The following is a 72,089-nucleotide window of genomic DNA, read 5'->3' on the forward strand; positions in this document are numbered from 1 at the left end:
TAACAGAAGGATCTGCAGGCCCCGGGCCCAGTCCCAGCTACGTGGACCTCTCCCCAGCAGAGTGCACTACAGAGGACAGCACTGAAGATACAGCCGGGGAGAGTGGCGGGTCTGCCCGGACCACACGGGAACAAACAGAGAGGACAGGGCGGAGGGGGGAACAGTGTAAGATATGAAAATAATAATAATACTTTATAATTTATCAGGGGTCCACGAGGGTGGGAGGGTGGGAAGAGAGGGAAAAAAGAGGAGCTGATACCAAGGATTCAGGCAGAAAGAAAAGGTTTTGAAAATGATGATGGCAACATATGTACAAAAGTGTTTGATACGATGGATGCATGGATTGTTGTAATAACCCTCAATAAAATTATTAATTTAAAAAAATAAAGGAAAAAAACACCTGTACTCAGTACAATCAGTGTCTGCTCTGCAAAACTCCACCTCCAGGTTGTCTTCATAGCCAGGTAGGAGGCGTTTTGACAGTGTTAAACGACTGCTTGTCAGGTTAAGTTGGCTGGTGCCATTCAGCCTCAAGGACCCTGGTGGCCTACACATGGGGCCGCTACAGCAAGGTCAGCAGTTCGAAACCACTCCGTGCGAGAAAGAGGGCACTTTCTGCTCCTGTAAAGGTTTCCAGCCTCGGACACCCACAGAAACAGCTCCCCTCTGCCCCAGAGGGCGGCTGAGTTGGAGCTGATTTGAAGACGGTGGTGAGTTTGGGTCCGAGTGGGACTGCGGGCTTGCGCCCAATGGGGCAAGGAATGTACCGATCCTCCTTCCTCAGGAGTTCTGACATGTGCGCCTCTCCCGACCCGGAGGACCCAAATGCTAACTCGGAAGTAAAATATTCCCCCAGGCACTAGGTATTAAAATGCCATAAATCCTCGGGAGAAATTTCCGTCAGTAATCTGAATACCTAGCTGTTCTGTGTTTAACTCACCTACTTATTTTTGGCTTCGAACTTTTATTTCTGAAAATAACGTTGGTGATCCTGGTCGACGCTATTCCTCAGCAGATGTTGAAGGCCTGGAGGTGACGAGGGACCAGCTAAGGCCCTCAGGTGGGAACACGGCCTGGCTTTGAAGCAGTCACTCCCACAATCCCAAGATCTTTTGTTGCCAGAGTGTTTCATATTGGCTCGTGTGGTTTTCCCACCGGAAAGGCGGGATCCTCTGTTTTGAAGATGAGGAGACTGAAGAGGAGAGAGGCAAAGAGGTTTGCTTCAGGTGTCGTGGCAGATATGGGCTGAGTCTGTTGACTGCTGTCCTCTCTGCCCTACCCATAGTCCTCAGCGGACATTTGCATCTGAGGAAAACCTTTCACTTCGGCGGGGTGAAATGACCACTCCCATCGACCCTGGAGGAAGAGCGGCCTTTCCCCCATGCCATCTCAGGACAGGTGCGCTCTCCTAACGTCACCATGTCTACCTCTGCCATCGGCAGTTGTCAGCCATTCGTCTGCCATAGGGTGGATGTTTCACAAGGAAGTGGCCTCTGCTGTGAATGGTTGCTTTCCGTTAGGTGCCATCAAGGACAGACTCCCAGCCACCGGGCTACTGCCGAACGAACTGCTTCCCAGAGCTGCGCCACCACGACGGTGGTCCTGTGCAAGCCCACCGTGGCCGCCACTGTGTCAGAACATCACCCGGCTGGTCGGCCTCTTTTGAGTTGACCCTCTGCGGTACCAAGTCCTTTTCTTGAGATTGGTCTCTCCTGGTAACATGTCCAAAGCACAGGCGACCACGTCTCCACCTGCTCACTTCTAAGGAGTGTTCTGGCTGTGCTTTTTCCAAGGCCGATTTCTTTGTCTGTCGGGATTCGTAAAATCCAAACTTGCTCCATCGAGCCTGTGTTGACTCCTGGTGAGCCGACAGGACAGGGCACAACGGCCCCTGTGAGTTTCTCAGACGGTCACTCTTGGGGGAGGAGAACAGCCCCATCTTTTCTCCTCCAAGCGGCTAGTGTCGAACAGCTGCCCTACTCGCAGCTCACAGCCTAACTCGTAACCACGATGCCACCAGAGATCCCTCAGGCACCCACAGTGCCTTCCATTTTCCTTGCAGCACCATAATGACAACGCATCAACTCTCCGATGGTCTCTTGATTCGATGCCCGATGCTCTCATGCCTATGAGGCTGTCGGACACACCACACTCGTGGCAAAGCAATCTGCAAAGGCCTGGAGTCAGGAAGCCAGAAAGGAAGAGCTCGCTCAGCATAGCTGAAGCTGTAAGCATTAGAAAAAGTTGATCGTAGGATTTTTTAACATCCTCCGAGGAGAAGGGACGTTGATGAGAAAAGGGGCAAGCGTGGGAGAAAGCTATGTCATCAATCTGTGCAATGTAGCAGTGTGAGCCCCAGACCAAGAGACCTAGATGCACATCCCATGCCCTGGCCCGCCCTCATGACTGAGGGTTCTGTAGTGCCAAGCAAAGAGAGCATGGGTTCCAGGCTAACCTCCGAGGGTGGCCACCCGGAGAGGGGGCGCTGGACTCTTGCCACCAAAAAGCCATGTTGTTCAGTCACATGGCAGCCGGGTGTGCTTTCTAAGGGGATGTCCTTTTTCCACACTCAGATGTTTCCCTTTTGGGAGCCTGGCCAACCAAAGGTCAAACCAAGCCTAGTTGCTTTCAGCGTTGCCCCAAGACCAGGGCAGACAGAGGCCCTCGTTTCCCAAGGAGCAGACTGTGTAAACCATAGGAGGCGACCGCTGATGTGAATCGTTGGCAGGACTCTCAAATGAGTTAGCAAATAGTGTCTGGAGATAAAGTCAGCCTTTGTCCACAGATCAATCTCTGGACTGACTCGGCTTACTCTCCACTCTCGACCAGGGTGGAAAGGGGGAGATCAAAAAGCAAACCGTGAATAGCAAGCCTTTCCAGGAATTGGGGAAGAATTCCCTGAACCCCTGCAGTATAAATAACCTCAAGAGTCCCCTGGAAAGGGACCCGTGGGAAATAGGTAGAGCTTTGACAGAGCATATTTCTACATGATAGCTGCAAAGTTAGCCATGAATTTGGTGGGGTGTGTTGCTGTGGTGGTGGCTGTTGTTAGGTGCCGCTGAGTCACACGTACAACGGAACACCACACTGCCCGATCCTGCGCCTTCCTCGCGACGTCAACATTTGACTCTATTTTTGTGGCAGCCGTTGGGTCATGTCACCTCGTCGAAAGTCTTCCTCTATGGGGCTGACCATCAACTTTGCCAAGCAGGATGTCCTTCAGGGACTGAAAAGGGATCATATGTTCAAAAGAGGTGAGATGAAGTCTTACCATTCTCCCTTCTAAGGAGCATTCTGGCTCTACTTCTTCCAAGACGGATGTGCTGCTTCTTCTGGCACTCCGTGGTACTGCCAATATTCTTTGCTAGCACCGTGATTCAAATGCAGCCATGCCTCTGTGGTCTTCCTTATTCATCGGCTAACTTTCATATGTATATGAGGTGATCAAAAGTACCGAGGAGGCTTGGGTCATTTGCACCTTAGTCCTCAAAATGACACCTGTGCTCGTGAACACTTTACAGGGGTCTTGAACAAACATTTGCCCAATGCTGCGCGTCCTTGGAGCTCCTGACTACTGCTTCCATGAACGCTGAACGTGAATTCAAGGAAAAGGAAGGCCTTGACAACTGGCGCCGACAAGGGGCAAAGGAGGAAAACGTCTTAGCTATAAGCAAACACGCTGAGGGAATGCGGAGCTGTAGACCACAGTCTTGGGACCCACCAAGTTCATCTCACACGGCCTAGTTCACACGGACCGTGTTGCATCTCTGATTTGGGTGAGCAGCGACTGGGGTCATACAGACTCATGAGTGGCCATGTAAGACCACACGACTATTGACCTGTCTGTGTACAGAGAAAGAGAGCGTTGCCTATGGGAGACGTGTGGAAACAATGAGGCTGGTGGACTAAAGCACCACATGAACGCCACCTGCCAAGGCCTGAGACCAGAAGAACTAGATGGTGCCGAGCTACCACTACCAGCTACTCTGAAAGGGACTCTCATGAGGAGGTCCTGAATAGGGTGGGGAAAAACATGTAGGACGCACAACTCAAAGTCATAAAAAGAACCCTACTGGTCATATCGAAAAAAGCAGAACCCTTGAGACTATGACTCATAGCCATCTTTTAGGTCAGGAACGAACTTACCCCCATGGGTCAATTTTCAGCCAAACATGACGCAAAACAAAATCCACTACCGGGGAGTCAAATCCAATGCACAGTGAGCCTACCGGACAGAGCAGAACTGCCCCATTGGTGGTTTGAACTGCTGGCCTTGCGGTAAGCAGCCCAACATGTAACCCACTCCACCATCAAGTCTCCTTCACCCAATAATCACTCACTCACTCACTCGTTGCCATTAAGTCGATCCTGACTCATCGTGACCCTATAAGACAGGCTAGAACTGTCCCTGTGGGTTTCTGAGACTGTAACTCTTTATGGGAGTAGAAAGGCTCATCTTTCTCCTGAGGAGCGGCTGGTGGCTTCAAGCCGTCGACCTTGTGGTTAGCAGCCCAGTGAGTATCCACTACACCACCAGGCCTCCTCGTGCAACCATAGACAAGTCTATGTGTGAAACATAACATCCGTGAGGTAAGCACACCTTACAATAAACAACCTTTTCAGACCAAAAAGGCAGTATTTGCCCAAGGACGAAGGTCAGAGTGGTTGGGAAAGAAAGAGGGATGGAAGCAGGGAGCATGGGGAGGATGTAGGGTCAGAGATGTTACACTGTGGGAATTGCACTCCGTGAGCGGAAACAGAATGTGCATGGGTTGTTGAAGGTAAAGCTGATGCTCTTCTTTATAAACTTGAACTGAATTTGCAATTTCAAAGGAAAAAAAAAAACAGTACAAGGCAGTCTCTATGTCCCAGATCAACCTGCAACCCAGCCAAGACCACCTTTGTCCTGCGGAGGAGAGTGAGGCACGAAACGCAAAGAATCCAAAGGAAGACAGACTCCTGGAATCTGGAGCCGGGGTGGTCTTTCCTGTCAGTGGGGAGGCGGGGCGACGGGGCCTGGGATCACTATCAGCATGCTGGGACCATCAGCTACCCTTTAAGGGACACCTAACTAACGTACTGAAGGAAATCCAGCAGAGCATGTTTATGACCTTGGAGTATCAGGAGAGAAGGTTTCGAGCAAAACACATATCAAAGAGGCAAGCCAAGAAAGGGTGATTTGTCAGCTTGGGCAAGACTCAAAACTTCTGAGTTAAAATTAGAAATCATGATAAACTGGGATAAAAGATAAGCGGCCGACGAAAAGAAGCTAAATGTAAGATATTTTCTCTTCTTTCTCCTATTCCCGAGGGTGCAAAGATTAACATGTTTTGTGGCAAATCTCAGAGGCTTGAGATTTATGTCTCTTGGGAAGTGTCCCAGAATCAAGGACTGGTTATCTATTTCCAAAAAGTCACCCGTTGAAAACCCAGCAGAGCCCAGTTTGACTGTGACACCCACGGGTCTGCCACGAGCCCAAAGAGACTCGGCTGCAAGCTGTCTCTCATATGTGAGAGGCTGCAAAAAGTTCAAGAAAAATGGACCTGACCCACAAACTTTTTGAAGGCTCCTTGTATGAACATAAACGTGTGTGTGTGTGTGTGTGTGTGTACTTGTGGTAGTTAGGCATCATGTCAATTAGACACCCCTGGTTGGGGTGGAATCAAACCTGTCAATCAAAGCCTGATGGCATCTCTCTGATCTCATAGGCATTTTGTATAATTGTGAGGGACGCTGAGAACTGCCCTCTCTCAACTACTTCTTGCTTGTTAGAACTCAGTCTGCCCCAAGGGCCACCCAACCCCGAGAGCTGCCAGCTCCCCGCCATGTTCCTACCACCTGTGGAGCCACACGACGCTGCACCCTGTGCATGAGCCTGTGATCTTCCTGCTTCCCGCGTCACCATTCCACCCCCCGGGCCTGTGGCAACAGGAGTCTGAAGAGGGCCTGGTGGAGGAGCACACTGGCTTGAGTTGGATGGGCCAGGACGCCTTCTTGATACATAGTTACTTCTTGTCATAAAGTTCTTTCTGACACATAGATGAGCGTGTCTCTAAGTAATCCAGCCTAACACACCACCTATATAGACACACGCCCACAGCTTTCTGTTTCTATATCTGTGTGTGTACACAGATGTATTTGTATATGTTTATACGTTCATCCACACACACATTGACCTGGTGGTTGTCATGTTTGAGCCTTTGCTGCGGCCACTGTGTCCATCTTACCGATGCTCTGCTTCTTGCTGCTGCCACACAGTCACCTGTTTCTCACTTATTACCTATATACTCATGTATAAGCCGAGTTTTTTCAGTACATCTTTAAGCAGTTTTTGTGGTAAAATTAGGTGCCTAGGCTGATATTCGAGGCAGCTTACGTGTGGTATATACAGTAGTTATCCCATTAGCTGACATTTCACATTTATGGGAAGAGTGAGCAGTTTACTATTTTGCATATCCACATCGTACCTCCGGCAATAGCAAACACTGATGCTCAAGGTGAGAGCGATGCTAGCTTTCATGGGTTCGATAACACGTCCGCGTGGCTAGACCACAGTTCTCAGTGCTTTGGCAGTTATTCAACCGTATAATTAGCCTCCATGTTTGATCTGATATGGTCATCCTCTGTTTTCCTCTAATGCCAATTTCCATAGAACGACCTGGTCTGTGGGACCTAGCCATGTTGATAAGTGAGGAGTGCATATAGCTATACTTTATTATTTCCCAGAACCTTAACCAGTCAGTAAGGTAGAAGACAAATTACCCAATAGAAAAATGACAAACAGGCTGGACAGAAGATTCATAGAAGAGCAAATACCAAGGGAAAGTGGGAGGAGCTGAAGCTTTGTCTATATTCTGTCAATGGTCTCCAAGGAGAGTTTGTGCTTAAATTAACTCATATACAAAAATAATGGAACTAGTTTCCTGAAGGTTAGGTCCAAACAATGATGTGCCAACAAGTCTTAAAGAAAGACGGTCGCCTTTGACAGAACCTGAGCCCTGTGTGTGACGGCTGAGCGACAGCAGCGCAGCTCCCTGGAAGCAGCGTCTCGAAAGTCAGAAGGATCTGAGCATGGGGGAAGCATGGGCTCCCAACAGAAGCCCCTCTGGCCACAACTCTACACCATCTGCGACTATCAAACATAAGCTGTCGAAGGGCTGCCCATCCTTGCATTCCACCAATGGATTTTTTAAAAACATTTTATTAGGGACTCATACAACTCTTATCACAATCCATACATATACATACATCACTTGTATAAAGCACATCTGTACATTCTTTGCCCTAATTATTTTCAAAGCATTTGCTCTCCACTTAAGCCCTTTACATCAAGTCCTCTTTTTTCCCCTCCCTCATGAGCCCTTGATAATTTATAAATTATTATTTTGTCATGTCTTGCCCTATCCGGCATCTCCCTTCATCCCCTTTTCTGTTGTCCATCCCCCAGGGAGACGGTCACATGTAGATCCTTGTAATCAGTTCCCTCTTTTCAACCCACTCACCCTCTACCCTCCCAATATTGCCCCTCACACCCCTGGTCCTGAAGGTATCACCCACCCTGGTTTCCCTGTGCCTCCAGCTCCCATATGCACCAGTGTACAACCTCTGCTCTATCCAGACTTGCAAGGTAGAATTCGGTCATGGTAGTGGAGGGGGGCAGGGGGAGAGGAAGCATTTAGGAACTGGATGAAAGTTGTATTCTTCATCGGTGCTACGTCACACCCTGACTGACTCATCTTCTCCTCTAGACCCCTCTGTGAGGGGATCTCCAGTGGCCGACAAATGGGCTTTGGGTCTCCACTCTGCATTTCCCCTTTTGTTCACTATAGTAAGATTTTTTTTTATGATGATGATGCCTTATACCTGATCCCTTCAACACCTCGTGATCACACAGGCTGGTGTGCTTCTTCCATGTGGGCTTTGTTCGTTCTAAGCTAGATGACTGCTTGTTCACCTTCAAGCCTTTAAGACCCCAGACACTATCTCTTTTGATAGCCGGGCACCATCAGCTTTCTTCACCACATTTGCTTAAGCACCCGTATGTCCTCGGCGATCATATCATGCAGATGTGCACCCAATGATATGATTTTTTTGTTCTTTGATGCCTGATAACGGATCCCTTCACAATCACGTAATTTTTAAGCCACGTGGAATTTCCAGAGTTCCATTTAGAAAGAGGCTAGCATGAACCTAAAACCAAACACCAGACCCCCTGCCATCAATTGAATTCTGACCCATAGCAACACTGTAAGGTTTCTGAGACAGTACTTTCTATGGAAGCAGACAATCTCATGTTTGTCTCCAGGAGCAGCTGGTGGGTTTGAACAGCCAACCTTGCCGTGGGCAGCCCAAGGCCTAACCCTCAGCACCATCGGATCTCCTTAGAATGAGCCTAGTGATCCCAGTGTGTAGACTGAAAACAGGATCAACTGATCTTTGTCTTGTCCTCTGCCTTCCTCAGCCATTCAATGTTCTTTAACAATACACTGCTGGGCTTCCGGGAGGAATTGCCACCTGGCGCCCGACCTTAGGTGCAGGGGAGAGGAGCATCCCAGGCAGGGAAGGGAGGGAAGCAGGTGGAGGATGCTGGTGGGCCCTGGGGCCTTCCTGCAGGAGGCCCTGAGCTTCTCCAGCGGGCCCAGCACCAGCTGTCAGGGTCTCATCTTGTTGGCCTAGATTTATAGGAACAAAAATCAGACTCACCCTTTCCCACTCTGTACCACCTGTTCCTTCAAAGGCTTCAGGGCGTCTTCCAACAGGAAATGAATGTTTCCTGCGTCCCTGCTCTTTGCTGGGGCCCAGCAAGTAAGTCCCATAGAGGCTGCCTGACTCCAATTGGAAAAACCTCCTGGAATCATGTGATTGCTGCCTTCCCTGCTGAGAATCCAAACAGCCACCTGGTTTACCAGGAGGACAGTGGGCAACCCCTCTCTGAGCCCCCTCACAAGGAGGAAGGGCCCTGAAAGCCAGAGTTCCTGCCTCAGCAGGGAGTTGCATTTTTGTGCTTTCTTCTTCTTTTGAAATGGCCTGAAAGGGAATTTATCTCAGCAGGGTGCCTGCCTCCTTCCATCCCATGCTTGTGGCAAGAGGTATTATTCCTTTTCAAAAGTAAAAAAGATCTGTAGCCAGAGCTCAGTGGCTCAGTGGTTGAGCACTCAGCTGCTCACTGGAAAGTGTGTAGCTAGAAGCCGCCCCCATCTCTCCGCAGGTAAAGAGGCAAGGTGCTCTGCTTCCATAAAGACTTACAGCCTTGGAAACCCTATGGGGTCGCTGTTAAGTCAAAATCAAGTTCACAACAATGTTTTTTTTTTCCTTTCGTTTGGAAGTAGCTGTTGCTGTTTGGTGCCATGAAGTTGGTGCCAACCCATAACAAGCCTGTGCGCAACAGAACAAAACACCTCACCATGTGATCTTCCTGCCTTCAGCATCATTGCATGTGTTTTGTGATTCTGAAGAGCACTTTATAGATTGGTATCAGACATGTGGGCTAATAGTGGACTTAGGGGCTTGATCTGGACTGGGCTGGGGTGTTTTCTCAAGATTCAACTGCTCTTGTATATAAAGCTCTCTACTACATCTATGCATCTTTATGAATTTGTTTCTCTTGTCTACCCAGACTAACGCATCCACTTTATCAAGCATGCCATCCTTCTGCAGGGGCTAGTCTCTCCTAACCATGTATATCCAAGTATGTAAGACGCAGTCTTGCTATCCTTGCCTCTAAGGAGTACTCTGGCCGTACTTCTTCCAGGACAGAATTGGCGAGAACGTATTAACCCTTCTGTTTGTCCACGTTACGGTCTAACTCATTCTGGATGCGCAGGATTCCAGGGGAAGGAGACTTGCATACGGTAAGCCCGCAGATTCAGAAGACAGCCTGATGATCTGCTGCAAGAAGTCCCAGCCTCAAAAACTCTACTCTGCGCACACGGGTCACCATATGAGTGTCCACTCACAGCGAGCGAGCGAGCAACAAGCCCTACATGGCTCTGCTCCCTTCCAACCTAGTCCCTGTGCTTCCTCCAGCTACCTGACTGTCTGGGGGAGATTAGAGAGATGCATTTTGTGTTTCATAATAAAGCACTTAGTGTAAAGATCTTTAAAAAAAAAAAGAGCCCACACAGATGTAAGACACGAGGAGAAGAGGCTATGTTGTCAGCTGCTGTGGTGTCCACTCCTGACTCATGGGGGAGCCCCAGGCAGGACAGAACAAAGTCCCGCCTGATCCGGCGCCGTCCTCATGATCAGTGGTCACCCCTGTGGCCGCTCTGATCCCTGAGGTCACACAGACCATTAGACTTCCCCTGGCTGGTGTTCAGAAGTTGAGCGCCAGAGCTCTCCTCCTCGCCTGTCATGGGCTGGACGCTCAGCATCATGACAACATGCAGTCTCCGCTGACAGACAGGCAGTGGCTCTGCAGGAGGTATGCTGGCCATGAATGTGAGCCGGGTCTCCTGCAGGGAAGATGAGAGCTCTACCAGAGGCCATTCTGGGAGACTCCCAACCTTTGGGAACAGGAGCTTGTCAGCAGTGTACAGCTTGCACTATTAAATGACCGTGTGTTCTCCCCAGTGGGAGGGGGGCGCCTTTGTCATTGATCTCAGCAATTACTAAGACTAAGCTCTTCTATCACTCAGGGAAAACAAATAAAAAATATGTTCAAATTCAAACTTGGGCCTCCTCAAATCTCTCAGCTCTGGACATCAGTGGACCTCTGACTCCCCTTTCCTTCACGCAGACGGAGCCAGGCTTCTGGACGCGGTCTGCTCAGTAATGCGCAGGCCCTGTGGACAGCTGCCTTACCTCCTCCTGGAGCGTGGGGACTGGGATGAATCGGGAACAGAGCAGGCTTTTTGATGGATTCTCTTGTCCATATTGCCACCCGTAGTTGGTGTCAAGTTAGTCTCCTTGTCTTTGCGTCTTTACCTTTGAACTCAAATCCCATCCCTTCCCAGCATGCTCTAAACTGCATGGAATTTCTCTCTCCTTGGCCCCTTTGGTTCTTAGTAATGCACGGCTTTCCCGCCCGATGGCAGCACCGACAGCCTTATGAGCCGAGAATCCTCCACATCCACCCAAGGCCGCCCTCTCCTGTGCCTGCTGCCGCCCTCCAATCCTTCTGCCTGAGATGAGAACGGGGACCGAGTGAGACGGTGATGGGGCCATTAGTCCATGCTAAAGAGCCTGGGGTTTTTCCAAGTGCAGAGGGAAGCCGTGGGCTGGGCTCCCTCTGACCGGACAGGCAGAAAGGACTGGAAGAGAGCAGCAGGCCTAGGAGCTCCAGCTTTCCTACCTCAGGATATGAGCAGCCGAAACACGCTTCCCGGCTTCTTCTCACGCTGGTTTCTTCTTGTCCTCCACATCCAACTCAATGCCCTTCCCTGGCCAGCAATAGAGCGCAGCCCCACCCCCAACCCCATGCCGGCACTTTGTCATCTTGCACAAAACTTATCCCGAAGGCCTAAGGCGGCCTGGTGGTGCAATGGTGACACACCCGGCTGCTAACTGGCCTCCAGTCAGTTCCCACTCTCAGTGGCCCGGCCTATAGGTCACCGGAGTAGAACTGCCCCGGTGTAGAACTGCCCCAGTGGGTTTCTGAGATGGTAACTCTTTCCTCCCCAGGAGCAGCGGCTGGAGATTTCAGAGGGCGACTTGCAGTTCCCAGCCCAACACATGAGCTCCTAGCAGAAGGGCGCGCAGTTCGAGCCCACGCAGAACAAGATCGGTTTTTGGGAAGATTACTGCCTTGAAAACCCTGCAGCATGTCCCATGGTACGACTCTGTCACATGGGGTTGAAGTCAAATTGGCTGGCGGGGGCTAGGGGGAGACAGGGAAACACCACACAACAGCAATTAATGGTTTGTTTAAAGAGCCGCCTCCAGGGTCCCGGTGGAGGTTTTGTAAGGAAACACTGCCTGTTTGCTTCTCCCCTGGGCGCTCAAGTGTCTGAGTGAATGAACACGTCTAAAGCATCTGCCGGGCCAAGACCATTACACCGGGGACACGAGCTAAGGGAAGCTCCCCGGGGAGGGGACTGGATTTGTTCTTCATTTTATATACGCAACAGAACGTTCCTGTCATTGGCACACTAGTCCAGACCCCTGGCTCCTGAGGAGTGGCTGTGGGTTTGAACCCGCAGAGACGGGTCTTGTAAAGAGCATAATGTTCACGCTGAGCCTGGGGTACTTTCGCTCACCATTGTCTTCCCAATAACTCTCTCAGGAGAGTTAGCGGCTCCTCGGCATAAGGGGTGAAAGTACCGTTAGGTACCCAGCTTGGGGACAGCGTGTTGGCTCTCCCATGTCTGCAACAGCCCCGTAGAGGAGGTTGGAAGATCAGGCAACCACTGGACACTTATAAAGACCCCAAACAGAGCACGCACAGACACCAGGTCTCTAGGCCCAGGTAAAACCAATACCTTGGGCACACCCACCTCAGGTCCATCACACACACAGGTGTGGCTAACTCATCCCATGGGGTCAGCCGACACCATTAGCCATGGCTTCACAGGCAGAGGTTTGAAATAACCTGGCTGTGGGAAGGCCGTCTTGTCTTTTACCCTTTTCCTGGTCAGCGCAGGTGTAGGGGGAGGTGCACATGGACCTGCTCTGGGTCTCCTGGGGGCCACAGCCTCAGGGCTCACAGCCTCGGGCCCACATGCTCTTAGCCTGTAGGATTCTTGGGCTTCTAGCCTCCCGAGGTCCCCTCCCCGCCCCACCCCGTTCCTCATGTGTGGGAGCTCTTTCCCACGTGGTTGTTCTTGCCCAGTGGTGAGCCCAAGCACAGCTTCCACACAGCTTAGCATGCTTTCCAGAAATCGCGTGTATCCTTTGGAGACTGTAAAACCTGTAACTTGTCCTAGCCTTCATAAAAACTCAGCTGGATCACAAAACATGCTTCGGGGTGAATTCTTTCAGCGTGCGAAGCAAAGACCCGAGGTGTCACCCACTCCAGAAACCTACCAGGCCCGACCCGAACCAAACTCCCCACCATTGAGTTGATGCTCACTTACCGCACAGAGGAGAACTCGCCCTGAGAATCTGTGTGGAAACAGAGAGCCTCATCTTCCTCTCACGGAGCACCAGGTGGTTTCAAACTGACGGCTTCCCCTCTATCTCCTTTGTGACCATGTGCTCATCTTCCACCCTACGCCCTAGGGATCCTTCCAACGACGCTGGATTATTGCCCCATCTCTGAACCTTCTCTGCTCCGTCTCCGTATCTCGAGTCATAAGTAGGTCCCATCACACGAGGCCAACCCCCTGGCTCCCGTAAGTGCCTGCAGACCATACTCGGGTCCGGCGCCACCTGGCAATCAAGGCACAGGAGCTGAATTTCACCTGTGAACTCAGGTGGCTTGGGAATCTGCATCGTAGGGGTTCCATCAATGCTGCTTCCCGTGATCCTGTCAAAGACCCTTTGAAAAGTGTCGGCCAATGGAGATCCCCTCATAGAGGGGTTTAGGAAAGTAGATGGGTTAATTAGGGTGCGAGGTAGTACTGATGAAGAACAGCTTTCCCCCAGATCCTGGATGCTTCCTCCCCCCAACTACCATGATCCGAATTCTACCTTGCAGGGCTGGATAGGGCAGAGGTTGTACACTGGTACATATGAGGGCTGGAGGCACAGGGAATCCAGGGTGGATGATACCTTCAGGACCAAGGGTGTGAGGGGCGATGCTGGGAGAGTGGAGGGTGAGTGGGTTGGAAAGGGGGAACTGATTACAAGGATCCACATGTGACCTCCTCCCTGGGAGATGGACGTCAGAGAAGGGGGCGAAGAGAGACTCCGGATAGAACAAGATATGACAAAATAACGATGTATAAATTACCAAGGGCACATGAGGGAGGGGGGAGCGGGGAGGGAGGGGGGAGCGGGGAGGGAGAGGGGAGCGGGGAGGGAGGGGGAAAAAAAGAGGACCTGATGCAAAGGGCTTAAGTGGAGAGCAAATGCTTTGAGAATGATTGGGGCAGGGAATGTATGGATGTGCTTTATACAATTGATGTATGTATATGTATGGACTGTGATAAGAGTTGTATGAGCCCCTAATAAATTGTAAAAAAAAAAAAGAATAAGTTGGTTTTTTTTTTAATCTCTTCTCACAGCTGGGAGAACTGACATGAAGATGAGGCTGGGCGAGCCTGCTGATGATCAGGTTTAATCGTTTCCACAGCGGGTCTGTGGAGAAGCCCGCTTTGAGTCCAAATTTGCCTGGGCCCAATGCCCATGCCAACTGGAGACCTCTCCAGACAAGGGGGTCCTTGGCAATGCAGGTCCTCCTCAGCAACACACCACCATGTAGTCCTTACCCAGGGGGGCTCGGGTGATGAGTGCGCAGCTAGATGCCAGGCTAGGCTGAAAGGCACTGAAAAAAGAAGTCCCAACTGAGAGTAAGGGGCCCCGGGAGGCTTCTCAGAGGAGCAGGATGTACACCCAACAGAGGGAGACCTTTAGACAAAAGAGTGTCTTGTGGGCGAGGGAGAGGAGCAGCCACATGGAGGATGGGGCATTGCAGAGCACGTGGGGCCCCAAGCCTTGGGGGCCGTCGATAGGTAAGCTGGCTGTAGGCTCTGGGCCGGCAGGGAAATAATAGGATTATAGCTTAGAAATTAAAAGGAGAGGGAATTGTGGGCTTTGAGGGCCTCAGGAACAGAAGTGAGGGGTTTGGACCTTCTCCGGGGGGCATGGGTGCCAGGGACAGCTTCCACTGATATTTGTGGGCATGTCCCCATCATCCTGTCTAGTAAAAGTGGCACGGATACAAGCATCTCAATAAAAAGCTTTGTCACGGTCTGCAAGCATTGAAACACCCTTCTTTGCCCAGCACTGGTACTCCAGGCTTTCTGGGACCACGCCATTCCCCATTCCCACGAGATTTTGACATCCTGGACACCCCAAGCGGCCCAGCTCTGCTCAGCGGAGGTGCAGGGTGGAGGAGGGCGGCGGAGGAGGTCTGTGTGCCTCAGTGATGGATAGCTATGGGTGCAATTTACCAAGCTGAGATCGGTCCCCTAGGGAGCCTGCATTTCCTGAGCCCAGTGGGGCCCTTGGGACTTCGCTGAGGTGTGGCGGGGCCTGGACGGCACTTCATAACCCAGTGACAGCCTCCTACAGCTTCCCAGAGCTCCTGCCTACCCTTTGGGAGCACCCCACTAAGAACCTGCTCCCTTTTCATTTCACACACAGCTTGCATGCTACCCAAAGGAGTAACGTCCGCGGGCCTAACCCTGGCTGATCCGAAAGTGCAAGATCACCGGAAAAGAGGGCTTTTATTTTGTAAGTGCTGCCCCAGCCGGCATGTCTGGTGTTCTGTTTGGGAGTCTCCAGGGTGATGGTGCCGCCTGATAAAAAGTTGTAATGAGAGAGGGAGGGGGTGGGGGAGGTAGGAAGGAGGGGACAGGGAGGAACCCCCTGGAAAGGCAGTGCAGAGAGTAAACAGAAGGGCCCCACTCCGCTGTCTAGACCTCAGGGCTGGGCACGCAGTAGGTCCACAGGGTGACTCAGAGTCTCCCTTGAATGCTCCCCATTCATAGGCCCAGGCTTTTGTTTGAGTTTGAGCTTGCTTTTGGAAAGGCAGAGAACTGGCTGAACTGGTCTGGCGACTCCCCCCCCTCCCCCTCCCGCCCCCCCAGTGGGGAGGACTGTCCCCCCAGGCAAAGCTGGTGAATGGAAGTCATCAATACCTTCTGGGCTCTCCTCATCTGTGATTTCACTTATCTCTGCGGTGGAACCACAGCCTCCCTTTCAGAAGCTGAACAATAATGAGCAAGCTGGCTGCCTGGTGGGGGGCTGTTTCCTGCTGCACTTGTACCTTGAAAGCTTCCAAGCTGAGGCAACCTGGAGAAAGGGGAGAGAAGGCCCCAGGGCAGGGGGGGGCCCTCGAGGCCCTCCCCACCCTGTGCCAGTGGGAGGGGGTGGGGGAAGCTAAGTCTGAAGTGAGGTGGTTGGTTCCCCCGCCCTCCCCACCTATTTTGTTACAGTATACCCAGGTGTCCCGACTCTCAACCCAGGGAGCGTACCTGGTACACTGACTACATGTTCCTGACACGGGCACATCGCATAATGCAGTAAGCCGATTGAATGGTTTTACGTAGAAGATTTTGACCCATCTAACGTCATCGAAAATGGATTAGTCAAGCAGTCAAAAATAACAAAAGAAACAAAAGTAACAAACATAATTTCATGGTCCTGTGTCGTCACTTTCTTGATTATGAATAAATGATTTTCAAAATTGGCCACACACTGCACTGGGTCACAAAGACTCCACAGATAGCCGGACTCGATCAAAACCACACAGGTCGTAATGCCAAAGTGTAAACCAATTCCGGAAGCCCCGGTGTCCTAGTGGCTCATCACTGACCTGAGATCCACAGGTCCACAGTCCAAAGCCCCCAGCCTCTCCTTGGGAGAGAAGGCCTTTCTCCCATAAGGCCACAGGAGCCGTTCTGCCGTCACTATGAGATGGCCTTGTCTTGATGGCAGTGGGTCTGGTTTTGTTTTTTAACCCAATTAAATTGCAAATCAATAAAAAAAGATAGTTTAAAAAAACTCATATATATGGGAACTTAAATATTCATCCCTAAATAACGCATAGGTTAAAAAGGAAGTTTCTATTGAAACTATAATTATTTGGAACAGATGGGTAAAAAAAAGTACTGTGTATAAAACTACGGGTTACAACAAAAAGTATTTAGAGATAAATGTGTAGCCTACATTAATTTATGTTAAAGGCATGAGAACTTTAAAATAAATGAGTCGAATGATTTAAAATAAGCAAGTTGGTGCTCAAAACAGAAATTCTAAGCAACTTCCTTAAGGAGCTCTGATCGCAGGGCCCGGCAGGCACTAGACTGCTGGTTTCAAGGTCAGTAGTCCAAAACTCCTTGGGAGAAGAGCCGACGATCGCTTCCCAGAAAGCTGTACAGCTCTGGAAACCCCACCTAGGGCTGCTGTGAGTCGGCATCAACTCAATGGCAGTGGGTTTCGATGGGGGGTGAGGGGGGAAGTTTCTGTAATATAACAAAAGGGAGTTACTAAAAGTCTCAAGTAAACATCATAATGAGGAGTGAAACTTTGGAAATTTATCTGCCAGCTGTAGGAATAAGACAAGATGTCTGCGGTGCTTCTGTTAATCACTGTCCTGGTGCTCCTATTGCCGGGAATAAAGCACCTAACAGTTATAAGAATTCTTGACATAATGGAAGATGTATAGATGTGATAAGAGTTGTATGAACCCCCAATAAAATGATTAAAAATCATTCATAACAATCAACAGATGAAATCTAAAAATGTCCTTCTTTGCAGGCAAGATGATAACCTACATCAAAAATTCAAGGGGATCATTGAATAATTTATTAGGATGGCAAGATGGTCCAATAAATGTGAGAGCTCCATGTGAGAAGAGCCTCTGCAAGGTGCCCTGCCCTGTAGGGAAGCTAGGGTGACCGATGTGCAGAGACCTGGAGTTAGAAAACCAAAAGAGAAGAGCATTCGGCATTTCTAAGTTGAAAGAAGTGAAAAACAAAAAAACTCATGCCTGAAGCTGTGCTGCTGATGGATTTAAATGAGTCCTTGTACTGCAGTGGGTTATGCATTGGGACTAACCGCAGTGTGGGTAGTTCACACCCACCAGGTGCTCCAAAGGAGAAAGACAGGACTCTCTGCTCCTGTCCAGATAGATAGCCCCGGAAATGCTTTACAGGGTCACTCTGATTCTGAGCCAACTCGGTGGCTGTGGGTTAAGTTGGTCAAATGACCCAAGAACACACACAGATGTAAAGAATACACAGAATCACCGAAACCAAAAATAATTGGTCCACGTTCTGCTACTTCAGGAAGTAGCTTATGATCAAGAAGGGATAAAGAGAGGAAGAAGCTGAATCTCAACAGAAAGCACTGGTGAAAAGCAAGGCCCCTAGAATGGATGGAATTCGGGATGAAATTGTTTCAACACACAGACCCAGTGATTTTGGAAGACAGCTACCTGGTCAACTGACTGGAAGAGATCCATCACTGTGCTCACCCCCCCCCCCAAAAGATGACCCAACAGCATGTGGAAAATATCAAACAGTATCTTTAATATCATATGCAAGTAAAACTGCTGAAAATAATTCAAAAAGCAGTAAGTACATTGACAGGAAGCCACCAGAAATTCAAGCTGGCTGCATAAGAGGACATGAAACAAGGGATAACATTACAGCCATCAAATGGATCTTGGCTGGAAGCAGGAAATACCAGAAAGATGTTTACTGTGTTTTATTCACTATGCAAAGGCATTTGACTTTGTGGATCATATATTATTACCTTTCAACGAATGGGAATTCCAGAACACTTCGTTTTACTCATGTGGAACTTGTATGTAGTCCAAGAGGCAGTCATATGAACACACCGAAGGATATTGCTTCATCAATATTGTATGAGACGATTATTGTAAAAAGTAGAGACAAGGTTTCCACACTAAAGGAAACAATATTTGATGATTACTAGCAGTGGGAGGGAAGAATGGCTAGAGGATATAAATGATTTAATTGGGGTGAAGGGGACCACAATAACAATTAGAAGGATGCAGGCAAAAAAAATGGTGGAGGAAGGGAAAGACCGTAACAGGAGTTCAAGAAGTAAAGGCAATAAAGGTAGATATTATGTATACAGAATCTCATAATAATTCATGGTGATCTCTGAGTAGTTTCATCAATAGACATGCAGGATGTAGAGGGAGAGTAAGAGTATACCTATATAAGTTTGACAGAAGATATTTGTGCCTGAGTATTTACTTCTGCTTCATGTATGTCCATATATGTGAGCAAGCTTATCTCTTACTGCCATCAAGTCAGTTGTGACTCATAGCAACCCTAAAGCCAGCGAACTACCTCTGTGGGTTTCTGAGACTAACTTACAAGTTAGTAGAAAGCCTCATCTTTCTCTTGCAGAGCAGCTGGTGGTTTTGAACTGCTGACCTTTGGGTTTGTGGCCCACTGAGTAACCCCTACACCACCAGGGCTCTCATAAGCACACAGGGGACAAAATTATGGAGACTACTTAGACATGCCCAAACACCGTAGGAGAATAAGTCCCCAAGCCTCCATGCTCAGAGCCATGACCTCGTGGGACATCAAGGGCAATTGGCATAATATAGCTGTGGTAGTTACATAATTTCATGTCAACTTGATAGATAAGTGTAGTGGTGGAATCTAGCCTGTTAATCAGGTCACAGACTTAGGATGCCTTCTTGTGGGTGTGGCCTTTTCGTGTTCTCTAGGAACTTCCTCTCTTTGTCCCTGGAGGCAGGTCACACACACGCTCTCTCTCTCTCTGCCTTCATCCTCCCGTTGATAAGCCACATGGAGCCACACTGAGACTCACGAGAGTCCTGGAGATGCTTCCACTGGATCCATAAGACTTTTCACCAACCGCCTGTGATCTCCCTGCCTTTTGCATCATTGCATGTGCTGTGTGAGTCTAAAGATAAATTTGTGAACTAGTATCTGACTCATGGCCTAATATCAGATGTAAGGACTTGATATGGATCAGGTTGGAATGTTTTCTTAACATGCAATTACTGTCTGTTATAAAGCTCTCTCCCATACGAGTGTCTCTGGATTGGTTTCTGTAGTCGACCGGGACTAACACAATAGCCCACAAAGAAAATGCTCTACATTCTACTTTGATGAGTGGCGACTAGTGTCTCATAAAGCTCCTAAACAGCCATCTAAGGTGCAATTACTGATCTCTCCCTGTCCAGAGAAAAACATGAGTGGGGAAATTGCCGACACATGGAAACAATTAGTCCAATGAACCAGGGGACCAAGAAAGCAGCAGTCTCTACAACCTTGAGACTGGAAGAACTAGGTGGTTGCAGTTTACCGCTACCAACTGCTCTGAAAGGGATCCCATTGGACCAGGGGTTCTCAACTTTCCCCATGCTGCGACCCTTTCATACAGTTCTGCATGTTGTGGTGACCCCCCCCCCCAACCATAAAATTATTTCGTTGCTACTTCATGACTGTAATTTTGCTATGGTTATGAATCAGGTGACCCTGTGAAAGGGTCGTTCAACTCCAAAGGGGTCACGTGACCCACAGGTTGAAAACTGCTGCATTAGAAGGTCATGGCCAGAGTGGGAGAAAAAGTGGAATAAAATTCATAGTCATAGAAGGGATGCAGCTTATTGGCCAGATGGAGACTTGTGGAACCCCTGAAATGATTGTTGTTAGTCATCCTCAGGTCTAGAAATGACCTAACCTCTATGGCTCAATCTTCAGCCAAATGATAGATCTACAAGGGAGCAATAACACTAGGGCGGTACGCACATCTTAGAATACTCAACCGTCTGAGAGCAAAGGGACAGCATGTACCCAAGGACACAGAGCAGAGAACTAGGGAAGAAGGAAGGATCAGAGATGTTCGCTGAGGAGTGACAGTCAGTGCAATGAGATCAAATGTGTATGGATTGTTGAGCACAAAACTGACAACTGTTTGTAGATTTTTACCCAATTTCTAATAAAAGGTTTTTAAAAATCAGTTCTGGCGTGCATAGGAATTGCATCCTTTTGTATTCAATCTGGAATGCTGAGCAAATGATCTAGGAGGCTGGCTAACATGAAGAAGAACTTGGCATCAGGGTTGCAGGAAGGCTCCTAACGACCGACGATGCCCAGATGGCACAACCTTGCTTGCTGAAAGTGAGGAAGACGTGAAACGCTTGCTGATGAAGATCAAAGGTTGTAGCCTTCGATGCCGATTACATTTCAACACAAGGAAAGCAAAAGTCCTCACCACGGGGCCAGCGAGCAGCATCTTGACAAAGGGAGAAAAGAAAGTCGCAGAGATTGCATCCCACTTAGGGCCATAATCAGCATCCATGGGGCAGCAGCGAAGAAATCAAACCTCATCTTGCATTGGACAAAGCTCTCCACAAAGGGTTAGAAAGCAAGGATGCCGCTTTGAAGACTAATGTGTGCGTGGTGATTACATCATCCGGTGTCAACTTGCGAAGCGGTGGAGTCCAGCCTGTCAATCAGTTTGCCGCTTGATGACCTCATTTGGAGGCGCAAAAGAGATAAATAGCTCACTGGAGGCCAGACCAGCACACTCTCCTGTTGACAAGCCACATGGAGCTTTGCAGAAGGCAGCCAGAGCCCTGGAGCTGGAGGAGCTAAGTGGAGACCCACGCCACACCACTGGATCCTGAAGACTTTCCACCCACTGGCCTGTGATCTTCCTGCATTCTGCAACAGTGCATGTGTTGTGTGAGTCTGAAGAGGAATTTACAGACTAGTATCGGACATACGGGCTAATTGTATGGACTTGATCTGGACTGGGCTGGGGTGTTTTCTTAATATGCAATTATTCTTTATATAAAGTTCCTTCTTATACGCATATGAGCGTCTATGCATTTGTTTCCCTAGTCAACCCGAACTAGCACTGTGTGCCTGACCCAAACCATGGCTATTTTCAATCGACTACTATCTGTGTTGGGAGAAGTACGACCCGAATGCTCTTGTCAGCAAGGACACCAAGATTCATCTCAAATACGTCGGTTATATTTTCAGGAGCAGCTAGTCCAAAACGAAGGACATCTTGCTTAGCATGGTGGAGAGCCATTGAAAAAGAATAAGATGGTGTGCCACAATGGGGAGCGCAAACAGAATGATTCTGACGATTGCACAGACCTGGGCAGTGTTCTGTTTTATTGTTCTGTCCTGCTGAGTCAGAATCAGCTGGATGGCACCTAATACCAACAAGAAAGATCAATGAAAAAAATTAGTAAGAGTATTCTGTATTAGCATAGCTAATTAGAAAACAAAGAAAAGGACTTTATATTAGCAATTAAAGCTATATGGTATAACTGCATAGAGTTTAAAGATGTTTGAGTTTCTTGCTTTCTCTTTAAAAGATAGAAAATATGATTCACCATGCTCACAAATGAAAAACAAGACTTAATTTCAAAAAGATGTCAATCATGCCCCAATTATTCCCAACCTTCAGTGCAGTTCCAAAATCTCAAAGGCTATTTGTGTGTGTGTGTGTGTGTGTGTGTGTGTGTGTGTGTGTGTGAAAGAGAGAGAGAGATTGTGTGAGCTGATAACATCAAACTGATTATAAAAGTATAATATAGTAGAACACCAGTATATTTATATAGCAAATATATCAATTGAAAAGTAGAGAACTGAAAAATAGATCCCTGTATACGTGGTGGGGGGTGTATGTGGTGTGACAGCTACATGTTGGGTTGCTAACTGCAAGGTCAACTGTTCAAAACCACCACCAGCCACTCCTTGGGAGAAACCCGAGTTGTTCTTTTCCTGTATAGATTTTTGGTCTCGGAAACCCAGAGGACCAGTTCTGCTCTGTCCTATGGGGTTGCCACAGGTCAGAATCAACTCAACGGCAGTGAGTTTGGTTTGGCATGGGTTTAAAATAGTTCCCTCAAAGATAGGTACCTAGAGGTCCTTGCCCCGTGTGGCATTCTAGTAAAGGTATATGCTGATGTTCCGTGAGCCCCAGGGGTACAGAGGAGCAGTGAGGGCAGTCCTGCATGTTGGCCAGGGTCCTCACGGAGCAATCTCAGGCTGACTGATGGGGAAGGCAAAGCACAGGGGCACAGGGGCAGCCGGCACCGTGACATTGGCAGCTGTGGCACCGTAAGCCGCATGGTCTGGGTCCTGAGTCGAGTGAGCCCGTTGTTGAAAGGGGGTTGCAAAGAAGGGTTCTTTGCCCTCTCTGTCCAGTGGCCAGTGCAGGGCAGGGGCGGGGCTGCATTGATCAAGGCTTGGGGGCCATACTAATTCCTATGCCGTGTGGCGGTGCTCCTTCCTAAAGAGGCAGATCCACGTTCTCCTCCCGGGAGGCCTACTGACAGGAGAAGCGTGGCCTGTGAGCGTGGCCTCTGTGGGTTGAGCTCAGGATCCCAGTGCAGATGCTCTAGAGCAGTGGTTCTCCACCTCCTTCATGCCATGACCCTTTCATACAGTTCCTCATGTTGGGGTGACTCCCAGCCATAAAACTACTTTCGTTGCTACTTCATCACTGTCATTTTTCTACTGTTATGAATCAGGCGACCCCTGTGAAAGGGTTGCTCGACCCCAAAGGGGTGGAGACCCACAGGTTGAGAACTGCTGCCCTAAGGGCTGTCACGGTGTTCCCTGCCATGAATTGGTCAGTGTTGTTTTCTTTGTTTGCTTTTTCCCTGCAACCTTACCGTTGACCCCCGCATGGCATTCTTGGCCAACGAGAGGCAGAGATGGTGATGGCCAAGGGCCAGAGGGGAGGGACATGCCATGGGAAGACTGAGGAGAAACAGGGGCATCGGATGACGGGGCTGTCAGCTCCTGTTCTTAGTTGAGTTGTGCCTCGTTTGGGTGAAAAGTGTTTGGTTGGATGGTTTGGTTTTAAATGAGGATTTGATAGGACAAAGCATCATCCATGTGTTTCTCAGGTTGGGCGGGTGGGTGGGGGGCTGAGAAAAGGACTGGGGTAGCAGGAAATGGCACTGGGGATTTCTCTGTAGGCGCGCACAAGGTTTTCGTGGATTTTATGAACTCTTCTTTCCGTCCTCACTCTCTTCCACATTTCCTTCCCCCCTTTCTTCCTAGTTGTTTTTAGCTGCTAAGGAATCAGCTGTGACCCAACTTGACCCCAGCACAACAGACCCGACCTCTGCCTGGTTCTGAGCCATCCCCCTGACTGGCTGGGAGTTGGATTGCCAGGATCTCATGGCCTGCGTTTGGGAAAGAGATGGCCAGGACTTTCTTTCTAATCTGGAAACTCCACTGGACACCTGTTCGGCATCAAAGTGATATGTAAGCCTCCCCGGGCAGAGGGGTGGCGGCTGAGCTTAGGGCACATTGGCCAGGAATCAAATCAGTGTCTCGTGCAGCGGAGAATTCTACCCCTGAACCTCTTCACAGAAGAGATTTCACACATGCATTGAGACCCTTGGAAGGCACGAAATCAGTGATATGGACACTGATCTCCAGTCCTGTTTATGGAAGGGGCCTTGGGAAGGATTCAGCAGCATTGCTGAAGTACACTGTTTTCTCAGTTATGACAGGTAGCCTCTCAGTGCCCTTTTGATGGTACTCCCATCAATCCTGGTCCCCCACCCCGACCCGTCTCCTGGGAATGGCCCGCTGTGGACTCAACGCGAGTTTGAGCCTTTCGGGGCCAGGTGTTCCCACACACAGCCATGTCAGCAGTTTTCCTTTGACACGCACAGAGAACAGTGAATTCTGTCCGTTTTGTGAGCGGAGACACTTCTGGTTACGGGAGGCTTCCCGCTGCATGGAAGGCAGGCTCGGGAGTCCTGAGACAGGCAGGGATGACACACCCTGGGCTGTGTCCAGGTGCTTGGCCCTGGACTTCCCTCAGCCATGACCTAGTCAATATTGTTTACAAAGTGGACATTAAATGGACCTGAGAGAGACAGGCCAGCTGAGGTCCAGCCCTGGGGTCCTGCACTCTGCTCTCACCTCTGTCAGTGCTGTTCTGGGGAATTTCTCCAACGCTGTGAACCTGGGCTGAAATCACAGAAACCTGTTCTCTATTCACCCTGGCCCAGGCAGCCCGGGCTTGTTGCTTCATCGTGAACTTTTAGCTGAGCCGTCATGAGCCAGACAGCTTGGCAAATCATTTCCATTTAGCCAGGAACTAAATTTTGATTTTGATTGCATTTTCATTTTATTCACTAATTTAGCCAGATCTTGTTCTGGTTGACCTAAGCCTTATCCCATGGTGTGCATGCCTTCCGTTTTCAGCCTGAGTTATAACGTTGTTGGTATTCCAATACACAGTCAATGTTTTAGACGTGCTTTTGAAAAGACCCCATATTCTATGGATAAAGCAAAGCATCATTTTGTTAAGAAAACTGGACACAAGCCCTGGGCACACTGGGCTACGAGTCACCTCATGGGTTATCCGACTCAATCCTTTTCCACAATCCATCACCCCCGGCCCTTGCTGTGTCATTGCTTTCTCTGTCACTAGAGTGTAAACTGTGAAGACAGGGACACTCCTGGATCCTCACACCTCATTCCGTGCCTGATATTCATTAGGACAATAAGAGAGGGTGTGATGTCTCTTGATCTCTCTGGTCTTAGTCCATAGGTAGGATGGTTATCATTTATGTCAGCTAACCATATCTGCGTGAAAGTGGGGTGGAGGGCTCACCTATCAATCAGGACACAGCCTCCTGACACCCCCTTGGAGAGGTGGTTTTCTGTGTAAGAGAGAGACCCTGAATGGGTCTTTCTTGCCCCTTTATCTTCTGCTGAATCCAGATCCTGTGTCTGGTCGTTCAAACCCCTGTTATCTCACCTGCTGGTCCCAGGAGCTGTCAACGGACTGCAACCTTGGATTCATTTAGCTTTGCTTCCACCAACCTGCGGCCCCCTGCTTTCTCATGCTGCCTCCAGTTCATTAGCTTCCTCAGCTACACCAGTGTGGTAGTTACATAATCTGTTGTCAACTTGAGATCGAAAGGGTTTAGTTTATCCTATCAATCAGGTTGCAGCTTGATGACTTCATTTGAAGGCACTAAGGAGATAAATAGCTCAATGGAGGCGGGACACAAGCTCACTCCCTGCAAGACATTCCTGTTGACCAGCCACCTGGAGCTATGCTGAAGGTAGCCAGAGCCTCGGAGCTGGAGGAGCCACGTGGAGAAAGATGCTTCCATCGCCACTGGATCCACAAGACTTTCCACCCACTGGTCTGTGATCTTCCTGCATTCGGCATCATTGCATATGTTGCATGAGTCTGAAGAGGAATTTACAGACTGATAATGAACATATGGGTAAATATCGAACTTATGGACTTGATCTGGATTTGACTGGGATGTTTTCTTAATGTACGATTACTCTGTATATAAAGCTCTTTCTATATACATTTGAGTGTCTATGCATTTTGTCTCTCTAGTCTACTCAGACTAACAAGCCAGTCAGAGAATCCTTAAGCTTACATGAGACGCACAGACCTGAGCTGGACTGGACTTAGCTGCTTCTAAACTGTGTGAGCCATTTCTGCATCTCAATCTCTTTCTCTAGACAAACACATACAAGTGTCCCTGCTTTTGCTTCTCTCGAGAATCCAATTCAATACGTTAGGTGTCTTCTTCACCTAGTGCTGTCAAAATAGAGAAACCACAAGTGGACAAGTTTTACAAACAAAAGCTTAGGAGACTAGAAGTCTGATTTCAGGGCATCAGCTACAGGGGAAGACTTTCTCTCTAGAGGAAGGTCTCTGCCATGAATTCTCCTTGGGTCTGAAAGTTTCTCAGTACAAGGAACCCTGGATCCAAAGGATGGATTCTACTCACAGATGCTCTTTCTTGGGTGCAGTATGTCTCCCCCTCCCTCTTTGTCTGTTCCCTTTTCTGTCTTGTCAGACCAAAGGTGATGCCCGCCATATCTCATGGAAACCCCCTTACATCAGTTCAGGGCTGTGACCTAATTAAGGATGTTACACCCCATCCTAATCCCCTTACATCAGATTGGGGTGATCACATCAGATCATACCGTAGAGGATGACTACATCCTTACTTAGTGGCTAAATTACATCACTGAATAAATGTCACATTGCATCACTGCACAACTGCCAAGGTACTGAGAATCATGGCCCAGCCTTTTCCCCGTTTTATGCAAACTGTGGGGGAGGGTAAGGGGAGAAGACAATTCAATCCATGACATTCCTTCCTTGGGTTCTCTAAAATGTATGACCCTGTTGCCTACCAAACACTTTCAGTCAATCATCTCATCCCAAAAGTCTCCAATCAACTTCAAGTTCCAACTCCAACCTGGGGAAAAATTCTTCATCAGTGAATCTAGAATTCAAGTGATCTGCTTCCAAAGTACAAGGACGGAGCAGGCATTTCCACTACAAGTGGGAACAATTAGAGGGAAAGAAGGGATTGGAGGCACCAGGCAAGTCTCAGAGCCAGCAGAACAGTTTCTGCTCGTTCTCTCTCAAGACTTGAAAATGATCTTCTATTCTTGAGACCATCTAAGCAATGGCCCTGCCCTCCAGACTCTGGGTGTTGGCTAGGCTCTCTGGATTCTGGGTGGAGGCTCCTTGGCCTAGGCCCTCAGGTCTGCCTTTCAGGTCCACTGGGACGGAAACTCTGTTCCTTCAGCTTCAAGAAGCTACACTCTCCTAGGGAATTGTAGTGCCAACTCCACCCTCTGGGCTCTGGTAGATCCCGTCCTGTTCTTCTGCCCCTTGGGCATGGCAGCCCCACCCCTCAGCTTGGGGTTTCAGTTCCAACCCCATCCCCGTGGCACTCGTGAATGGCAGCCCACACTCCAGAACCAGGTAGCAGAAGATCTGACTCATTGAAATGAAGAGGCATAGCCTGACCCTTATAAATCCCAGAAGCCCCAGCTCCACACCTTGAGAGAAAGCCCCTTTGAGAATGAGGCAATTCTGATCCCCCTTCTCTTAGTCTCGCTGAGCTTCTGCTTCCTGGCTCCTTGGTCTCTCGAAGAGACTCGTCCGGTCTCTCCTCTGTTCACGTGAGTGCTACAAAGCTCTTTAGCTATACTAACAAGTGCCCAGAGGCACCGCCCTCTGCCAGGAAGCCTCCTGCCCGCAGGCACCCAGCTCGCCTGCGCTGCGAGTCAGCTCTAGTGCCATCGTCTTGGGTCTGCCTTGCTTCTGCTGCTGCCATTTCCCTGTTGTTGTTTCTCGTGCCCTACACCATCTCCAGTGTTACAGATCTCTTCCCGTCCTTCTGCAGCATCACAATTGCCTTTCATGCCCATAATCCCGCAAGTCACGTCGTCAAGGCAGGCTACGCTTTTAAGACGCTTCCAGCTTCTGCCCATTACCCAATTCCAAAGCTACTTCCACATTTTAGGCATCTGTTAGAGAATCACCCCACTCTTGGTACCAAATTCTGCCTCCATTCTCTGCTGCTGCTGCTACAACAGAAGCGCCACAGGTGGATGGTTTAACCAACAAGGATTTATTCTGCCACAGTCTGTGTAGCTAGAAGTCTGAATTCAGGGGAGCTCTCTCCCTCTGTCAGCTCTAGGGGGAGGTCCCTATCATCATCTTTCCGTGAGCCTACAAGCTTTTCAGCATACAGGCCCTAAGTTCAAAGAAGACATTTGCCTCTCCCGACTCATCTTTCTTTGTGGTAGCAGGTCCCTCTCTCTGCTGGCTTCCCTCTCGTTTTGTCCCCTGTCAGATAAAAGGTGATGCCAACCACATCCCAGGGAAATTCCCCTTACATCAGGTCAAGGTAGATCACATCAGATCACAAAATGGAGAATGATGATATCATTACTTAACTACCAAACCACTGAGGCATCATGGCCCAGCCCAGCTGATGCTCAAAAAATTGAGGGGGGTCTGGAGGGTAAAATTCAATCCACAGCCATACATAGGATTGAAACACTTCAGATTGAAACACTTCAGTTGCAGATCAGCCATGGTGATCTATAAAGTTTTCATTGGTTGGGGTTTAAAAAAGAGCACCAGGCCTTTATTCCTAGTCTGTCTCGGTCAAGCCTCTAGAAGCTCTGCAGCATCGCAACACACACACTTCCACTGACAGCTTTGCAGTAGGTGTATTAGTGGAGAATCCGAACAGGATCTTCTGTGCGTAAGGTACCAATTCTACCAGTGGAAGTATCTAGAGCAGCAGTTCTCAACCTGTGAGTCGCAGCCCCTTTGGGGGTCAAACAACCCTTTCACAGGTGTCCCCTGATTCATAAGAGTAGCAAAATGACAGTGATGAAGTATCAACGAAAATCATGTTATGGTTGGGGGGTCCCCACCACATGAGGCACTGTATGACAGGGTCGCGCCATGAGGAAGGTGGAGAACCACTGCTACAGGACTAAGTCCGTTTCCAAGACTGGAAAACTATATGGAGGGCGGATATCCTCATCTTTCTCCCAGAGAGTGGTGGGTAGGTTCGAACCCGTGCTTAGCAGCCCTCCTTGTTAATCACCATGCCACCAGAAGGAGACAAAGAGCGGCCCCGTAGCTACACTGGGCCAGTGTTGGTCTCCAGGCTTTACTTGATCAGTGCATTCCATGCACTGGGGCTTCCCAGTGTCCCATGAAAAGGAACGGCTGCCCAGGACTTCTCAGGAACTCATTTGTTTGTTAACTCCTTCATCTTCTCAGAACTGTTCTGGGGTTGAGGCATAAGGCTTTCCACTTGGACCCTGTAAGGGTTCTTATGGGATCACTGTCTAAGCCAATAACTTGAAAACAGACAGTGTCAGGCCTGTGAGAGCACTGGTAGGGTTCCTCTCGTGTGCCACGCCCTTGCTTCTCTAGGTTTTGGGGTGCTTCCATATCAGGATGAGCACGGCCTGGCTCCATGGAGAAGCCAGGATGCCTGAGAGAACGGCATGGGGCTTGAGTCGCTGGTGTTCTCCCCCAATGCTATTGCTTCCTTTCTGGGTGACGTTGGGAAAGTGACTTGACCTTTATGAGTCCCAGTTTCCACAGGTTCTTAACTGGGAGACTACATGCCGTGAAGCCTTCAGAGCCACCCCTGAGGCTAAGCGTTTCATCAATCGAAGTGTTCTCGCAGTGGTAGGTATTGGCAATACCGTTATAGATGAGCCTATAGGTGGCGTTATAGATAAGAGCACCTAGAGGCTCAATTCAGTGGGTCTGAGTTGGTGGCAGCTTAGGAGGCCATAGGTGGTGCCAAAGATGAACACATTGGGCTGCTAACCGGAAGGTTGGAGGTTCAAGTTGACCCAGAGGTGCCTCACAAGGAAATCCAGGAAGCCACTGCAAACCCCAGGGAGCACAGGTGTACTCTGTGACCCACAGGGCCACCACGAAGTTAGCAATGACTCCGTGGCAGCCAGTAGTGGTAAGCACCTACGTATTCAGCGCTACACAAGGTCGCACCAACCACGGGACCACTGGGCTGCAGGGCGCTGTCTCTGGGAGGGATGGAGGGCAGAGTGTTCACGGGGAGGGATGTCTGAGTTCTAGGAGCCTGCTTTGTCCAGGTGTGGGCCCACGCCTCGGTTGCCTCCCTCTCCTAAGTTCTGGGAAGGGGAGGGATGGAGTGACCAACTTGAAATTGTCACCACCTCCTTACGCTTTCTTTCTAAAGCACTTGACTGTTAACCAAAACATCGGCAATGCAAACCCCGGAGCCAGTCTGCAGGATCAAGACGTGGCAGCCGGCTCCCATCAAACCCTGTGGGGCAGTTTAGCTCCTCCTCTGCGATGGGTTTTGGGGTGGAATCAACTGATGGCAATTTTTAAAAAAATAACTCTTTTTAGGAATAATTCATTAGGCTGCTTCCTCTTTCGAGAACCCTTTAAGTAGAAGTTGCTGGTGAGGGGTGATGTCAAGTAGACACTCCTGGATAAGGTAGGACCGGAGCCGACCTATGAACTGGGTCACAGTCTGATCTCCTCCTTGGTGGCCTAAGCATTTCTGTATAAGCGAGAGAAACATCTAGCAACATTTAATTCTCTCTAGCCCTTCATCTTCCGCTGGGGCGAATCTTGCGTCTGGTTCCCCAATTTCTTCTCACATCACCTGCCGATCCCAGAAGCTGTCCGTGGACTGCAGACGGTGGGTGCGTTCAGCCATCTTCGGAGGTCTGCATCCACCAGCTTGTGCCTCCCTCTATTTCCTCTTCATTATCTTGCTTCCTGTTTGTCAGTTTCAATGAGTCAGAAGAGTGACTTGAACTGGACTGGATTTACCTATGTCTGCGGCTGTGCGAGCCATTTCTTGTTATAAATCTCTATACCCAACACGTACAAGTGTCGCTGGTGTTGCTTCTCTAGAGAACTCAACCTGAACCAGAAGACTTCCCACTGCTATTTACTACCTGTCCTTCCCCTCCACCAGCCTCAGCCCTTCGGAGTCCTGTTGACCAATAGATGGAAGCCTGCGGCTTCTTCCGCTCGCACGGGAAGGCCAGTCGGCTGGCCCGGCTGGGGAGGCGGCTATTAGCCTCGTGCTGCTCTGGGGCTCTCGGGTCAGTGGGGTGGTCAAGGTAGAGCAGGCATCAAGGGTTTCGAGCTGTCATCCATCCTAAGGGGAAATCTTAGCATTTCAGACCTGCTCTCCTCCCCGCTTCCTGGCCCCGCCACTCAAAACAATTTCTTCAGCCTGTTTTAGCCAGCTTCCCATGCAGCAATCAGGAAAATATTGAGAACGGCTGGAAGTAATCTGTGGAAGAAAACTGGAAAGAGTACAACTCACCTACAGCAATGGCCAGCAAGCTCCTGCCCAGTGGCGGCCACACTCCAGGAAGCAGGACAGCCCCTGTCCTCACCGCGCTCGCATGCCAGCGGGGAGAGCGGGACAAGAAGCAAACAAGCGGGTGCTGGGGGTTGGGGAGGAGGCAGCAGGATGACCGGCATGGTAGGGGAGAGAGGATTTATAAAAACCAAACAAACCTCACTGCCAAGGAATTGACTGGGACTCACAGTGACCCTAGAGGACAAGGTAGAACTGGCCTGTGGGTTTGCCAAACTTCCTAACCTGGTGGGAGCAGACAGCCTCATCTTTTTCCCGAAGAGTGGCTGGTGACTGCAAACGGCCAACCTTGAGGTGAGCAGCCCCAAATATAACCCACTACACCGTTGGTGGTGGTGGTGGCGTTCAGGCCCCAGAGTTGGCTCTGACCCATAACGACCCTCTGCACAACAGAAGGACGCTCCGCCCGGTCCTGCGCCATCCTCACGATTGTTCCTATGCCTCAGCCCACTGAGGCCGCCACTGTCTTACTCCACCAAGCTCAGGGCCTTTCTCTCTTTCTGCTTGCCCCGCTGATTCACCAAGCATGATGATCCTCCCGACAACACATCCAAAGCACACGTGAAATGAAGTCTTGCCCTCTTGCCTCCGAGGAGCACTCTGGCCGTACTTCTTCCAAGACAGATCAGTTCTTCCTTTTGGCAGTCCACAGCGCTCTCAGAGTCATGTTCCTATTACAGGATTAGGCAAGGAAGCCGCTCAGACCTTGAGGAGATGAGCCCCGGGACCAGCACAACCTGTGGGCAGAACGTTCCGGCAGAAGGAACAGTGCGTGCCAGGGGCCTGAGGGTGGAGGGGGTGTGCCACTGACTGACGGGCCGCTACAAGAAGGCCAAGCCCAGGGGGCAAGTGAGCCAGGACACACACAAGGGGGGTACTGTGGCCTTGCCCAAGCTGACCAAGGCAGCGTGTAGTGTCTTGGCTGGTTGCTTGAAAATAAAGTGCAAAAGGCAGTCACAGAAAAGTGATAAAGACACACCGTCTTGGCCTCTCCCACCCAGCCCGCACCCAGCCCGCACCCAGCTCCTCCCTGCTCCTCGGCTTGCCCCTATCCCTCCCTAGTTACTGTGTCTAAAACCTCCATCTCCACATGGGGAAGCTGTTTTCTAAGCACCAGCTCAAAGAGCACCACCTGGGTGAAGAGCCCTCTGACTTTCCCCCAGCAGACTACCACCCCGCCACCTGCCCTATGCATTTATTCCAGTCCCCCTTACCTGGGACCCCGCAACCCACTCAAAACCTGCCTCCCATCAGGGTAAGAGCAGCTGCCACTGCTTCGACTCCAAGTGTCCACCTGTGTGTGTCTGAGAGCACCTGTGCCCTTACAGGGTTCTCAATGGCTGCTTTTTGCCCTGAAGGAAATAGCCAGGTCTTTCTTCCGTGGTGCCTCTGTGTGGGTTAGAACCTCTCACCTTTCAAGTACTAGATAAGCAGGTCAACCTTTTTTACCCACCGGGCTGGGGGGCAGGGCAGGCGGGGAATGTCAGCACTGAAGCAAGGGGACAAGGGATCTGATTCCGTGGATGAAATCTAAGCTAGCCGCTCTCTGACGTGGGGCTACTGCAGGGGCCCTGTCAGCTCCGAGTTGTTCTGAGACACTTTCCCTGTTTAGTTTTGAGCGCTGTGGTGTACATGGTTATGCCTTGGGTTGCTAACTGCAAGGTCACCCCTTTGAAACCACCAGCTGCTCCTTGGGAGAAAGGTGGGTGTGTCAGTCTGGGTACTTTAGAAAAACAAATCCACAGAAACTCATGTATAAGAGAGTTTTATATAAAGGTTAAGTGCACATCAAGAAAATATCCCAACCCCTTAAGTCCAACATTAACCCATATGTCCAACACCAATCCACACAAAGTCCTCCTGCATCTCACAAAACACACACTATGACGCCAACTGCAGGAGGAAAGCCGAGTCAGTGAATGTGTAAGCATCTCAGTGCTGGCAGGGGTCTCCACACGGCTGCTCCAGCACCCAGGGCTGCTTCGGGGTAGGTCCATGCTGCTTCTCCTCGGGGATGTCCTGCAGGAAGTGAGCCTTGCCAGCTGAAGCAGGGAACTGGCTAGGGCAGCTATACATGGATCTGACCGTCAGAGAGCAAGAGACCCAAAAACTGGGAAGGTGAGGCTCACTGATCCATTTATCCCTCTACCTTCAATTAACCCCACATGTGTTTATCAGCCAGGTTGGCACAATAAACTTTATCAGTGGGGTTTTGTATTCCCATAAAGAGTGGCAGTCTTGGAAGCGCACAGGGGCCGGTCTGCCTTGTCCTACACAGGGTTGTGATGAGCGGCATCCACTTGATGGCAGTGAGGTGGAGTTTGATGACATCAGCAGCGCCGTTTTTATGTCACTGCGGAAGAAAGAACGGTGCTCTTCCTCACTGTTAGCAGAGCTGGCTGCACCAACATGGGGCCCGCCCCACTAGGTTTTTCGGGAGCCCTGGTGGCAAGTGGTTATGAGTCAGGCAGCTAGCTACAAAGGCAGCAGTTCAAAACCACCAGCCACTGTGTGAGAAAGATAGGGCTTTCTACTGCCGCAATGAATGGGAGTCTTGGAAGCCACCGGGGCAGTGCTACCCTATCCTGGAGGGCCCCGATGGGGTGGCATTGACTCGATGGTGGTGGGTTTGGTGTTTGGTTTATTGGGTTTCTGAGGCACTCTGATGGTGCAGCGGTTAAGCGCTCAGCTGCTAACGGAAAGGTTGGGGGTGCAGACCTACCAGTCGCCCACAGGAGGAAGATGTGGCAGTCTGTGTCCATCAAGATAGCAGCTGTGGGAGCCCTAGGGGGCCGTCCAGCTCTGTCCCAGGGGCTTTCAGTCACTGGGGCTCATCCGAACGGCAATAGTTCTTCCAAAGTTCCCACACCCACGCCCACTTCCCTCTTCGTTGTTGGGTGCCACCAAGCAGATTTCCAACTCCTAGTGACCCTATGGGGCAGCTTAGGTCTCACAGACCCTTGGGGGGGAAGGGGTGGTCCAAATGACTGACCTTTTGTTTAGCAGCTGAGTGCTTAACCGTTGGGCCACCAGGCCTACTGATACTAGAGCAGTTGCATGCTGGAGGGTAAAGATAGGGCCCGTTTCCCCTGACGCCCCCACTCCACCCCCAACTTAGCAGCTCCAGATGGTGTGGGAGTTCAGTGACTATTTGCTGAGGTCCCATACCTGCCCAGCACCCCAGCTGCGGCCTGCTGGCCCAGAGCCTGCATCGCAGCCTCCCCAGCCTGGAGGGAGGAAGCCCACCCTGACCCATAGGGCCTCTGTTTCCTCCAGCCCAAGGCACACAATGGTTCGCCTTTTAATTATTCTGCAATCAGGATGCGTCTGACAATTAGTCTGTACAGGACATGTGCCATTTCTTTTTTCTTTCTTATTCTTATTTTTCCCCCTCTGAAAGAGCTGCACTGAAAACAATACTATGCCACACAATGGAAGACATCTTAGAGTCGAGCAAACAGTCGTTAACATCACTGGGGTGGCAGCGGCAGGTCTCTCCCCGTCAGACTTCCAGGAGCCATGGTGGCGAAAAGGATGTTTTGTTCTGCTTGCAAATGTCTGCGGTTTGAACCCAGAGAGACCGGATCTGCAGATCCCCGAGGTCCCTGGGCCGCGCCAGGGGTGTGGGGCACACAATGAGGATCGTGCCCGGTCCCTGCCGACACGCCGTGTGCCTTGCCAGCCCGACCACTGCCTTTTGTGCCTTTCCTTCTGAACTCAAAGGGCTGGCTTCAAGAGAGGAGAGGTGATCTCAGGACACACAGCCCTCTCTGCAAGGCCGCAGAATTCCGGAAGTCGGTGGCCCTGTTGCAGCAAACCAGACAGGAGCCATATGGAAAGACCATTACAGAGAAGCCAGCATGGTCGGAGGGGAAGGGGAAGCGGGCCCGGCAGGTCAGGAGGTGCTAGCTGCAGGTGCTACAGAACCAGACTTTGGGGACTCTCCCTGGACGGAGGTGTCCCCAGGCTAGCCCTGAGAGAGTCACAGTGCATTCAGTGCGCTCCGGGTGTGGTTTTTGTTTTCTTTCAAAGGTGATGAACTTTCGTGTTGGACTACTAAACGAAAGGTCGACAGTTCAAAAACCACCAGCGGCTCTGTGGGAGAAAGAGGGGACTTTCTACTTAGGTGAAGAGAGTTGGAGCTGCACAGGGTTGGTTTTCCCTGTCCAGAGAGTGGCTGTGCATCAGCATCGACTCGCTGCCAGAGTTTCAGCAAAGCTAGTAATATTCTGCAGATCACTAGCAGGCAGCGGTCCTATCTGCGGTAGAGCCACTCGCAGGTCCCAGCTCTGGGTGACTGTCCCCCCATGGCCACCCTGCGGGTGTCTCAGTGGACCTGTGCTCCCTGGGTTTCAGTGGCTGCTTTATTTACTATTTTTATTATCATTTTATTAGGGGCTCATAAACTCTTATCACAATCCATACATATATCAATTGCATCAAGCACACCTGCACACATGTTGCCATCATCATTCTCAAAACACCTGCTTTCTACTAGAGCCCTTGGTATCAGCTCCTCATTTTCCCCTCCCTCCCCACTACCCCCTCTCTCTGAACCCTTGATAATTAATAAATTATTTTGTCATGTCTTGTACCATCTGATGTCTCCCCTCACCCACTTCTTCACTGAACGTCCCCCAGGGAGGAGGTTATATGTAGACCTTGTAATCTGTTCCCCCTTTCTCCCTCACCTTCCCTCCACCCTCCCAATATCGCCACTCTCACCGCTGGTCCTGAGGGGCTCATCCATACGGGATTCCCTGTATTTACAGTTCCTATCTGTGCCAATGTACATCCTCCGATGCAGATGGTTTTGTAAGGTAGAAATGGGATCATGATAGTGGTCGGGGTGGGGGGGGAAGCATTCAAGAACTAGAGGAAATTGTATATTTCATCATTGGTACACTGCACCCTGACCGGCTCGTCTCCTCCCCGCAGCCCTTCTGCAAGTGTATGTCCAATTTCCCACAGATGGGCCCTGGGTCACCACTCTGAACTCCCCCTCATTCACAATGCTATGATTTTGGGGGGGGGGGTCTTTGATGCCTGATACCTGACCCCTTCGCCACCTTGTCATCTCACAGGCTGGTGCGCTTCTTCCATGTGGGCTTTGTTGTTTCTCAGTTAGATGGCCCCTTGTTTATCTTCCAGCCTATAGAATCCCAGATTCTATATATTTTGACAGCCAGGCACTAGCAGTTTTCTTTACCACATTTGCTTATGTACCCACTTTGTCTTCAGCGTTCATGTCAGGGTAGGCTGGTGTACTTCTTCCATGTGGACTTTCTTATTTTTTAGCTAGATGGCCGCCTGTTTATCTTCAAGCCTTTAAGAACCCAGACATTATATCATTTGATAGCTGGGCACCATCAGCTTTCTTCACCACTTTTGTTTATGTAACCACTTTGTCCTCAGTGATCGAGTTGGGACAGGTTGGTATGCTTCCTCCATGTGGGTTTTGTTGTTTCTCAGCTGGATGGCTGTTTTTTATCTTCAGGTCTTGAAGACTTCAGATGCTATATCTTTTGATAGCTGGGCACCATCAGCTTTCTTCACCATAGTTGTAGTGCACCCATTGTCTCCAGCAATCGCGCCAGGCAGGCGAGCATCTCAGACTGGCAAGTTGTCAGAACAGAGTGTCCTTGTGTTGAGGGAACACTTGAGCAGGGACCCACTGTCCATCCATCTCCTTAATACTCAGCCTATAAATATATGTGCATAGATCTATTTCCCCCTCGTCGTGTATATTTACATCTTTATATGTCTGTATTTAAATCTCTATAACTACCCGTTGCCTCCTAGTTCTTTCCTCTATTTCTTTGTACTTTCTTCTTGTCCCACTATCATGTTCAGCCTTCATTTGGGTTTTAGGAATTCTTCTCGGTTACATTGCCCTTGATCCAGCCCTGCCAGACAGTGGTTGGTTTATTGTTCAGAAGCAGATCCCCAGACCTTTCTTCTGTGGTGCCTAGGGATGGGCCCAAATCTCCCAGCTTCCCATTAGCAGCTGAGCATGTTCATCAGCTACACTATCCAGGGACCCTGACGGAAATGAGGGAGACTGGGGTGGAGGACTGAGGGATGAGAGCAGAGTCCCGACCCAAGACCCTGGGCGTGGAAATACAAGAGGGGTAGGGGGTGGCTACAGTTGCCCTCTGGGAAGTTTGTTTTGGCTGCCACAGGTGTCTCCCTCCCCCCACGCCCCCGGGCTGCCGGCACTGGTCTGACAAGGTATGTGAGCCAGGTGGGTGTGTGCAACCTGTCTTGGCACGTGGGCCTGGTTGTTTTTGGAAGGGCCTGCTCTTGAGCACCAACCTGCTCACACACAACAGCAGCAGCAGTGAGACTGGAGCCCCGGGCCTGCGGTGTTTCTGTGGTTCCTCCTGAAGCCGAGCCCTGCGGCGGGTGGGCGGGACCATGAGGAGCAGGACCTGGTTGGCAGGGCCCACTCATGAAGGAGCACCCAGCAGGACAAACGGTGCCCAGCACTAATGAAGCACTAAAGCTACCACCTGGAGTCAGTTCTGACTCAGCCACCCTGCCCTACAGAGGGTTCCCGAGACAGTCCATCTTGACTGGACCTGACAGCCTCCTCTTTCTCCTGAGTGGCAGCTGGTGGGTCTGAACCACTGACTCGATGGTGAGCAGGCCAATGCCTCATGCCCCCACCCCACCAGGGCTCCTTAATTGATAATTAAGAGCAACATTCCTTCAGAGGACTTGGGGACCACCTACTAGCAAAACCAAACCAAATCCACAAACTCCCTTTTATTGTCAACTCAGACAGAGTAGAACTGAGCCTGTGGGTCTCCAAGGCTCTCCATCTTTACAGGAGCAGACAGCTTCATCTTTCTCCCAGGGAGAGTCCAGTGGGTTTGAACTGCTGACTTTGTGGTTAGCAGCCCAACTTGTAACTCACAATGCCACCAGAGATCCACCATCTGCTCCTCAACAAACCAAGCTCACTGCCATTGAGTCGATTCTCCTAAACGACCCTAGAGATGCAGGTAGAACTGCCCCCGTGGGTTTCCAAGACAATACCTCTTTACAGTGGAGAGCCTCGTCTTCTTGCTTCGGAGCTGCTGGTGGTTTCAAACTGCTGACCTTGAACTACAACAAGACCAGGGCCCCACTTACTACACACAGAGCGGATTGTACTGCACAATCCAATGGCATAAATGAGTTGGCACACTCTGACAGAGGGCAGAAGTAGGCCACCTGCAGGGGGAACATTTTCCCAGGGCAGTTGGAATCGTGGAAGAGAAAACAGGGCTTCAGAGGAAGGGCAGGCAGGTCATTCCTGAGGGAATGGAGACGTATGTTACGTTTTTGGAAGGTTGGGTACCAAGGGGAGGAGAAACGGCAGGCAGTGAGGCCATCATGAGCAAAGGCATTGGGGCCAGACAGCCCGTGGTTCTGTCCCGTGAACACAGAGTCTGGGCAGTCAGGAAAGGAGGCAGAGGGACAGACAGCAGGGGGAGGCAGTTGGCATCGTTCTTCAAGAAACATCTTCAGGAACACGGGCGACGTTGGGCAAGGTCTCTGCTCTCCAAGAAGTCAGCAGTGGGAGAGAGCCCCTGGAGAATAGCCCAGCGGAGCTGGCCTCGAGGGAAGACTGCTTGCTCAGACAGTCTTCCCGATGCTTCCTTTGAAAGTGTGCATGTGTCTAGAGCCCAGTGCCCAGAGATGCTCCACTTCGGCCACCTCACAGAGCCCTATAAGCCACGGACGATGTCACTGGGTCGAGGCTACAAGGTGAATTATGCATAGCATACAGGATTTTGCTTTTGACCCTCAAAGTCATCCTGTCTAATGGCTATTTTTATTTCCTTTTTTTTTTTCAGATGAGGAAATTAAGGCTCACAGAGGTGAAGTAACTGGCCCCGGGCCACCACAGTTAATGCTACTAATTATATTAACAGCCATTATCCTGTCCCGGGACTGGGCTGGACATGTCACACATGTTGGCTTACTTAACTCTCCCCAAGCCGCCTCTGTGTCCCATGAGCAAAATACTACTTCTATTTCTCCCTAGGAGGAGACGGAGACCTGCAAGCTTCCCCGTGGACTCCAGAGTTGTCGTGCCAAGCCACAAAACAAGACACCCTTCCCGGTGCCTCAATGTGAATCCGCCAAAGGGCTTGGGAAGACGAGCTCACTAACAGGCCACAAGGCCTGCTCCTAATAGCGAATTACTACCAAGGGCTCAAATAGAAAGTAAATGTTTAAATTGGACATCCCCTCACGGGATGGGTCATAGGGAGGAGATGAGCCAGTCAGGGTCCAATATAGCACCGACAAAACAGACAACGTTCCTCTAGTTCTTTAATGCTTCCTCCCTCACCCCACCCCCCACTATCATGACTCCAGCTCTACCTTACAAACCCGGCCAGACTACACAGGTACAGATAGGAGCGCACACCACAGGGAATCCAGGACAGATGAACCCCTCAGGACTAATACTGAGAATAGAGATCCCAGGAGGGGAAGGGGAAGGAGAAGGTGGGGGGACAAAGGCAGAACCAATCACAGTGATCAACATATAACCCCCTCCCAGGGGGATGGACAACAGAAAAGTGGGTGAAGAGGGAGACAGTGGTCTTGAAGATAAACAAGCGGCCATCTAGCTCAGAAGCAACAAAGTCCACATGGAAGAACACACCAGCGTGAGTGAGCGAGTGGTCCCAAAGGGATCAGTTACCAGGCATCAAAGAACAAAAAATCATATCATTGACTGCACACCTCCATGATAGGATCGCTGAAGACAAATGGGTGCATAAGCAAATGTGGTGAAGAAAGCTGATGGTGCCCGGCTATCAAAAGAGATAGTGTCTGGGGTCTTAAAGGCTTGAAGGTGAACAAGCGGCCATCTAGCTCAGAAGCAAATAAGCCCACATGGAAGAAGCACACCGGCCAGTGCGATCACGAGGTGCCCAAGGGACCAGGTATAAGGCATCATGCAAAAAAAAAAAAGATATAAGTGTGTGTATGTATGTGTATATATGTGTATATGTATATATGTATGTATATATGTATATATATATCATATTAAATGAAGGGGGAAGTGCAGAGTGGAGACCCAAGGCCCAAGTGTCGACCAATGGAGATCCCCTCATAGAGGGGTTTAGGAGAGGTGATGGGTTAATTAGGGTGTGAGGTAGTATCGATGAAGAACACAGCTTTCCCCCGGATCCTGGATGCTTCCTCCCCCCAACTACCATGATCCGAATTCTACCTTGCAGGGCTGGATAGGACAGAGGCTGTACACTGGTGCATATGAGGGTTGGAGGTACAGGGAATCCAGGGTGGATGATACCTTCAGGACCAAGGGTGTGAGGGACGATGCTGGGAGAGTGGAGGGTGAGTGGGTTGGAAAGGGGGAACTGATTACAAGGATCCACATGTGACCTCTTCCCTGGGAGAGGGACAGCAGAGAAGGGGGGAAGGGAGACTCCGGATAGGGCAAGATATGACAAAACAACGATGTATAAATTACCAAGGGCATATGAGGGAGGGGAGAAGGGGGAGGGAGGAGGGGAAAAAAAAGAGGACCTGATGCAAGGGGCTTAAGTGGAGAGCAAATGCCTTGAGAATGATTGGGGCAGGGAATGTATGGATGTGCTTTATACAATTGATGTATGTATATGTATGGATTGTGGTAAGAGTTGTATGAGTCCCTAATAAAATGTAAAAGAAGAAAAGAGAAAAAAAATTACACACAAGAAAACCTTATGGAATGGGAATGAGCAACAGAAACATGGGTGAACGGAGACAGGGGATGGTGTATAATATGAAAATAAGAATTATTTGTGATTTATCAAGGGTTTTTGAGGGTGGGAGGGTGGGGAAAGAAGGGATACTGATACCAAGGGCTCAAGTAGAAAGAACATGTTTTGAAAATGATGATGCCAACATATGTACAAACATTCTTAATATAATTGATATATGGATTATTATAGGAGCTGTATGAGCCCCTAATAAAATGCTTTATAGAAGTCCAAAAAAAAAAAAGACATGAAAAAAAATTTATACATTATCAAGGTTCATGAGGGAGGGAGGTGGGGGAGGGGAAGAAATGAGCTGATACCAAGGACTCAAGTAGAAAGAAAATGGTTTGAGAAGGATGATGGCAACATATGTACAAATGTGCTTGACACAATGGATGTATGTATGGATTGTGATAAGAACTGTAAGAGTCCCCAATAAAATGATATTTTTAAAAGAAAGTAAATGTTTAGAAAATGATGGTAACATATGTACAAATACACCGGATACAATTGATGTATGGATTGTATGAGAGCTATAAGGGGCCCCAATAGGATGATCTTTAAAAAAAATGGGATATTTGGGGTTGACACCCAGCCTTCAGTTTAGAGCCCTTCTGGGACCCTAAGTGAGACGAGCCACACAGGGTGCATGGACAGGAAAGGCCCCAAGCTGAGCAGGTGCTTTTCCTGATCAGGAACCAACCAGCCCCTTCTCGCCAAGCGACACCAGCTCTCCGCCTGAGTTGGTGGGACTGATCTCCCTGCCCTGCTGGCCATGGGACTCTGGCCCAGCGCCAAGTTCAAAGGCTTTGGCCCTGTGCCCTGGGCTTGTTGGAACTCAGTGAGGTGAGCCATGGGCAGGACTCCAGGTAAAGATCGGGGAGGAGGGAGAGACGCCTTGCTTCCTATCCTGCAGGGACTCTGGTGTGGATCCTGAACCACTCTGAAGGGTGGCTGGAGCTGAGCCTGGGACCACCGACAGGTTTCCAGGAGACACTAGAGGGGCGACTCTTTCCCCTGCTGCCCATCACAGCCCCCTTGCCCCTGCTCCGTCCCATAGCACAAGGCTGCTCCCGAAGGGCCCAGAGCCACCTTGGAGAAAAGACCTCCCAGGGCCCGTGCCACCCCATCCCTGCCACTCAGAAATCTCTCCTTGGCTGTCTCACCCTCAGACCCTGTATATCAGGAAGGTCTCAGGCAGCATGTGGCCTTTGACCTGGCTTCCTCCTGGGCCCCAACGATGTCAGGTGCCTCCTGCTCGACTCTTCTAGAAGCCTCCATGACTCCGACCCATTGGCTGCCTGATTGTGTTGACTCTTTTCCTAGCATTGCCTCTGGGCTTATTAACCAGCCGCAGGACCCTCCTGCTCAGAATCTACAGGAGGCATGTCTGCCCAGATCACAGCTCCAATGCCCTTGCTTGGCCTTGCAGCCCTGGGGCCCCGCCTCCTCTGGAGGTGCCCACTTGGAAGTCCCCTTGTCCGCAGTTGCTGAATCCGACTCTGGCATCCTTAGCAGTCTTGAAAATCAGAGTAAAGTGGGAGGAAGTGGGGAAAGGAGAAGAATGGAGAGAGGAATGCATCAGGAAAGATGGAAGGAGCGGGAACAAGAGTCAGGGAAGGAGGGGGAACAGGAGTCAGGGAAGAAGGGGGAACAGGAGTTAGGGAAGGAGGGGGATGAAGGAGTCAGGGAAGGAGGGGGAAGAAGGAGTCCCCTCCTTTTGCTGAAACAGCTCTCCCAGGTGCGGGGTTGGTTGAGCAGGGCCAGGGGTCCACAACCGCCTGGCTTGTTTGCCCAAGTTCATCCTGTGAATATGTGAGGCTCTTTGGCCCCTGCCCATGGCCCTGTTCCCATCCATCAAGCATTCAAACACTTGAAGGCAATTTCACTCATTGGAACTGTTGGCCAGGGCTGGTTTTCCCCAACCAGACCACGTCCGGAGCCCAGCTCCCGGAGGAGGGACAGCAGGGAGGGGAGCCCGTGAGCTGCCAAGTCTGAGGGAAGGAGCCGGTGGACCACAACCTCAGGAGATGGCTGGGGTGGGGACTAGGCCTCCCTTCTGCCCAGACTCACAGAAAGATGGGATGAGTTCCCTCCCCTGGGCCAAGAGGAGAGGAAGGCAGCTTGCGGACTTGGCAGCGGGGAGCGGGTAGGGTTGTAGAGAAAAGGAAAAAGCAGGACTGGATAGCTGTGTGTCGGGGGGGGGGGTCAAGAAGGGAGGGGAGGAGAGAGCAAGAGGAGTGGAGAAGAAAGAGGAAGAGGAGGAGGAGGAAGAAGGGAGAGGCAGGGAGGGAAGGGGAGACCTCATTTCCAAGTCTGCCTTTGCAGGTGCTGTAGTGCATACCCATTAGGCTGCAATCCCCATGGTCGGCAGTTCGAAACCACCAACAGCAGCTCCACGGGAGAAAGACTTGGCTTTCAACTCCCATCAACAGGGAGTCTCGGAAGGCCACAGGGGTCTCAATGAGTCAGCATCAACTCAGTGGCAGCGGGAGAGAAGCCTGTGGGCTATGCATGGAAGGGGCTGGGGGGGGGGGGGGTCCGAAAGTTTCCAGGAGGCTTTCATGTGAGAATTGTTGGGTGCTGTCCAGTCATGTCGAGCTCACTGTGACCCTGTGGGACAGAGGAAAAGTACCCCAGCAGGGACCCCTCCGTTTTCTAGCCTATCATCCTGATGGGAGTGGATGGCCAAGTCAGCCTCCAGCAGTCCGAACCACTGACGTTCCAGTGAGCAGGGGAGCACCCCAGTGGCCCCTGCGGTGTCAGTCAGCCCCCCACGGAAACAGGCAGAGCCAGAGCTCAATGTGGCTTGAGGTCCCTGCCAGGAGAAGCTGCCACCAGCTGTCCTTCTGGGGAAGGAGAGGGCTGAGCCAGCGGGAGGCGGCTGGAGATGGACGGACGGGCTCAGGGCCAGGACTGTTTGGAGCATGGCAGAGTGTGCCTCGCCGTTCCCTCCGAATAACCAGGTGCAGCCTGGACAGAGACCCGACGCTGCATGGTGCTCTAACCGTGACAGCACACTGCTGCTCCACTGCTGCTGTTATGGTTAGGTGCAATTAGGGTGATTTTTTTTTAACCCAAAACCATTTTGTTGGGAGCTCACACCACTCCACAGTCCAATCACATCAAGCAGGATTGCGCAAGTGCCAACACGTCTGTTTCTGAGCACTCTCTTCCTTCTGAACCCCTCGATGACAGCCCCCCCCCGTTACAACCGCCCCCACTCCCCACACCTCCCCGCTGGGCTCCCAGGAAACCTTATTCTACTTGTCTCTATGGGTTCATCAGTCCTAGGGCTCATATACTGAAGAACATATAACACACAACTCCAGAGGGCTACCCACAGTGACAAAGTACATCAGAGATCAACCCAAATTTGAAGAAAAACAAGCAAAAAAACACCCAGGGAATCTTGAAAAGTAGATCAGGCCCAAAGTGTATCAGAAGGGGGATCAAGTGACAAGGTTGTAACCGTTCACGTCAGGTTGATCGTTTTGATCTCCTGCAGGCATCTCTCCAATGCACTCTATTGGTAACCAGTTTCTTCCCCTCCCTCGGGTATGGAGAGAGGACATCACCCGAGGCTTATTGCCTGGGTAGAAAAGGCGATTTTCAATGCCCTCGTGAAACCGTGTGACAGAGAAGAACTGCAAAAGGATCATCCAGGATATTTTTATATGTGTCTAAAGATAAATCATTTTATTGGGGCTCATACAGCTTTTATAACAATTCATACATCGATTGTATCAAGCACATTTGTGCATATGTTGTCATCATCATTTCTAAAACATTTTCTTTCTGCTCGAGCCCTTGGTATCTGCTCCTCTTTCTTCCCTCCCTCTAGGATCTTTAAGAAAGCAGGTCACCAGGTCTTTGCTCCTGATGAGACACCAGTGCAGGGGTTCTCTAATGCCGTGACCCTTTCTTACAGTTCCTCATGTGATGGTGACCACCCCCCCCAACCGTAAATTATTTTCATTGCTACTTCATCACTGTCATTGTGCTACTATTATGAATTGGGCGACCCCTGTGAAAAGGTCGCTTGGCACCCAAAGGGGTCGCGACCCACAGGTTGAGAACGGCTGCCCTGGGGGTGTGTGGATGAGCGACCTTTAAGTGAGCAGCATGTCAACACCGGGTTCCTAGGCTGCAGTAACCCACCGAGATCCAGTCCACTCATCACCCAGCGACCCGATACGGGTTTCTGAAACTGTAAGTCTCTGCTAGCAGTGATAGCCTCGTCTTTCTCCTGAGGAGTGGCAGATGGATTTGAACTGCCAACCTGTGGTTCGTAGCCCAACACCGAATCAGCACCACCAGGGCTGCGTGAGGGTGAGATCAAGAATACAATAAAGATAAGCGGTAGGCAGATGACCAGAGTGCTGTCATCTTATATCACGTATGTCGCTTATGATCGTCCCCATCATCTTCCTGGACTTGTTACGACCTGTGTGGGAGCATGACCTTTGATAGTCTCCTGTCTTCAACAGATGTTAGGTTTCCACCGCCTGGCACGCTTTCCACGGTGTACTAATAAAGCAGCCTTGACACACCCAAACAACGACCTCAAGGGCCTTGGAAAACTGAACACCTATATTTAGCAATTCAATTCGCATTTGGTAATTGCTTTCAGAGAGATTCATCCATCATGCCCTTATTCCTGAGTGCCTAGGTGAGCCGGGCGCTGGTTTTGGCAATTACAAAGGAAATTAAGACAGAACTCCCACTGGGTCATGACTAAACCCAGTGACAAGTGTAAGTGAGGGATGGAAGGAGGACCGGGGAAACCCACAAGCTGCGCTGGGAGCAGGTCTGTGGCACCACTTGCCACGGGCAGCCCACGTCTGACATTCTTTCCCGAGGAAACTAGATCCGGTGCCATTCTCAGCCTCGCTGACCAGCCTTCAACTCACAAGCTGCCTCCAGTGTGCCCTCCCTGGGGTTCCAGCTCCATCTGTGGCCTCTCTAAGTGGGTGCAGGGGGTGCAGACTACAGCAGGTGACACTGACAGAAGGGGGTGCCGCCAAAATGACTGCCAATAAAATTCTTGTGCAATGGCTCAGCAGAAACGTGTTCCTTATTTATCACAGTACATGATCCCTGTCGTCAGTTTGAACAACTACGGCATTCTTCTGGAGCCCAATGTTTACTCACTTTGGATGGAACCCCGGCCACGTCGCGTAGGTTACCATCTGCGAAACAAACAGGAGCAGATCCGCTCGGTCCTGTAGGTTCCCTGTGAATTGGAATCAAGTCGACGACAGTGCGAGAGACAGAGAGAATTTACTCAGGAGCTTTCTACCGCGCTCTGCTTAGAGCTGACATCACCACCAACTACAGCGATACCTCAGAGTGCGCGGTTCCATCTTCCCTCACTGCTGCTGGCTTCCTCGTCTCTGAAGCTGTCAGCTTTTCTGGGGGTGTGGCTAAAAATCGCGGTAAGAAGTATTCTAAAGCCAAATGAATTACTGTTAGGGGAGTAGTCTTAAAATGAAAACAAGCTTTCGCTTCATTAGCTGCAATGTGGAATTTAGTGTAGCAAGGTTCGACAGGACAGTTTGATTGCTGGTACTTGTATACTCTGAGAAATGGTCATTTTAAGTAATGTACAATTATTACAAAAACAGAACACACTGCCATCGAGTCGATGCCGACTCATAGTGACCCTATAGGACAGGGTAAAACTGCCCCCATGAATTTCTGAGACTGTCACTCTTTACAGAAGTAGGAAGCCCCATCGTTCTCCCTTGGAGCAGCTGGTGGTTTTGAACTTGGGACCCTTCTGATGGCAGCCCAATGTGTCATCACTCCGTCACCAGGGCTCCTTGTACAACTATGGTGATCGCATCATGTTCTACGGTTAAAATTGATACTAAACATGATGGAGACTTCTGAGTGGTCTGGTCCAGGAGGAGGTCTGTGGGGGTGGGGCGACACCAGGGAAGCTCACTGGGTGATGCCAGCCCCAGTGCGCCCCGAGCTCAAGCCACTCTCAGTGTGGTGAAGAAACTGCGTGCACGTGAGTTCAGCGGCACAGCACAGCTAGCCCAGGACCCAGGGGAGCCCACAGAGACCCTCCCAGCAAGTGGCCTTCAGCACCCCCACCCCCACGGCCGGCAGCGTTCACCCTCTGACCTCGGCCTTGGACTCACATAGCAAACGCACCCACAGGAGCAGCGCTGGCATTTTGAGGTATGACGGGGACATTTGGTTTCTTCTTTACTACACAATGTGTCGTCCTTTCAGAAAAATTAAGCAGCACAAAGAAAAAGAAAATTCAATTCCCCGTCATCTCACCATGACGATTTACATGTGTACTTTGTTGGCTAAACTATCTGGACATTTTTCTGTGTGTGTGTCTCAATGGAGGGAGGTGATTTCAGAAGATTCCCATTCAACTTAGGTGCGTGTTGCTGTGGGCATGCCAGTCAATTCAAAGAGAGTGGCCTCAGGTGATAGACAGGGTCCCCTGGACTGGCATTGCGCATGAAGAAGTTCACTTTGAACCACCACCTCTTGTGAGCAGCTAAGTGCTTGATCATTGTGCTGCCCGGACTCTCAATCCCACATATCTAAAAAGTACCAAACTCACTGCCAGCGAATGGAGGCTGACTCATAGCAACCCGAGAGGAGAGGGCAGAACTGCCCTCTGTGGATTTCTGAGACTCTACCTCATTACAGGAGTAGAAATTCTGGTCTTTCTCCCAAGAAGCAGCTGGTGGATTCAAACGGCTGACCTCGGGGCAACCCATATGGTAGCCTAACTCAGAACCCACTATGCGACCAGGGTTCCTAGCCGTGTGTGTGTGTGTGTGTGTGTGTGTGTGTGCATGTACTTTGCACATGCTGTGAAGAGAGACCAGTCCTGGAGGAGGACCTCATGCTTGGTAAACTGAAATAGAGGAAGACCCTCAATAAGAGGAATTGACACCGTGCTTGCACCAATGGGCTCCCATAAAACAATGGTGTGAACACACGCAGGATCAGGCTGTGTTTCTTCTATTGTACATATGATTGCTACCAGTCAGAATAAGCTGAGCAGCCCCTAACAATGGTGGATATATATCTGTACACACACATATACAAAATCCTATTGACATATTTGGCTTACCAGCTTCATTCCACTGAGCAATATATTATGAATACTCTGAATCTCATTCTAATCCCTGCTCTCCGTCGTCACTGCCAACACGCTTCTCTGGCCTCCACCCCCCACTACTCTCTGCACGAGGAGTCTTATCCATATTGGACCCAACACTTAGATGGCTTTCCTAAGCATGGGTTAGAAGCTGGGGTGGGCCGAGCCCAGCAGAGGTCAGAGACAGAGCGAGCCAAATGAATGGCGACATCCAGATAAGAGAGTGCAGATCAGGGCCGTGGCCGGGGCCCAACACCCAGAGAGACAGCTAAGTAGCCTGGCCTCCGCTGGCCCAACCTCGCCACCAGGACAAGTCCCAAGAGAGCGAGTCAGAGTGTGGGGTCACAGGAGGATGTGCTTCACACAGAGCTGTTTCTCAGAGGGGTTCTCGTCTCCTGGAAAGGGCACCAGACTCGGGATCCTGGAGGAAACCCACGCTTGGGATGAACTAGGGGTAGAAAGCCTGGTTTAAAACAAAGACATCGGAGAAAACAAGTCATCTAATTAAGTATCTGCATATTCAAAAACCGGAGAAGAGGGACAAAACCGCAACAAGTGGGAGAACATACTATGAGAAATCTAGGGAGGCCCGAGCCATTGGCCAGGCTCCAGGCAGCAGGTGCCCACGTCTCCCCCTTTGTTCCCACCAGGGACATCTCCCTGCCTGCTCGCACCCAAGTCTGAGAGGCCAGGAAGGTCTGCCCGCTTCCACTGCAGCCCCTGCTGGGGATGCCCTGCCAGGCCTGTAGCAGCGCTTGGTGTGTGTGCTTCTTTGGAACACTACGTCGTGTTACGGTAAAGAAGGACATGTCTTTGTGTGGCCTCCCTCCCCGCACTTCGCAGAGTGCCTGGAACACAGCTGGGGCTTGGACGATGTTTGCGGTGAAATTCCAGCAGTCTCCATCAGCCCTGTCGCTCCCGAGACAGCTCTTCCCGGCCTATCACCCAGGAAGCCACCAGGACCCGAGAGAACCGTGGCTATGCAGGATGTGCGGTCACTGGGCCTCCGTGCAGAAGGACGCCGGGGAGCGGTTGAGTCCGAGGGAACCACCAACGGAACCAGCGGCGAGGAACATGTTTGGGGGCTCAGCCCTGGTCTAGGTGAGCTTTCGCAGGTGCACAGAACATGGAGAGAAGACACAACCTCTCTCTGCAAGCCAGCTGGGGCTGTGCCCGGGCAGGTCCCTGGCTTGGCTTCCTGGGGCAGTCTACCTGGTGTCTCAGTGATCTCTCAGCCACCCTCTCCTGCCAGCCCCGGCCTCCACATCGGAGAGGCCTGCTGTCTCACACAGCAAGGGTAGAAGCCATGGCTCCTGCTTGTCACCATGCTGACTACAGGCTCTAAGTGCAAACCCAGGAGCCCACTCAGGCCCACACCCGGAGCCCCTCTCGGGAATGGACCTACAAGTGCTTGCACTCAGGTTTAATTAGTGACAATTTCCTGCGGCTCTTCTTGGGGAGAGAAGAGAAACGCTTGGGGGTTGGGGGGCTGTATCGCACTGCTCAGGGCTACGCTCGCCACAGGAATGGCTCGGATGCACGGTGACCCCAGGGATAGCAGAAGGACTGTTGCCTGAGCCATGCTCCTTGGGATCCTTCGAGTCCTTGGCGGGCCACTGTTTCCTTCTCCTAAGTGCCGGCTGTGAGCCTTCAGGGCGATACTAGGTCATTGCCTTGTTAGTAGTCCTATTAAGGATCCCTGTTCTGCAGGCTCCTGTCTCAGTGGCCCACCAGGTCTTCTTAGGTCATTTCTGTCTCTTAAGAGTCTTCTGGATCCACTGGTTCTTTGCATCTCCTTCCGGATGCTCTGTCCTCCCCATAACGACCAGCTCCTGTGCCTCCCATCTCTATCACTGAGAGCGCTTCTGCTCTGCCCAAGCACTGGCCTTGGGGAAAAAAGTGTCTGACTCACTAGGAACAAGTCCTCTTTTTACCAGCCTGCCACAGAGACGAGCGAATTGGGCAGCGTGTTCGGGCAGAGTTGTGGGCAGTCAGGCTAAGGGCCCCTCGGGCACCGTTGTCATTGATTTCATCCTGGCTTCCAACCACCCGGAAGCATCGATTGGATAGATCTTATCCCAAACAGACAGTGTCAGCATAACAGCGAAGCTCTCAACTGCCATCCCAAAGGTAGGTGGTCTGAATTCACCAGTGGTATCACGGGAGAAAGACGTGGCACTCTGCTTCCGTCAGGACAGCCAGCTTTGGAAACCCTAAGAGACCATTCTGCCCTGCCCTGCCCTGCCCTACCTTAGGCCGGGGTGGGGGTGGGGGTGGTGGAGAGAGTGGTGGGGAGGGGTTATTTCATGTCAGAATGAGTTTGACAGCAAGCGATTTCCCTCATACCTCGTCAAGGTGTAAGCTCCCAAGGCTGCCCGTGAAGGACAGACAGTCTGGGTCTTCACTGCCAGGAGCAGCACCTCCTGTGTGGAGCTCACGCTGCAGGAGAGCTGGGTGCAGGTATAGGTGCTTCTTTCGGGTTCCCAGAGAGCCTTCTCTTCTGTCAGCTGAAGCAGGAGCGAGGCAGGCAGAGCGCCCTCCCCCACCCCGCAGCCCCTCGTTATAAATGCCTCTGTGTGTTTGAAGACAGTAGTTAGGCACTCTTCGCCTTCTCGGCTCCAAACTAAACAGCCTGGGCCCCGTCACCTTTCCTTGGCAGATTTTGAGCTGAAAGTCAGAGAAGCAGCAAAACAAAACCCTCTGAGGCAGCGGCCCTTCTCCCGCTAGCCAGGACTCCACGCTTTGAAGCCCAGGCTGCACCGGGTCTCTAACTCAGTAGCGTCAGTTGTTGGAGACAATGAGAAGCCAGGTGCTGCTCATCAAGTTGTGGGCCGAGCCAGCCCAGCAGGGCTCAGTGTCAGCACTTGGCAGAGGCTTGCAATTCTTATCTTCAGATTCAATTTAAGGGAGAGAAAGGGGCAGCATGAGTGATTCAGGAGTCTCTTTGGCTGCAACTCCCAGCCTGTGTCCCCTGGGGGGTGGGATGGGCCCCAGGAGCCTCGCAGAGGCAGGCAGCCTGCCGGGAAGGCTGCCCTCTGACCCCCCAGAAGCCAGCAAGACCGGTTCCCCGGGTGCCCTCACAGTGGTGCCTGGAAATGTTACCCTCCTGCCATCTCCTGGGGGAGTGGGGTGGGGGTGGGGTGGGGGGAGCGCAGCCTCGACGAAGGGCCTGCCTCCGAGTCAGGAGGAGGTTGTCAGTGCTGAGCCCCCAGCAGCCACTGGGGATTTCAGTTTCACATTCTAATTCCTTCTAGTGATTTTCCCCAGGTACCTGTTCTACTTGCCCCCACCCCCCACCCCCCCTGAGCTTGATGCTGACGGAGCTCCACAGAGACCACCATCCAGAAATCAAAGGAGGTCTTGCACTGGGCCAGGCTCTGGTAAAAAAGATTCTTCAGAGGCTGAAAAAGCAAAGAGGACTCTTTAATGACTAAGGAGGGTCTGACCCAAGTCACGGTCCTTTCAATCGGCTCCCAGGCACTGAGAGCCGAAAGGAAGGCAGGAGAAGAGCTGGCACATTGGCACTGTGGTCCTGGCAAAGATCATGGACTACGCCGTGGACTGCCAGAAGGAATCAATCAGTCTTGGAAGAAACACAAACATCATGTTGCTCAGAGGGAAAGATGACGAGACTTCAACTCGCTTTTACTTTGGGCGCATCATCGGGAAAGGCGAATCACTGGAAAGGCCATTGTGCTTGGTAAAGCTGAATGCCAGCGAGCATGAAGGAGGCCTCCAGGGACCTGGATCGACCAGGCAGCCTCACCCACGGGCTTAAATATGTCGAAGATCACGCCAATGGCCGCCAGCCAGGCACTGTTTGGACCTATCGTCCATAGAACGGTCATCGTGAGCCTGAGGACTCACTGAGAGACTCACACGCTAAGCCTCCACTTTCCCCACAGTTTCCATGGATGTCTTGAAACCTCAAAGTTGGTGTTCTTTCCAATTGTGTCCTCCAGGTTTTGTCTGCCGCGAGCAGCCTTTCCAGGCATTACTGGTCCTTCTTCCGGCCCCCAGAGCTTCTTTCTTCCATTAGAGCCCAGGATTGGCCTGAGTTCAGGCAGAGCTTCAAGGACAGGAGATTCACCTTATAAGCCAATGAGCAAATTCACTTAAGTAAACTCAATGCGCTAAAAGTAAATAAATAAACCGGGCAGTGCTGACCATTCTGTGTACCTGTCTGGCATTTCCCTGCAGTAGGTATGGAGTGGAAGGGAGGTCAGCACAGCTCTGGGCCTCTTGGTGACCTGCCATTCCCACACACTGCTGTGGGAGCACCTAGCTTTGCAATGCTGGGGGATAAACCCCCAAACCCTCATTGTCCTCGAGTCAGGCCCTGCCTCTTACAATTCCATGTATTTCAGGGCAGAACTGCTCCACGGACTTTGCTTCGCTGTCATCTGTATGGGAGCCAGGCCTTTCTTTCACAATACTCCTGGGTGGGCTCAAACCATCAATCTTTAGCACTTAACAGTCGAGAACAATCTGTTTGCCATTCCAGGGACCTGATCCAAGGATTGTAAACAACAAAACCCAAGCTCAAAGGAGGGAAATGTACTAGAGCTTAAATCATGAGCGCCCGGTTTTCACAAGGCTATGGATGACAGTGACAACCCAATATCCATGTGCAGAGACCCCACGGGGTTAATAAGCCTTCAGTGAAAACCCTCAGTCCATTGACCAGAGATGTGAAAATCCCTGTCCCCCGAGAGAGGGCATCAAAAAGTGAATTATTGCAGAGACAGGTTAAATTTTAATATCATATGTTTTCCCTTTAACCCATTCTTAGTTTGTTCTATTTTTTTAAACTTGTTTTCTGCTGCCTTTGGGATTGAAAACAAATGTAACCAATGTCATTGAACAAGTTGTATGGGAATTGTTGAATGAAAACCCAATCGGTTATGTAAACATTCACTGAAAACATCGTACAATTTTATTTAAGAAATGGAATTTGGGGGGGGATAGGGCTCTGATTTAAGTAGAAGTAGCTGCAACTCAGTTCTGCTACTGAGAAGAAGCCTTCAGTAGATGCTCAACGCAAGGACAAGTGATCTTTTCCAACACTGGAGGAAAATGGGACTGTGTGGACTTTTCAGGAGCAAGGAATCAATCCCACGTATGGCATCTCTATTAAGATTTTCAGGAGAAGTTTGTTTGAAAAAAAATCTACCTTGGACATGGCTTCAGAACTGAACTTCCAGCAGAGGTCCCACCAAGAAGCCCTGGTGGAGCCCCAGCTGGCTGCTTACCAAAAGGTTGGTGGTTTTGGCCAATCAGTAGTTCCATGGAGCAGGTCTTGGTGATCTGCTCTTGGTCTAAGCCTGTGGCACGGTTCTACCCTGTGACATGAGGTCTCAGTGAGTCAATATGGTCCAGGTGCCACCAACAACAGCGTGGCCTCTGTGGTAGTTCAATCATCTATTGTCAACTTGAGACTTTAAGAATGGAGGGTGGGGTTTAGCCTGTCAGTCCGGTTGCAGCTTAATGACATCATTTGAAGGCACTAAGGAGATAAATAGCTCACTGGAGGCGGGACACACCCACACTCCCTGCAAGACTTGCTTGCTGACAAGACACATGGAGCTACACTAGAATCCTGGAGCTGAAGGAGCCACGTGGAGCCCTGCCAGTGCTGAGATGCTTACAACGCCACTGGATCCACAAGACTTTCTACCCACTGACCTGTGATCTTCCTGCATTCAGCGGCATTGCATGTGTTTCATGAGTCTGAAGAGGACTATATAGATTGGTATTGGACACATGAGCTAATATCGGACTTATGGACTTGATCTCTACTGGACTGGGATGCAATGTTCAGTTGCTCTTGCATATAAAGCTCTTTCTTATACACATGTGAGTGTCTCGCATGGATATGTTTCTCTTGTCTACTCGGACTAACACAGGCTTCGTTTGTTTGTGAGGCTCTCGACCTGTACTCAGCCACCCACTAGAGCTCACATTTGTCTTTTTCTGTCTCATAGCCCCAGCCAGCAGTGTAGGTGCCAATTGATGGCCCACAGGGTGGCTATGAGCTGGCATCAACTCGCTGGAAGTGAGGATGGTTTTCTGGAGGAAGCATTGTGGGAGGAGTTTGGGATTTTATTGAATAGTTGAGTGGGCTCTTCAGGGTCACAGAGCGCCAATGGCTATTAATGGAATGTCTCCCATGTGCTGAGTGGTGGGTGTGGGGACTCAAGGAGATGATGCTTGTGATGCCACCAGAATGACAAAACAGAGACCCATGAGAGGAGCAAACAGCCTGTATCTCGGCCCTGCCAGAGAGGTACTCACAGAAGCAACCATTCACTTGCCAAACCCTTCCGTTTACTAATACAGTTTTCCTCAAGACCTGTTCTTGGAGACAGCTGCTGCCCTGGGTGCTAATGTGAGAAAAGGCGAGGCCCTGCCCATCAGAGAATGCCAGCCCCAGGTGGGGCAGGTGTCGCTAGCATGACACTTCTGGAAGGCATTTATTGAGTTCCTTTTGGACAACTCTATTGAGAGATCCTTTAGGTATGATCAAATTCACCCGTTCTAAGTTTGAGATTTACACTGAGTTTTTTTTTTTTTTGGCACACAAACTGAGTGTCATCTGGCAGCATCATCTGCAGGGTTGTGTAACCACCCTCCCAATCCAGAACATTCTCGCCACCCCATAAAGAAAGCTCATGCCCATTTGCAGTCACTTCCCATCTCTTCCCCTTTCAAAGGCGACCAACTGCTTAATCTATTTTCCTGTCTCTCTGGAGTTGCCTATTCTGGTCATTTCATAGAAATGGGATCCTAGAACACGCGGCCTTTTGTGTCTTCCTTTTCTCACGTGGCATAATGCGGTCGAGTACATATACGAGCCCTTCCTTTCTTCTGGGTGAATAGTATTCCATTATGCGCATATTTTGCTCCTCCGTTCTTCAGTTGGTGGGCATGTAGACTGCACCTTTAGGATGTTAAGAATAATGCTTCTGTCTACGTTCCTGTAGCACTCTTGAGTGGCTAGATGCTTGTTTGTGTCGTGGGTAGATACTTAGGAATGGTCAAGCTGAATGGAATCTCTATGGTAACTTTGTGTTTAGCGATTTTTTAGGAAAGGTCCCGCAGGGTTCCAATGTGTGGCACCACCTTTTTATATTCCCACCAGCAAGTGCCCGAGCGCTTCACCAGCACTGTGATGATGCGCCTTTGACTGGCATTCCCCTAATGCCCAGCAATGCAGTCCTGGCAGTGCGGTGACAAAGTACTCAGCTGTTAACAGAAAGGAGGAGGACTCAAACCTAACAGCAGCTCCTTCAAAGAAAAGGCCTGCAATGTGTTCCCATGATGCTTTTAGCCTAGAAACCCCTGTGAGGTGGTTCTGTTCTGTCATGTGGAGCCACAGGAAGGCAGCGTGGCTCACATCCAACAGCAGCATCACCGGCCCTCCTGCCATCCAGGCTGCACTCTCCGGAGTCAGGCTCTTCCCTCTCGTTCTTTGTGTCAAAGCAGAAGGTCCCAAAGGGTTCTTCCCACACCCAGGCGCCCTGCCTGAAGGGCCGACCAAGGCCCCAGGGACTTGGGGCAGGCACTCTGGGGCAAGCTGGAAGCCCTGCTCATGTCCAGGGTCCCTGCAGGCGAGGGCTGAACAGCCCTGTGATGCGCCACCTGTGGTCTGCCTGAGCCCTTCACCGCTGCATCGCCCAGCCCAGCTGTCCCAGCAGCACCCTGGATATCAGCTCTGCTGAAAAGCCGTGTCTGCATTGTAGCATTGTTTGCCATTTGGAGAGACAAGAATAATCAAAACCACCAAATTCTGGCTCCTTCTGGTTGAATAGCCCCCCGCTCTGTTTCTCTCATCTCTCATCTCGCCTTAAACACCAAGAGGAAACAAAGCAACCGCTGCAACATTTTGGAAATCATCTGCTCATCGGGCACATTCGCTGTTGTCCATGTAACTCAGACAGAGAACAAAAATCTTGTGAGTGTGCAGTGGATTCCGGGGCCTGGCAGCCCCAGGTACGGCACAGTGCCTAAGGAACGGTGCTCCATAGCGCCTTCAGTGGTGGGTTAGGAGACAGGAGGTGTTTCTTCTGAGGCACCTCTGGGTGGGCTTAAATCTCCAACCATTCACTTAACCATTCGCACCATGCAGGGTCTCCATTGACTCAGAAGACAGTGCTCCTAAACTTTCTGTGGGGTTACAGTCTCATGCCATTGAGTCGATTCCAACCCACAGCGACCCTCCGTACAACGGAAGGGACTACTGCCCGGGCCTGGGCCGTCCTCGGGCCGTTCTTATATCTGAGACCTTTGTTGCAGCTGCTGTGACAATCCCTCCTGTTGAGGGCCTTCCTCTTGGCTGCTCCTTCACTTTACCAAGCATGATGTCCTTCTGCAGGGACTGGTCTTTCCGGACACCATATCCGCAGCACGTGAGACTATCTTGCTACCACCCCTTAACAAGCACCCACCCTCCTCAGGGTTTCCAGTCGGGTACTCCTCACTTCTCTCTAGTCCTTCACCAGCCAAGCCAAACGAACTCACTGCCCTCAACTCCACTTCCTAGCAGCCTATGATAGATCAGGTTTATTGTGCCAACCTGGCCTGTGAACGCATGTGGGATTAATTGAAGGGCAGAGAGGTAAATGTCTCCATGAGCCTCGCCTGTCTAGTCTCTTGCTCTCTGATGGTCGGACCAGTGTGCAGTTGCCTTAGCCAGTTCCCTGCTTCAGCTGGCAAGGCTCACTTCCTGCGAGACATCTCTGAAGAGAGGCCACATGGACCTACCCCGATGCAGCCCTGGGTGCTGGAGCAGCCGTGTGGAGACCCCTGCCAGCACTGAGATGCTTACACACTCAATGATTCGGCTTTTCTCCGGCAGTCGGCGTCATTGAGTGTGTTTTGTGAGAGGAAAGAGGACTTTGTAGATTGATGTCGGACACACGGGCTAATGTTGGACTTGTAGGCTTGGATTGGACTGGGTTGGGATGCTTTCTTAATGTACACTTACCCTTTATATAAAACGCTCTCTTATAAAATATGAGTGTCTATGAATTTTGTTTCTCTAGTCTACTCAGACTAACACACAGTCCTATAAGAAAACCGTAGAGTTCTGGGTTTCCAAGGCTGTAAATCTTTGTAGGAGCAGAGAACTGTATCGTTCCCCAAGGAGCAGTGCCTGGAGAGTTTGAACTGCTGACCTTGTGGTTCCAGAACTCACTGCCATGGAGTTAATTCTGACTCCTAGTAACCTTCCCGGACAGAGTAGAACTGCCCCTGGGGATATCTGAGATCATGTGTAATTTACTCTGCCACCTAGACTCCTCGTGGACTACTGGTCTACTCTGCCACGTGGACCTTTCTGAAGGGTATCTTACAACCTTCCTCAGCCAGGGTGTGGGAGAGGCCAGGCCTGAGGCAGAAGCCTCAGGGTCTTTGTAACCTAATCTGGGAAGCGACCTGCCATCATGTCTGTATTCTAATCATTAGAAGGGAGTCGCCTGGTCCAGCCACAACAACAGAGAGTGGATGACACAAGGGCAAGAGCACTGGGAAGACAAAGCTCACTGGGGGCCTCTTAGAGGCAACTTAGCCAGGGCCCAACCAGCCACTGCTCACTCCAGCAGAAATAACACGGCAAAACGGCATGCTCCTTGCTGTCCAGTAGATTTGAGTTCCTGACAACCAAACGCGTATCAGAGCAGAACAACGCTCCACAGGGGATTCAATGGCTGGTTCAGGGGGAAGTAGGCTATCAATCTTGCAATTTTCAGCCAAGTGCATTACACATCTGCACTACCAGACTCTCCCAAGAAGAACTGATTGCCACATCGTTCTCCTACAGACTGGTGGTGGGTTTGAACCACACACCTGGTGGCTTAGGGGTTAGACACTGGGCTGCTAACCATGAGGGCAGCACTTTGGAATCACTGACCACGCTGCTGGAGTAAGGCACGAATCTCTAATCCCATCAAGTTGCCGTCTCTGAACCCCACAAGGCAGCTCTACCCCAAGGTCGAGCGCTACAAGTTAGAATGGACCGGCGGCAGTGGGTGTGAGTTTTGAGAAAGATGAAGGAATTGGGTTTGTAGTTAAGCAACTTTCCACAAAGAGAACTGCAGACCCACGTGATTTCACGGATGAACTCCACCAATCGTTTAAGGGAGAAACACCATGAGTCCTACAAAAACTCTCCAAGGAAACACTGCCCAGCTCATTCTACACGATGACACTGACACGAACCCCGAAACGGACATTACAGTAAAGGAAACCTGCAGATCATTTTCCCTCCCAACTACAGGTGGAAAAGGGGGGCGGGCAACAAAAAGTCTTGGTAAATCAAAGCTAAGGAAATACATAAGAGTATAGTTGATACAAAGAATGCAAAACGGATTTAACATTCAAAAAGCAATCAATGTCATCCACTAAATTATCGGGTAAAAAGAAAAAAATAATAATACGATCATCTTACTAGACAGATATGGAAAAACCATTAAACAAAATCTAATGTATATTCCTAACAAAAATTCTCATCAAACTACTAATAGAAAAGAATGTCCTTGACCTGGTAAAATATATTTATAGAAAACTTAGAGATTATGTTATATTTAACAATGAAAAACTGGAAGCTTCCTGGTAAGATTACGAAGAAAAGAGGGTTGGTTCTTACCACTGCTCTTCACCATTCTCCTCTCACCTCTCCGGCCGTCATGGAGTCCATGCCCACCCACAAGGACCCTCTAGGGCCACGGACAACTGCTCCACAGGGTTTCCAAAGCTGCCAATCTTTAAGGAAACTGATTGCCATGTCGTTCTCCTACAGACTGGTGGTGGGTTTGAACCACCCACCTTTTGATAAGCAGCCAAGCACTTAACCACTGAACCACCAGGGTGCCTATCAGTGGGTGTAGTAATCCTTGATAGCAGTGGTTCTCAACCTGTGGGTCGTGACCCATTTGGGGGTCCAATGACCCTTTCACAGGGGTCCCCCAATTCATAACAGTAGCAAAATGAAAGTGATGAAGTAGCAACGAAAATAAGTTTATGGTTAGGGGGTCACCACAACACGAGGAACGGTATTAGAGGGTCGTGGCATTAGGAAGGTTGAGAACCACTGCTCTATGGGGTCACTATGATTGGATTTGACCTGATGGCGGGATTCGGTTAGACACTGTAATCAGGTCCACAAAAGAAATAAAGAAGGCAACGACCAAAGTAACCTATCTGCCTTCACAATCAGTGTGATTGCCTGTGTTGAAAAACTTCAGGAATCTACAACTGAAAAAACTAGTAGAACTAATAAATGAGTTTAGTAAAATAGTGCAGCACAAAGTCAATACTCAAAAAATGATTGTATTTATGTGTACCAGCATGAACCACCAGAACCCCCGGGGGCTAGAGGGCTATGCATTGAGCTGTCAACCATGGTGTGTGCTTGCATGCCCCAGCTGCTCTGAGGAAGAAAGATGAGGCTTCCCACCTCCCATCAACCCAAAGGGGCAGTTTCACCTTGTCGTAAAGGGTCACTGTGAATCGGAATTGACTTTATGTGAGTGAGTTTGGTTTGAGCATGAACAATCAGAAACAAATATTTTTTTAAATACAATATGCAATGGCATAAAGGAACCTGAAATACTTGAGTAAATATGATAAAAAGGGAACAAAATCTGTATACTAAAAACTACAGAATATTGTTAAGAGGAATTAGAGTAGATGGAATAAGTGAAAAGGAACCCACAATTCTGTATTGCCATGGAGTCCATTCCAACTCTCAAACCATCGTTCAAAACACGTGACAATTAACTCAGAATGAATCAGACCTGAATGTTAACAGCTAATACTATAAAATTCCTAGAAGAAAACATAGGTAAAAATCTTAGTCTGCTTGGCAGAAAGTTTTAAAATTCAACACACAAAGAAAGAACTACAAGAGAAAGCATCTATTAAATTGACATGCTCAAAAAGATTGTAAACTTTTCAAAGGCCCTTATGAAAACGAAAAAGAGAAGCCGCAGACCAAGGAAAATGCCTGCAAAGCATGGATTTGTATCTACAGTTTATAAAGGACTGATTTATAAGAAAATAAACACCTTAATTTTAAAAACGGGCAAGAAATATAAATAAACATTTCACCAAAGAATTTATCATGATGGCAAATAAATGCATGGAAAGATGCTCAACATCGCAAATGCTTTGAGAATGATTGGGGCAGGGAATGTATGGATGTGCTTTATACAATTGATGTATGTATATGTATGGATTGTGATAAGAGTTGTATGAGTCCCTAATAAAATGTAAAAAAAAAAAAGAAAAGAAAATGATTAGGGCAAAGAATGTACAGATGTGCTTTATACAATTGATGTATGTATATGTATGGATTGTGATAAGAGTTGTAGGAGCCCCTAATAAAATGTTAAAAAAAAAAAAGATGCTCAACATCTTCAATGACTAGAGAAATGCAAAGCAAATCCACTCTAAGACACACCTACATACATAGCTGAGAGAAAAGACCAGCTCGTTCACTTGTCGTGGGAGTGGAAAATTCTGTGACAAACATTTGTCAGGTTCTTATAAGGTTAAATATATTCATATCTGCTGTATGAGTCAGCCATTCCACCCTGGTTATCTGCCCCCTCCCCCAAAGGAAAGCATATGCTCACACGAAGACTTGAATCTAAGTGTCTGCAACGTGTGTTGTTAGGTGCTGTCAAGTTAAACTGGTTCCAGCTCATATGTGCAAAGACCAGCTGGTCCTCCTCACAACTGTTACTGTGTATGAACCCATGGCAGCCACTGTGCCGACACATGTCCTTGAGGGTCTCCCTCTTCTTCAGTGACCCTTCACTTTACCAAGAAGGATGCGCTGCTCCGGGGACTGTTCTCTCCTGATAACAGGTTCGATGCATGTGAGGTGAAGTCTCACCAACCCAGCTTATAAGGTGCCTCCTGGCTGTACTTCTTCCAAGGAAATTTGTTTGTTCTGTGTGTTAGTCCGGGTGGACTAGAGAAACAAATCCAGGGAGACTCATATGTGTATAGGAAAGAGCTCTATATACGAGAGCAATTGAATATTGAGAAAACATCCCAGCCCTGTCCAGATCAAGTCCAAAAGTCCAATCTTAGCCCATGTGCCCAATACCAATCTATAAAGTCCTCTTCAGACTCACAAAACACATGCAATGATGCCAAATACAGAAAGATCACAGGCCAGTTGGTGGGAAGTCTTATGGATCCAGTGGCATTGTAAGCATCTCAGTGCTGGCAGGGTCTCCATGTGGCTGCTACAGCTCAGGGCACTAGCATAGCTCCATGTTTCTTGTTAGTACAGAGTCTCTCAGGCAGTGAGTGTAGAGAGAGAGAATGTCTCCCTCCTCCAAGGAAGACTACAGGAGTTCCCAGAATCCTCAGGAGAAGGCCATACCCACACAGAGGCTTTATTGGCTATCACTTGATTGACAGGCTGGCTAGACTCCACCCCTTCACTCCTAATCCTCTCAGATTGACAATAGGTTATATAACTACCACATTCTGGTACTTTTGATATCTTTCACTGATATCACAAATCAAACGCATCACATTTCCTCCATCTGCTTTATTCAGTGTCCATCTCTCACAAGCATATGAGGGGATTGAAAATATCATGACGTGGGTCAGGAACACTTTAGTCCTCGAAGTAACATTGTTGTTTTCAAGGGGTCTTTTGCAGCAGGTTTGTTTCAATAAAGATTAAAAAAACAAACCCAGCGGTTGCCTGGGGTCACAGTAGGAGGCTTGGGGGTGGTTCTAGATTAACCCAGTGAAACTTTTGAAGTCATAAAGATAGACATTATCTTGATCTGATGATAGTTTCATAGAGATATGTCAAGATTTTTCAAATATACACCAGTTTATGATGTGGCCATTATACTTCAATATAGGTTGGGTTTTTTTTTAAAGACCATTCTCTTTGAGAGATACACACTGAAAACATTATAAATGAAATTATATCTAAGGGCTGATATTTGCTCTCAGATAAAGCAGTTCTGGAGCAGAAAGTGACTGGTAATATAGCTGGAATGGAGATATAGAACAATAGCTATAAGTGGACAAATGTTGAGGGCAGGTTCAATTTTGTATAGGTTTGAAAACAAAGCAACAAACTAAAATGCTTACTTAGGGGGAGGAATTCAATATGGCCACATAGTCTGAGCCTCTGTGAAACCACCTACTAAGGAAATTTGAAAAAACAAAGGCAGACAAATTTCAGTAGCCCGTTTTCTGGACCTCCCCTGAAGAACGGAAACTCCTGATAATTATATCTCAGCATCTCACAGGGAGGAATCGACACCAAGAATCCTTCAAAAACCTGAGGAATTGGTGCTGCCCAGCAGGACATCTGTGGAGTCACCCCACTTGCTAGTTTTCCAGACTTTAGAGGTGAACTGACAGTCACCCTCTTTTCCACCCAGCCCACCTTAACACCAAGGAGGACACAATCCTTCTTCTCCCACATAACTGAGTCCAAACGTGTGTGGGAAGATTCACACGCTTCCTCAACCTGGGGCTGAAAGGGTCCTGGGCTGCTCACTTCATTCCAGCTGGATAGGGGAGGTTAGCTCAGGTGTGGATGGCCCCCAATGCCCAAATGGAACTCTTGGGGACAGGATGATAGCAGAACTCCCCCAGGGGGACAGGCTGACCCTATGGAGGTGAAGAATTAGGGTGGCCAGGTGTCAGGGGAGAGAATCTGTGCAGAAGAGATTGAACATTTCTCCACAAGTCTAGGATTCAAAGTGCAGTCACCTACCTGCCTGTTGGCCCACTTCAGGATAGGATTTAGACCCTCCTCTGGCATATAGGGTCAGTGCAAACAGCTGACGGGCATTCGGGCAGTGTTTCAGACAGTCTTGTCTCTCCCTCGTCAGGTTGGGTGTACTGACTATTGCCTGGCACTCCCGAGGGACAGGGGAACCAGCACTGAAAGCAGGATATTGAAGAAGGCACTATTTCATTGGGTTATGCCTTGGCTCCTGCTCGGGGTAGGCTAATGCCAAACTGACTAACCACGTTGGATTATCTGGGTTTACAATAAGTGCCTGGGGATAGTTGTGTGCCAGAGACAAATATTAAAAAAGAAAAGCTACAGTCAATTTCTGCTAAGATCTAGAAACAAGAGAAAATAACTAAGTTAACCAGAACGCATACAGCTGTGGAGCTGGAAGAAGTCTTTGAAGAAGAGAAAGTGTTGGACCTTCCCGGGAGCGAGACTAAAGCAATGATCTCTAGCTACTCTAAGCAATTGGAGGAAAACGTTGATAAAAATACAGAAAAATTCGAGGAGGCTCTACAGGAACTCAGAAGGCCAATTTGACCAATACAAGACCAACTTGACAAAATAAATGAAAAACTAGAAATAATTCAACAACTCCAAATATAAATTCAAAAGGCAAATACTAAAATATTAGAACTGGATAATAATTTGAAAGAACAAAACAGGATTGAAACAAGAATTAGTGATCTGGACAACAAATCTCTCCAGACCAAAGTAGAAGATCAAGCTATGGGGAAAATTTTAAAAGCTGAAAAACACAGAACTTCTATCAGATATTATCAAAAGGAATGTTTATGTTTCATAAATATCCTAGAACAGAGAGGAAAAAATATTAATGACAGAGAAAATAATTGACGAAATGTTGAAGGAGAATTTGCCTAATATTATGGTAGAACACAAAATAATTTTTCAAGAAACTCAGAGAACTCCAAACAGATTTAACCTCAAAAGAAAACCACCACAACGCTTTAGAGTTAAACTCCCTAATATCAAATAAAGGAAATTATCCTCAGAGTGGCACAGGGAAAAAGAAAAATCCCATATAAAGTCCAACGAATCAGGATAAATTCAGAGTTCTCTGTCAAAACCATGCAAGCAAAAAGGAATTAGATTTATATATGCAAATTTTTAAACTAAAAACTGCCAACCAAATCCTGTATCTAGGAAAATTATCCCTCATATATGAGAGAAAATTAAAACCAACTCCAGATAAGCAAAAACTAAAGGAAAAAAACATTACAAGAAGTTCTGTGATCGGTAAATTTATTGTGCCAACCTGGCAAATAGGAACACATAGGACTAATTAGGTCGCAGTCTGATTGGAGAGCATAATTGATAAATGGCTCGGCAAGGCTTACCCCCATTTCTCTTGCTCTCTGGTGAATGGACCAGCAGGCTGCTGCTTTAGCTAGTTCTCTGCCTCAACCTGTGTGCTACACTACCTGTGGGACAGACCAACCTGTGGATCTGTTGCTAAAGCTTGAGGCCCCTTGGGGACCTGCTTCACCATGCTGCTGGTGAATACATTACATACATTACTTGAGCTTGAGGCTGGTGGATCCCGTTGCCTTGCATTGCTTAAGTTCAATATCTCATCAGGCCTGCTTTGCTAAGCTACCAAGCGGTTACTGACCCACCCTGCTGTTTGCAGCCTGCAGGCAGAATCTGCCTGCAGTGCCCAAGGGAGGACTCCACTGTCTGCTTCCTTGACCTTGCTGCCCTCATGAGCTGAAGGACTTCCAGTACAGTAACTGTTGATGAAAGTGAGCTGAACCTTCTGTACTGCTGTGGGGATTCATTAGCTGTTATGTTCCTTCTCACTGCGTAAACCTATCCTCCTAAATATAGATAATCATAAGCGTACTGGTTTTGTTTCTCTAGAGAACCTCGCCTAACACAAGGTCTTTGGGCAGAGAATCAATAACAACATTAGATAGCAACCTAAAATTACCTTAAAAGACATTATTACAGAGAAAACACCCTGCTTAATAATTTCACAAAGTAAAAACAAAACTATGAGAACTAAAATAAGGAATCACAGATACCATTTTCACAATAAAGGTGACAACAAAATATATACATCTACAAGGAAGTGCCTGGAAGAAAACTGGAATTGCCCTGGGCGGAGCGAGCTTTCATTGTATGCATTTTTCCACTAGGTGAGCATTGAGTCGGTGCACCCAGAGGCAGCTGGGAAGGTTCTCTCTGGTCACAGTGAATTTTTTCATAAAAGCAGTCTCACTCCAACCTTGTTTTTTGGTGGTGGCCAATTTCAGAGAACAGCGTGCAGTTGTGAAATTTTGTTTCCTGATTGGGAAAAAAGCTGCAGAAACCGCTGTGATGTTGAACACAGCTTACAAGGACAGCCTTAACGAAAAACTCAAATGTACAAGTGATTTTCTCATTTCAAAAAAGACGAAATGTTAAAGGTGAAATGACAAAACTAGTTCGGGATGTCTGTCAACTTTCCAAGTGGATGAAAATATAGTGCATGTGGAGTTCATTCCACCAGGTCAGACTGTTAATCAAGCTTTCTATTTAGAGCTTCTGAAGAGATTGTGTAACAGTGTGCAACAAAAAAGGCCTGATTTGTGGCAGACAGGGGACTGGTTTTGCTACCACAACAGCGCGTCTACTCACACAACCATCTCAGTGTGCCTGACTTGTGGCAAAAACAAAACAAAACAGCAGGCCTTTCTAACCCTATGCACCTTACTCACCTAACCTCTCCTGTGAAAAATTTTTTTGCTTCTGCAAATAAAGAGTGATAAGATAGGACAGTGATTTGACAATGTAGAAGAAGTAAAGGAAAAAATGAGGGAGGTGCTGTCAGCCATCCAAACAAATGAGTTTGAAAAATGTTTCCAAGAACGGAATTCCAGATTTGGCAAATGTATTAAGTGTAATGGAGAGTGCTTTGAAGGTTATAAGGTTGTTTTGTAAAAATATTTAAATACATAGCTTTGAAAAAATAATTCTATTTTGGGGGGATACCCCTTGTATATGTATACATATGTTTATGATATATATACACACATATATACATATACAACTATATATGCATATGTATGTATAGAAAATAAAGAGAGAAAACACAGTTCATAATTAATAGGAGTCAAACAGAGAAGGTTTGCTGTCATTAGCAAAAGACAACAAACTAATTTGAATTTGGAAGGACAACCCCAAAAAACAAATGATCCTTAAAGAAAAAGTTCAAAACTCAATAAAACAAAAAATGGGGAAATCATAAGAGCAATATAAGATAAAAACCAAAAAAATACAAAGAAAGGATTGACAAGATAATCTATGACAATAGGCAAAGATTACAAAAAATCATGAACATTGTAACCAGTATCCTCATTAAAAATATATAACAAAATAATGGAAATAAAACCATACTTATCAATTACCACATAGAATTTAAATGTATTAAGCTCACCAGTTATGAGACAAAGATTAACAGAATGGATAAGAAAACATGAGTCTTTAATATGTGGCTTACAAAGAACACACCTTAGCTATAAAGACAAACAGATTAAAAACCAAAAGATGGAAAAAATATATATCAAGCTAACAGCAGTCAAAAGGGAGTAGCAGTAGCCATATTAATCTCAACAAAATAGATATCAAAGCAAAAGATGTAATGAGCGACAAAAAAGTCACAATATAAACTTGAAGAGTTCAATTTTACAGACAATTATAACCATAATTAATATATATGGAGCAAATGAATGACCTTCAAAATATGTTAATCGGGTCTTAGAAATGAAGAGACTAATCGACCATAATATGGTACTAGGAGACTTTAACACATCACTTTTTGAGCAAAGATCAATTAACTAGAAAGAAAATCAACAAAGAAACAGAAGAACTAAACATAATTGAGCGAGTTGATCCCTTAGATCACTAAGAGATATACAGCCACTTAAAAACAACAAAATTTCTACTTTTTTTCAGGTGTATATGGAACCTACTTTAAAATAGATCACATTTTAGGTCATAACGCAATAAATTCAAAGCATCAAGATACTATAAATAATTTTTTCAGATCAGAATGCTATAAAATTAGAAATCAACCACAGGGCGATCAACCCCAAAAAGTCAATACATGGAAATTTAACAACACTTTACTTAAATAATACTGGGTACTCTAAGAAATAAATAACACAACCTTTGAAAATTCCTGAAACATGAGAATGAAAATACAACATAATAAAATCTCCGGGACACAGCTAAAGCAGTACTGAGGTCAGTTTTAGCAAAAATAGCACACATCAAAAAGGAAGAAAGAATTAAAATAAACACCATAGCACATCAATTACAACAAATGGAACAAGACCAGCAAAACAAACACTCCTACACTAGAAGAACAGGAATAGTAAAGATTAGAGAAGAAATAGATGAATTCTATTTCTTTTTTTTACAGAAAAAGTCCTCAAGAAAAGAAGCTGGTTCTTCTAAAGGATTAACAAAATTAATAAGCCACCAACCAACCTAACAAAAGAAGAAAAACAAACTTATGAATAAGAAATTAAACAAATGACATTACAACAGAACCAACTGAGATAAAAAGCAATCACAGTATTATGAAAAACTGTATACAAGAAAATTTTAAAATCTTGAAGAAATGGATAAATTGCACTACCAACAACTGATCTAGAAATATCTCACCAAGTCTATAGTGCAAGAAAAAAATAGATCATAAAAACACTCCCAACATCAAAATGTATGCGACCAGATGTTTTTACTGCAGACTTCTACCAAGCAGTTAGAGAAGTAATAAGTCCAATCATGCATGAACTATTTCACAATATAAAAACATAAAATATGCTACAAATTCATTTTATGAAGTAAATATAACCTTGATACCTAAGCGAGACAAAGACATCACCTGAATTAAAAATAGCCCTGATAAACATAGACACCAAGATACAAAGACATCACCTGAATTAAAAATAGCCCTGATAAACATAGACACCAAGATACAAAGACATCACCTGAATTAAAAATAGCCCTGATAAACATAGACACCAAGATACAAAGACATCACCTGAATTAAAAATAGCCCTGATAAACATAGACACCAAGATTCCCAACAAAATTCTAGCCAAGAGGATTCAACGAAGCATCAAAATAATGATACATCATGAACAAGTGAGTGGGATTCATAGCGGGTAGGCAAGGATGGTTTAATATTAGACAAACCACCAATGTAATCCACCACCCAGAGAAAATAAAGGATAAGGGCAAATGATTATATCCATCGATACAGAAAAGGCATTTTTAAAATCAAGAATGAATAAAATTCAGATCAGAATGCTATAAAATTAGAAATCAACAAAAGGACGATCAACCCCCAAATTCAACATTCATTCTTGATCTAATTTTTTTCAATGTTAATAAAATAAGAATAGAAGGATAATTCCTAAACATAATAAAGGCCATATATTCAAAACCAGTGGCTAGCACATCATTTAATGGAGCGAAGTTGAAAAAAAATCCCCTTTCTAATAGAAATCAGACAGGATTGTTCTGCTATATTAAATATAACCCTGGAAAACTTAGCCAGAGCTATAAGACATCAAAAAGCAATTAAAGACATCAGCTTTGGCACAGAAGAAACAAAACTGTCTTCATTTGCAGATGACATAATCCTATCTATAGAAAACTCTCAAAGGTTAAATCTTACAATTGCTGGAACTAATTTAAAAATTTGGCAATGTAGCAGGCTATCAGATCAAGATACAGAAATCAGTTGATTCCTTGTATAGTAAAGAAGATGACACTAGAAAAGGAAATTTAAAGAACAATTAAATTACAATAACTGTCCACAAGATAAAGTGTCTAGGAAAATTCTTTCCAGAGAAAAAAGACATAAAAAACTATAAAACATTTCTACAAGGAAATAGGAGACATGCACAAATGAAAAAATGTCCCATGCTCCTTGATAAGAAGACTAGAGTGAAAATGTGAATATTATTAAAAACATTATAAATTCAATGCAATTCTGAGGCAGATCCCAGCATAATTCTTCAAAAAAATGAAAAAGAATTCACCAACTTATATGGAAAGGAAAGAAACCCAGTTAAATAAAACACTATCACAAAGCAAAACCAAAGTAAGAGACCCTTCACTCCCAGATTTTAAAGCCTATTATATAGCCATGGTAATCAAAACAGCTCGGTACTGATGAAATGATAAATATGAAGACCAACATATTAGAAATGAGAACCTAGAAATACAACCAGGTACCTACCAACACCCAATCTTTGACAGATAACTAAACACATTAAGTGGGGGAAGAGCCTTTCCAGTAAATGTGGATGGGAAAAAACTTAATCTCTACCTGCAAAAGAATGGAAGAAGACTCATAACTCACACATATACAAAAGCAAACTCAAGGTGGATTACAGACCTAAATATAGACGCTAGAGCCAAACAACCTTCAATGAAAACTAGGGGCAAACTTAAGGGCCATAATTCAAGGCATACGTATACTACTGAACATAATGAAAAATACTTACACTACAGAACTCAAAATAGAGCACCAGGACTGTCTAAAAATTGAACATCTGTGCACATCAAAAAATTTCAGCCAAAAAATGTCATCAAGATTGAAAAGAGAACCTACAGGTGGGAGGAAAATATTTAGCAACGATTCATTGATATACCAGTGACAACATAGCGCTGATTTAAAAAATCTATAGAAAACTTATTTTCGTAAGAAAAATACAAATAACCCAAGAAAAAATGGGCATAAGACATGAATAAACAATTTACTAAAGATGACATCCAGGTGGCTGACGCCATATAAAGAAATATTCACTCGCATTACCCATAAGGAAAATACAAATTAAAACAAGATATTACCCCACCTGAACACTTTTAGCCAATAATAATAATAAATGTTGGAGAGGATCTGGAGAGATTGGAATGCTTGTGCATCGCTGGTGGGAAGCTGAGGGCAACCCAGCCACGGATCGGATCTCCAGTCCCACTTCGTCAAGGATCCTGGTCTCCAGCCCTGCCACTCCCCTTCACTTGGAGAAGTCCTGCCGGTCTTTGAACTGTCTGACGTCTCCCTTCAGCCGCTTTTCTGTTGTCCAACCCCCAGGGAGGAGGTTATTGGTAGATCTTTGTAATCGGTTCCCCCTTTCTACCCCACCCTCCCTCCACCCTCCAGGTATCGCCACTCTCAGCACTGGTCCCAAAGGGGTCATCTGTCCTGGATTCCCTGTGTTTCCAGTTCCTATCTGTACGAGTGTACATCCTCTGGTCTGGCCAGATTTATAAGGTAGAATTGGGATCATGAAAGTGGGGGGGAGGAAGCATTTAGGAACTTGAGGAAAGTTGTATGTTTCTTCGTTGTTACCCTACACCCTGACTGGCTCATCTCCTCCCCAGGACCCTTCCGTAAGGGGTTGTCCAGCTGCCTACAGATGGGCTTTGTGTCTCCACTCCGCACTCCCCCTCATTCGCAATGATATGACTTCTTGTTCTTTGATGCCTGATCCCTGATCCTGTTGACACCTTGGCACTGCAGGGGCGTTGGAGGGTTCACACAGCCAAAGACCTCGGGTCAGAAAAGGCAGAGGGGCACTTGACTCAGTGCACAGAGCTTTGTTTCACAGGAGCCAGCCACCTTATATTGTCTGATGGCGTCTGTACCGTGCTGAAAGTGACTTTTTTTTTTTTTTAATGTAGCGTTTGAAAATGTAACGCAAAGTGGAGAAATGTTGCCGTGACCACCGCTGAAGTCTCTCTCTGCCGTAAAAGTCACGGGAAACTGGTAAAAACTTTCGGAATCAGGGGGTTTTTTGTTTCTTCTAGATCTTTGGAAATCAGATCGCGGCAATCTAGGGAAAATTCACTCTAGAAAAACGGCTCCAGTCTTGGGGAAAACAATGAGCTCTGTGGTAGTTTTATTTGCCCTATTTCCAGCTCCCCACCTCCCCACATGCCCCTTTAGTTCCTCCGGGTTATTTGTCCAAAACAATTTCAAACATCCAGAGGCTGTTAACTCCCTTCACATCTGCTCCAGGGAGTCGATAACAGTTGGAGGAAACAATAGCAAACCCAAGCAAGACAAACAAACAAACCGTGTGGCCATTGGTCTATTCCAAGTTGCAGCAGCTCCATGGAGAGAAGACCTGGGCTTCCTAGACAGTCAGTGATGGAGTAGGGGAAGCAGAGGCCAGGTGTTTCTTCGGGATGTCTTTGAGCGGACTCAACCTCCCGGCCGTCTGTTTGCCAGCTGAAATCCTTAACCTTGCGCACCTTGCACACCTCTTAGGGACTCTAGGAGGTCCACGGAGTCTGCAAAGCCTGGACGGGTTTCTGGGGATTGCTGGTAGTGTAGTGGGCTGTGCGCTGGCTGCTAACCACAAGGCCGGCAGTTTGGCCCTTCCAGTCATCTGAGGGTGAAAGACGAAGAGTCGTGTTCCCATGAAGATTTATAGGCTCGGGAACACACAGGGGTGGTTTGACGCTGTCCTATGGGGTTGCTATGGGTCAGCACGAACTGCATAGCAGTGAGCGCTGAGTCAGTCCACGAGTACCCTGTGTAATGCAAACAGTTAATATAGTCCACTATGAACAGCCAGGAGGGTGGTCTGAACGCATCCGGAAGTGCCTTAGAAGAAAAACTGGGTATTCTGTTTCAGAACGGTTACAGCCCTGGACACTCCTCTGCACCCATGGCGCGGTCATCAGTCACAATCAGCTCCACAGCAACTGCTTTGGCAGAAAGGACCGTGTGCGCGTTCTGAAGGGCAGTCCCTAAGCACTGATGCCTGGTTCCCCTTGGGGGTTACCATGAGCAGGAAAGGAAGGCGTCGTGGCCAACTGCCTAGCTGGCTGTGACAGTGTGCCCCAGCACAACATTAGTGTATACATTTAATTAATAACAACAACAAAACAAAAAACCCTCACAAAGAAAGACCTAGGTCCTGGTAGACTCACTGGTGAATTCCACCAAACGGTGAGAGAAACATTAGCGCTAATCTTTCATAAACTCTTCCCTCAGAAAAGGAGAGAAAAGAGAATGGAACACATCCCGCTCATTCTAAACCCAAACACACTGCCATTGAGCTGATTCTGACTCATAGTGACCCTATAGGACAGAGTAGAATTGCCCCCGTGTGTTTT

At 48.5% G+C, this 72,089-nt stretch overlaps 1 long non-coding RNA gene across 1 annotated transcript; it reads left to right on the forward strand.

Moving 5' to 3' along the window:
- Positions 1–2,774: 2,774 nt before the first annotated feature.
- Positions 2,775–25,992, forward strand: LOC142461338 (uncharacterized). Its single transcript, XR_012786886.1, has 3 exons — positions 2,775–10,898; positions 11,623–11,772; positions 23,595–25,992. It is a non-coding gene; the product is annotated as an uncharacterized LOC142461338 (long non-coding RNA).
- Positions 25,993–72,089: the final 46,097 nt, after the last annotated feature.

Source organism: Tenrec ecaudatus, chromosome 11 (assembly GCF_050624435.1).
Source record: "Tenrec ecaudatus isolate mTenEca1 chromosome 11, mTenEca1.hap1, whole genome shotgun sequence".
Lineage (NCBI taxonomy): Eukaryota > Metazoa > Chordata > Mammalia > Afrosoricida > Tenrecidae > Tenrec > Tenrec ecaudatus.